This window comes from Dasypus novemcinctus, chromosome 17 (assembly GCF_030445035.2).
Source record: "Dasypus novemcinctus isolate mDasNov1 chromosome 17, mDasNov1.1.hap2, whole genome shotgun sequence".
NCBI lineage: Eukaryota > Metazoa > Chordata > Mammalia > Cingulata > Dasypodidae > Dasypus > Dasypus novemcinctus.
The window spans coordinates 13,466,580-13,538,668 of record NC_080689.1 but is presented as its reverse complement, the minus strand read 5'-3'; the positions used below and the strand labels follow the sequence as shown (position 1 = coordinate 13,538,668).

The 72,089-nt window shown below is 36.2% G+C and overlaps 1 protein-coding gene and 1 pseudogene across 1 annotated transcript; both read right to left on the bottom strand.

Annotated features, from left to right (window-relative positions):
* Positions 1-665: 665 nt before the first annotated feature.
* LOC101431823 (ribosomal L1 domain-containing protein 1 pseudogene) lies at positions 666-2,422 on the bottom strand (annotated as a pseudogene).
* Positions 2,423-17,850: 15,428 nt separating this feature from the next.
* Positions 17,851-46,121, bottom strand: SLC5A7 (solute carrier family 5 member 7). The gene is made up of 9 exons (XM_058278294.2): positions 45,825-46,121; positions 44,335-44,563; positions 39,916-40,029; positions 38,990-39,145; positions 33,715-33,863; positions 32,226-32,369; positions 28,911-29,064; positions 26,642-26,859; positions 17,851-21,619 (listed from the first exon to the last, which is right to left on the bottom strand). The coding sequence occupies exons 2-9, from the start codon at positions 44,510-44,512 to the stop codon at positions 20,990-20,992; spliced, it is 1,743 nt and encodes a 580-aa protein (XP_058134277.1). The 5' UTR covers positions 44,513-44,563; positions 45,825-46,121; the 3' UTR covers positions 17,851-20,989.
* Positions 46,122-72,089: the final 25,968 nt, after the last annotated feature.

Here is a 72,089-nt window from a genome sequence, read left to right as displayed (position 1 = left end):
GACTTACCCAGGTCAGCTAACAAGGAGGTGAAGATGGAACACCACACCAGGGAATAAAGAGTATCAACAACTGCAAGCAGAGGAATTGCATCCATCATCCATGTGGAATCTAAGCCCCCTCTCAATATAGAGGTGGAGTGGGCATCACCATCCCAGGGTCCACAGAATGGAGGAATAAAATATGGATTAGAGGGGACTTACTGATATTCTACTATAAAACTATTATGACGAGTAACAGAAAAAAATTTAGCATTAAGGTGGAGAAAGTGACAACATTAGTTGCTGAGGGCAGGGATAGGGAAGAAGAGATTTTCATGTGGGGCGGCATTTTTGGGACTTTGAGTTGTCCTAAATGATATTTCAGGGTCATATGCTGGACTTTATATACCCTGCCATAATGCACTGAATGTACTGGGAGAGAGTGTGAACTACAGGGTAAACTATTATCTATGTGGTGCAGCAATGCTCCAAATGTGTTCACTGATTGTGATGAGTATGCCACAATGATGGAGGAGGTTGTTTGTGTGGGAGGAGTGGGGTGGAGGGGTGGGGGGTATCCGGGAACCTCTTATATTTTTTTTTTTTTTTTTTTTTTTTTTTTTTTTTTTTTTTTGCCAATGTTACACTTTAATAATAACAGTAATAATAAAACAACAACACAGAAAGGCAGTGCAGTTTCCCATTATATTAGCAGACACACAGAAGAGCAATTAAAAAATAGATTTTACACCAAACCACAGGCCCCTAGATTTAGGAACTTACATCAGAATTACCTGGGGAATTTAGGAACATTTTAAGCCCAGGCCTTTCCACTGGAGGCAGATGCAACAGGGGCCAAGACTGGGTGTTTTTAAAAAGCTCTTCAGGCAGCCCTGATGTTTCCCACTGGGCAAGTTGCTGATTTCAGGCTTTCTGGGACTTGTGCTTGGGAGTCTGGGGAGCTTTTCTGGCAGGTTTTCTTGGAGTGGCAAAGAACTTGGCCTCTGGCTTTTTTGGAGTCTGTCTAAGGCCTTTTTTCCCAAGTGAGGAGTTGATTTCTTCCTCTGTCTCTTCTTTGATTCTTGGCTTCTTTCCTGGGATTTTACCTGGAGTCTCCACCTCTGCAGCTCCAGGGGTCTTTGAAGCTGAAGGGGCCTTTCTCTTCTTCCCCATTTGTGTGTTGGGACCAAGGCTCTTTCTGGAAGATTTCTTTACTTTGGCACGTTTTTGCATCGTTTCTTTAGCAGGTGTTTTGTCCATTGGTACCAGTAGTGGAATCTCATCCTCAGATCCGTCTTCCACTTTAAATGGGGCTTTCACTTTGCCTGGCTCCTGCTTCTCAGACCCTGTGGTGTCCTCTGCTGGGAGGCCACAGCCTTTCACTGGAGCGCCACTGGCTTCAGCAGGGACCTGATCTTTAGAAAGGGCTTGGCTTTTTCTTTTCCTAGCATCTCGTATTTCTCTTTTTCTTCTCTTCTTCTCTTTTAATTTGAGCTTTTTTGTTTCTTTTTTTTTTAATTTTTCTTTTTTCTTTGCCTCTTTTTTCTTCTGACCAGGAAGGCTTATTCCTTTAGCATCATCCCAACTGCTCTTAAATGAAGAAAAGATTGGAAGGGCAACCGATTTCTCAGTTTTCAGGTATAAGAGTTTCACACTCTCCCATTTCTCTGGCAATTTTTCTGAAAGCCCTTCTGCAACAGCAATGACATTCTGAAGGATCTGCTGCAACTTCATTCCAGTGTGACCAACACGTATAGTACTGCAGGAACCACTTTTAGAGATGTTTAAAACAGTTCCACCTATAGATTCATTGATCTTGCTTGACAAATCCTTGGCCAGAAGGTTTACAGATACTGGAACTTTCTTTCTGAGATAGAAATGTTTCCCTATGATAGACGGTAAAAGCCGTCTAATTCTTGCATCTGCAAGGAAGAAATCAAAACTACCCAAGAGGCGGAGCTTGGCTTCATAGGGTTTATATTCCTTTTTTAAAGTTCGGAGGGGAATAATCTGAGAAATGTTCTTAATATTATGTTTGTTCAAAAGACTCCTATAGAAATGTTCTGTCTTTTCAGGAGTTAAATTGGGTTCATCCTTGGTAAATAAACAGACTTCTGCTAAATCTGACCGAATACCAAAAGGCAAAGACAATCTGACCCTCAGTTCTTTACTTGGAATTTTCCACAATACCACCATTAAAAAGAAATTTTCTTTCTCATTCAAAAGCAAATCATTAGCGTTTTTCCTGGACTTGGAATTTTCAAACAAAGCTTTCAAGGCCTTTCTAATCTGCGCCTTGTCCAGCAGTGACCGCCGCTTGGGCGCGGTAGAGGTTTCTGGAGTCGAAGTTGGGGCCAAGGTCGAATCCGAATCCTCCATTGCGCTGCAGCCTCGTGCAAACGTGCGGAGGAACTTACTGAGCTGCTGCTCGTGCACATGCGCTAGCCCAGGCCCCTAGCCGGAAGTCTATATTTTTTAATGTAACTTTTTTTGTGTGTGTATATATCTTCAAAAAATACAATTTACAAAAATGATGGGGTTGGGGCTAGGGAGTGGGGTGTATGGAAACCTCTTATGTTTTTTAATGTTGTAATATTCTTTGTGATCAATTAACTTTAATTTAAAAAGTGTAAAAATTAAAAAAACAAGTAATATCGTAGAAACAAAAAAAAAACAAATTATTACTATCATATCTACAAAATGGCTAATTGGACAAAAATAATTTAAAATATATTTATGATATTTTTCTGCTAATAAAACCTCTATCTCATTATAAAAATGTGGAAATACAAAAAAAGCACAACAACTAAAGGAGAAAAACACCATAATCTTGTTTTTGAGGAAAATGTTTTTTAAAAGAATAAATTTTGTGACTATCAAAATGTATATATATATACATATATATATGAGAGGTTCCCTTATACCCCATACCCCCCACACCCCACTCCTCTCACATCAACAACCTCTTTCATCATTGAGGCACATTCATTGCATTTGATGAATACATTTTGGATCAGTGCTGCAACACATGGGTAATACTTTACATTGTAGTTTACACTCTCCCCCAGTACATTCAGTGGGTTATGACAGGATATATAATGTCCAGCATTTGTCCCTGCAATATCATTTAGGACAACTCAAAGTCCTGAAAACGCCCCCACATCACATCTCTTCTTCCCTCTCCCTATTCTTAGCAACTCTTGGCCACTTTCTCCACATCAGTGCTATAGTTTCTTCCATTACTAGTCACAATAGTTTTATAGTAGAATACCGGTGAGTCTACTCTAATCCATATTTTATTCCTCCATCCTGTGGACCCTGGGATGATGATGTCCACTCCACCTCTTTATCGAGAGGGGGCTTAGATCCTACATGGATGATGGATGCAATTCTTCTGCTTGCAGTTGTAGGCACTCTTGGTTCCCTGGTGTGGTGGTTGACCATCTTCACTTCCCTGTTAGCTGACCTGGGTAAGTCCAACGAACCAGAGAGTAAGAGTTGCAACTCTGCTGAGACTCAGGGTCCAAATGGCACATCTTATGGCCCCTTGACAGACTAGACAGAGGCCAGGTACCATTCTCCTAGTCAAGACTAGCTTCAAAGGCATTTGACCTGTGGAGTTGCACAAGTTCCTACACACTCAGAAGGATGACACAATTCCTTTCATGTTCTGCTGTCACCATCTTGAAATTCTTGATAATTTTTTCTTGGAACTTAAGATATATAAGTGAAATCTAGTGGAACAATGGAGCATGAGCAGAGGAGATAGGTGTAATATGGCTGTCCACAGCAGCTCCTTCCTGCCACATTTGTATATACCATTAACAAAGCCCTATGGGGCCAGAAAACCCATAATGCATGGGAGTTAGCAAAACCCAGTGAGTACAAAGTAATCATGTACCTTGCTATCTGGAAGGCAGATAATCCAAAAGGCCATGCTTTCCTTTTGTACCAGAACTTGATTCTCATGCAGAAAGAAGGCAATCATGTTCTTAGAAACACAAACAACCAAGAAACCTTATTATTTCCTATTTAACTAGTGCTAATTCTCTGTACTAGTCAAAAATGATGGCAAAGAAGGAAAGCAAAGATATGGCAACCTATGATTCCCTTTCATTTCATTCCTTTCTTACTCATTAGCCAAGAGTAAGAATAATACTAGAATGTACCTATCAACAAATGAAATAGCAATAGTTGAACAATTTTCATGCAGAATTACACTGTCTGGTAAGAAAGAACAACATCAACATCTGCATCACTGTAATTTCAGTGATTCTGCATACAAGCTAAATTCTCTTATATTTGCATGTAAAACTGCATTGCACAAGATAAAGATGAGTAGTAAAGCACTATATTTCACATACAGTCTATGTTTTAAAACAAACCATTATTTCACATGGGTTAGCAGACAGGCTAAACATTTGTAAGAATACCTATAGAAGTTTAAAAATCATTGGAATTATTTAGCAAGGCAACTAATTAAAAAATGGTAACTTTAAGTTCACTGAGTAGCAGATTAACAAAGCAAAATTTTTCAAGAAAGGACATTTATAAATCTTCCAACTCTATCTCATTAATGGCATCACACATTAAATTTATAAATACATTAGTTTTTTATAATCCTAGTACTTAGCAATAGGTTGAGAACTGTAACATTTACTGTTATTATGATCCAAGTCACATTAATTTTCAACAGCTTTCAGCTTTCTAATGCATCACCAAAGTATTTAAAGGAAAAGAAGCAAAATATCGGTCTTATTTATAACAATATTTCAATAAAAACTAAATTTTTGTTCTTAATTAATTAGTCTTTCTTTTCACAATACCACTAATTTTTTGGTGAAAATTGTAGCTGTCATTGTCTCTGATTATTTAATAATATATAAGTAAAAATAAGATATATGTGAAAAATCTCCTAGACTGTCATTAATTTGGATATTTTATAATATGATTTATTAAATGAAACCAGAACGTCTTTCCCAAAAATATAAACCCTCTGCTTCACAATAAATACAGATAGAATCCAACTTTTGCTTGATCTTTAACCCAGTTTACCATTACCCAATACAATTATTGCCCAGTCTAGTAAAATTGAATGAACTATTCTCTTCCAACTCCAGAACCCCTTAGTCTCAAGAGCTTTTCCTTGGTTAACCAAGCACTGCGTGTGCTTTCTTGTAACAACTTAACTATGGTTCCTACCTGTGCACTTATTATTATTTTCTAATTGAGGAAAAATATCTGAGGGTCAAGATTCTCTGTGCATTTAAAAGTTTTTTATGAATTGATTGACATGGATAAAATAATGTTTTTAGGTATATGAGTTGTCTTCTGTATACATCTGTGTCCCAGATTTTCCTAATGGTCAAGAACCAGAATGAAAGAATTCTGGTTTTTTTCCTTCTGTACCTTTAATTACTTGAAATATCTCTAGTAAAACAACTACAAAAGGCAAATGAAAGAACCCTAAGCTTTGCATCTATCTCTCTATTCATTTCCATTTTTAAAAAACATTTTATTTTGAAAATCTTTCAAATATATGGGACAGTTATAAATACAATACAAAACCCACAGAGTTCTACCACAAACCCTCCACCTGGATACCCAGATCCACCAACTCTACCATTTAGCCATATTTATGTTATCTCCATCCACCCAACCATCCATCCAACCATTCCTCTGTCCATCTGTCTGTCTGTGTCTCTATTTTCTAATCACTGAGTAAGCTATATATATTATGTTCCTTGTACACTTTATACTTCCATGTACATTCCTAAGAGCAAGGATATTCATTTATATAACTACCTTAAGTATAGTTATCAAGTTCAAGAAATTTAACATTGATATGAAGTTTATATACTATATTTTTATCTTTTCATATGTCCCAACAATAGCTTTTAGGCATTTCCTCTTCCATTATTAAATTCAGGTCAGGATCATGTACTGTATTTAATTGTTATTGTCCCTTTAGTCTCTCTCTCTTTTTAAAAAATTATGTATACAAATATACAAAATAAACTTTCCCATCTCAATAACTCCCAAGCATACAATTCAGTGGAATTAATCCTGTTTACTCGCATGACCATCCATTGCCAGAACTTTCCCATCACTCCAAACAGGCACCATGTACCCATTATGCATTAGCTTCCTATTTCATCTCCCCTCAGCTCCTGATAACCTGTACTCTACTTTCAGTCTCTATGAATTTGCATATACTAGCTATTTCATATAAGTGGAATCATATATTATTTATCCTTCTGTTTCTGGCTTACTTCATTTAGTATAATGTTTTCAAAAGTCATCACGGAGTAGAATGTATCAGAACTTTATTCCTTTTTAAGGCTAAATAATATTCCATTGCAGTATATATCATATTTTATCTATTCATTTCCTAACGGACATTAGGGCTGCTTCCATCTTTTGGAAATTGTGAATAATGTATACAAATATGTGTCTATCTCCCTACTTTCAATTCTTCATGGTTTATACTTATGCCAGCTAATATGGTACTTTTATGTTTAACTTTTTAAGGAACTGCCAAACGTTTTCCACAGTGGCTGCCCGTTTTATATTTTCATAAACAATTTTCCAAGGTTCCTATTTCTCCACATCTTGCCAGCACTTCATATTTTTGTTTTTTCACAGTAACCATCCTAGGGGGTGTGAGATGGTAGCTCATTGTGATTTTGATTTGCTGTTCTCTAATGACTATGATGTTGAGTATCTTTTCTTATGCTTATTGGCTATTTGTTTGTCTTCTAGCTCAGTTATTCTTAACCCTGGCTACATATTAGAATAATCTGAAGACCTTTTTTTTAAAACACCAGTGACAGGCCCTTCTTCCAGAATTTGTGATTCAATTGGTCTAGAGTGTGGTCCAATCATTTTCAAAAGCCTTAGTCATATAATTACCGTAAAATTGTCAGAAAGTGACCTAAGAAATGATAGGAAATTGTAAGCAGATTTCACACGATTGTAGTTTGGATACTCAATACAATTTATTTACTTTTTTAATCACAAGCTGGAACCTTTAATAAGAGGTCCCAGAAGTGGGTCTGATGTGGTATCAGTGGGGGATCTGAAGCTGTCAGCAGGAGGGCTGGGATGGTGCAGTGGCGAGGCCTGCAGCAAGCCTCAGAGCACAGCAGAGTGTTGGAGGTGGGAGTCAGAGTGACTGGGTGTCATGTGTGTCAACCTGATGCTTATCGCAGTGGCATCTGCACTAGGTTTTTATCCCTGAAATCTGGTCACTGATGTCCTTATCTAGAGTGTCCCTCCAGCGGGTACCCAGCCAGTCCACATTGTATCCTCATATGAATATCTGGTTCTCATTTGTTACAAAAACATATTCTTCTCAATTTGTTTATGTTCTATTTGTGGTCAACATGTTTACAAAATTTTTTGGATTCAAGATCATTAATAGCATTTTAGTAAACAACAGCATCTCAGTTGCATCTAATGTACAGTCAGGATTGGAAATCAATGTTCTAGACTGAATACATTCCTGAATGATTCAATCTAGAACTGCTTCCAGTAGTTGAACAACATTTTCTTATGTGTGCTAAACATTAACAGCTAAGCACTGTATAAAGAGCTCAAACTGAGTACATAGAAAAAGCAAATTATTCAATTTCACTCCAAAACCACCTCTTCCTGTCTTTCTCAAGCTTGTTTATGAGCTTATCCCATGTCTTAATTGGCCACAGGCCTGCCGATGCAAAGTACTGGAAATGGATTGGCTTTTTTAATGGGAATTTTATTTAGGATAAAAGCTTACAGTTTCAAGGCTGTGAAATGTCCAAATCAAGGCATCAACAGAGATGCTTTCTCACCAAAGTCAGCTACTGGTGGTCCTGGGATCCTGCCACGTGGTGAAGCATGACAGCCACTGATCTCCGTCGAGATTTCTGCCTTCTGCACCCCAGAATCTATCATCTCCCAGACTCAGCTGTGAGTAACCAGGCATTGGGTTTGTCTCTTCAGCCTTGAGCTGCTCCATGGACATGGCCTCTTCGGGGCTTCATGCTTAAACTGGCTGCTAGTGATCCTCGAGTCCTCTCTCACATGGTAGAAAAAAATTGGGGGCTTGCTTTCTTCCTGTCTCTCTCTTTGTGTTTCTGCTTATAGAGAGCTCCAGTAAGAGGGTGGAGATCCAACCTGAGTCACGCCTCACCAAAATAATCTAATCAAAATGGTCCCACACTTATAGGAATGGATTAGTTCAAGAACATAATCTTATTTGGGATTAATCATATTCAAACTGTCACACCCTGTAAAAAATCTGGGCAAAACCAATGATAAGGCAGAAGTGGGTGCCTGGGCAGTGGTTGGGAGTGATATTGGTGCAGTGATGTGATTGGGGTTGACAGTGCTGGACTGTGAAAAGGAGTGGGGTAGGGGGGTTGAGTTGGACTACCCATGAAATTGGGGGTAGGGCTGGAGGAAGGAACAGGTGAACTCTGGGGTTTTGTGTGTCTGTAGTTAAATCTATAATGGTGGGAATGTTCTTTTGACAGTTATGGCAGGGGAGGGTTACTGGTGCAGGGCATTGTGGGTGGGGGGATATGCAGAATAGGGCACACATGAGGCATGCTGTAGAATATGCAAGTGCTCATCTTGTCATAGTGTGTTATCTCAGTAGGGGGAGACCCACATAATGAAAAAGAAAATATTAAATTCTGATCCTATAGAATCCTATGTTCTCAATTAGAGGGGAAAAAATATCCTAAGAACATAGACAGTACCTAATAAAAGAAAATAAGCCAATATGTCAAGCCCTCAATATTATTGTATGTAAGTATGAACCTTATTCTTCAAAAACTGAAATTTAATGGTTACCATTAAGGGGAAGGGAAGGGAAGAATAGAATAGATGGAGCATTAGGACATTTTTAGGCATTGAAATTGTTCTGCATGATATTGCAATGATGGATACAGCCCATTGTACATTTTGCTAAAAACCTATAAAAATGTACAGTGCAAAATGTAAACCATAATGTAAAACATGGGCCATGATCAGGAGCAATGCTTCAACATTTGTATATTAGTTGTAACAAATGTGCCATATTCATAGATGATTTTGTTAATAAGGGAGAGTGAGAGATGGGAAGGGGGCGGGGAATATGGGAATCCCTTACATTTTCTATGTAGGTTTTTTGTAACCTAAAGCTTCTTTGAAAATAAAGTGAAAATATAAGACACTGGGGGAACATTTGGAAGAAATTGTCACTATATATAAAAGATAACAGATCTTATGGTGATGAAAGACATAATGAAAAAAATTATTTTTAATTTTTGTATTTTGTTTTATTATTATTATTTTATTATTTTTATCTGTTGATTTTTTTGGCAGTTTCTTGTGGATTTACAATTTTTTAAATTTAATTGTCTTTTTTTTAAAAAGATACATAAATCACAAAAAATATTACATTAAAAAAATACAAGGTTCCCATATACCCCACACCCACCCCACTCCTCTCATATCAACAACCTCTTTCATCATTGTGGCACATTCATTGCATTTGGTGAATACATTTTGGAGCACTGCTGTACCACAAGGATTATAGTTTACATTGTAGTTTACATTCTCCCCTAGTACATTCAGTGGGTTATGACAGGAGCATCTGTCCCTGCAATATCATTTAGGACAACTCCAAGTCCCCAAAATGCCCCCACATCACATCTCTTCTTCCCTCTCCCTGCCCTCAGCAACTACCATGGCCACTGTCTCCCCATCAATGATACCGTTTCTTCAATTGCTAGAGTCACAATAATTTTATAGTAGAATACCAGTAAGTCAGCTCTAATCCATATTTTATTCCTCCATCCTGTGGAAACTGGGATTTTTGGGGAGTTTGTTTTTGGGGTGCTTTCAGATTGCAGAAAGGTCACAGCTGTAGCAGGGGAGGATCACTGGTGTGGGGTGTCAGTGATGGGGGGATGTGTGAGGTGGAGTGCACCTGGGGCATGCCTCTATGGCATATGAATATGTTCAAGTAGTCATGGGGCTTTGTTTTGATGGGTGGAGACCCACACAATAACCACAAGAATATTGTATTCCTATCCTGGGAAGTCCTCCCACATCCTTTAATAGAACAGCAAGAATCCCCTAAGTTCATGGGCAATACTTAGTGAGAGAACAGACCAATATGCCAGGACCTTGATATTGATGGCTGTAAGTATAAACCTTGTTCTTGTGAAATTGAAACTTAGCTTAGTATTATATATTGCCTGAGAGTTACCTCCTGAAAGACTCCTGGTTGTTCATATGGGACTCTCTCAGCCAAATTCAGCATATAAATGCGCTCCCTTTCCTCAGGTGTGGGACATGACTCCTGGAGATGAGCCTCCCTGGCACCAAGGGAATATTACCAAGCACCACCTAGTGATGCATTTGGAAAAAGACCAAAAGAGGGAAAATTTATGGCTAAAAGATTTCAAAATGAGGTGGAAGGTCATTCCAGAGTTTATGCTTAAGCATGTCTCAGCAGGATCTCATTGACTGCCACAGTAAACAATGCCTCAAATGGTGGGGCTCCTGAGAAGTATAGAGAAATCCAGACATTATAAGTAGAGCAGACAATCTCAGGAATTTGGCACCATGTCAGTGGGTCTTACTTTGAGATATATGCTCTGCAATGTAACATAGTTAGACTCATTTATAATTTCCCTACACATGGCTCTTCTGCCCCTTTTATTTGAAGCTATATTTAGCACTATACTCATTAAATATACATCCTAGAGACTTAAATCTTCAGTCTGTTCATATGCTGGTTGAGCCCTGAATCTCAGCAGGGTTGCAACACCTACTCTCTAGTTCACTGGACTCACTCAGGACAGCTAACAAAAGGATGATGATGGACAATGCCCATCCCAAAAAACAGAGTATCTACAAGAGCAAGCAAGATAGTTCCATCCATCTTCCCCATGGGATCTAAGCCCCCTCTCAATCAAAAACAGAGTGGGCATCACCATCCCCAAATCCTCAAGACTGAGGAATAAACAAACAAAAGGGGGAAAGCAACTATGGACTAAAATAGATTTATTATTATTCTAGCAATCGAAGAATGTATAACATTGGTATAAAGGCAGTGGCCATGAGAGGTTCTGAGCGAAATGAGAGGGAAGAATAGATGTAACATAGGGCAATTTGAGGACATTGGAATTGTTCTGCATGACATAGCAATGATGGATACAGGCCATTATACATTTTGTCAAAATTGTGCAGTGCAAAATGTAAGCTATAATGTAAATATAGACCATGTTTAGTAACAATGCTTCAATATGTGTTATCCATTGTAACAAATGTACCACATCAATGAAAGATGTTATTAATAGGGAAATGGGAGGGTGTGGGATATATAGGAATCCTCCTATGTTTTTGGTGTAACATTTATGTAATCTAAAGCTTCATTTAAAATAAAGTCTTTGTATCTGTCTCCTGAATCTACTGGGGAACATACTTCTGAATCTCTCTCAAAACTATTCTGTCCTTTACATGCCCATTGTCACTGCTCTAGTTCAGCACTTGTTCATCTCCTTGTCCATTTTACATTGCTTTCCAACCAGTATGCTACTGTCATTTTTTCCTCCCTTTATTCATTCCTATGGTTTCATGGTACATTTTTCTCAAATTTCTCCACCTTGCATTCAAAGTGATTTTGAGTAAGACCATGTTATGACTGAAGAAAGGAGAAGAAAACGGGAAACTGGAGATATTGCTAAGTTGATCACCATCAGAGGTTCGATTCAACAATACTGAGAAAAGATATGGTGACTCAAACTATTTTAAGAAAGCTTGCCAAAAGATTCATGTGCTCAGAACCCAGAGGTAACTGACTAAAGTAGCTGTAACTGGTTGAAAAGATAATACTTTTCAAATGGATAGCCATTTCCTCTGTCTGAAGTGGTAATGCCCTGCCCCCTCATTTCCACACCCCATATTATCCTTTTATTATACATGGCTGTCTCTGTTGTGCTATTCAAGATTCATTTCAAACTAAATTCTTCCTACAGACCTTCCATGTCCTCCCAATATACAGTGAGTTTTTACTCCACTCCTACAGCCATATCACCCCATTAATTTTTTATAGTCATAATTATTACTGTCTGTAATTAACTTTACATTGTCTCTTCTACCCTAGACCTAATTCCTGCTTCTAACTATAATGTAAATGCCATGAGAACAGGGACCTTGGCTTATTTATATATGTATCTTCAATTCCTAGAACAGGACATGGCAGGTGTTCAATAGATTTTGTTGAATAATGAATAAACAAATGGATGAAATACAGAGAAAATAAACCAATTTTTCAGTTGTCTATGGGAGTTAGCTCACCTTAGGGCAGGAGGTGGGTATCATAGAGACTACTAGAATAGGTCAGTGATTCCAAGGGGGCTTCTTTAGAGTGATTTAGAGTTGTTAAATGCCTTAGGTTTTTGCCAACTAATTGGAGAAAGTGAGGGGTACAATTATAGCTAGACTTAATTGTATGTTGTCATCATTGCAAGATAGGCTGAGCACATGAATAGATTTTGAATGTGTGATACTACTGTGGAAATAGGGAGAAAAGTCATCACTGGTAAGAAAAAAGTGGAATATGGTGAGTGGGTAGGTATTATATTCTTTGCAAAAGAAGTATCTCCTAGGAGGAGAAAATGGAAAATTTCCTGAAGAAAGTGGTATGAGTAATCATCTGTGAATTGTAATGAAGATGAGGGTGGGAGTGCTTCATTTCATAGTAAGCTCTAAATTTAGGATCTGGGACTATTATGAATGGTTCCGTAGTGATTAATGAAGTATGTCTGTATTGAGATGATATGTGGAGAAAGTAATGACCAATGCTAACACCTGTCATTTCGAAGTATCTTTTACAGAAAATGATGTGATACCCCTAGATATCCATAAACGTCATCCAAGATGAAATTGTTAGTTAAGAGCAAAAACAGAACTGAAGGCAAAATCTCCTATCCCCTAGGTTCAGGAGGTTTTGAAGGTCGGAAAGTAGAATATTCCAATGGTCATCAACATGAATATTGGATACTTGCTTTTACATCAGACTTCATTGTTGTAAAAGTCTCTAAAATTTTTCTTAGATTAGAAGGTAGACTGCACAAATTAATCTCATGTTTTTAAAGCTATATTTCTAAATAAGAGAGAGAGATCTCAGAAGTGTTTTGTAGATAGGTATAAAAGGAGTAGGAAACTGAATCAAGCATATACAACATGTTAAGGCCTTAGTTAAGTGTTTATACTTTGTATTATGTTTTAAAATCTCTAATATGAACTCGTGTTTTGGAACTTTGTAGATCTCTGTGAAAAATGAAATCTGGAAAATATTTACTCAATATTATTTTATTGGGTAGAAATTTTAGTATGGAAAATAAAATAAAATAAAAAGAAGTTGTTATAAGCAATTCTTAATGGAACCCTATGTGGGTTAGATTTTTTCTGAAGGCTAAATTTTTACTTAATGTCGATTAACAGAAAATAAATCTTCTGGCATCTTTTGTATATATTCAAGATCTGTGAACACAGACAAATGTCTTTGGTGCCGCAATTGTTTTGCATGGGTTCAAACCAGATTGTTTCCTGCACTTAAGTTACAGTTTATATTTTATGCCTATGGTCGTCTATGCTTGGCGATACTTTAGCCTATATAAAGTAATATGGTTTCCAATACTTTCTTGGCCTTGGTGTTTTAAAACTTGGTGTTAATTTTTATTGATATCCATCAGCACTTGTTTTCTACCTCCACTCCCACCATATACATTGATTAGCTTTGAAGTCCACATTAGAATGGCATTCAAATAAGCTTACTTTTCAATCTCCTATAATTTTCGTTAACTTTTTAAAAATAATTTGAATCATGATACTTTTTAGTGGAATTCTCAGTAATACACATGGCAAACAAAGATGTTTTCATTGACTTTCCCAAATCTGCGACCTCTCATAGACTTTCCTCTTTCTATTTCTTATTCTTATTAAGCACAATGTACTCTGGCAGGTGTTATTGTCTGAAAATTCCAATATGAACAATGAGATCAAATTTACCATAGACTAAGCCATGCCTAGTTAATCCTGTGGTCATACATAAACTGCCATGTGTGTGAAGAACAGCATTAATTTTTTTAAACTAGGTCCTTGAAAAATCAAATAAAGCAAATATGAATTATAGCTCAATATATTTTAAAATACGGTTCTTCTTCATTCCTAATTCAGAATCCATGTCAATATCTGGTTGAATACATGATAGATTGCAACACCAAAATGACTTCCCTAATAGCTAGATATGTTTTCTTCCAAGCATCCCAGTTGGAGAAGCTATATGCATGTTTTATATTATTACTCTTTTTAACTTTGTTCTCCCATGTAATCTTTTATACATCATATAATTTAAGCCTGACAACTGGTAATTATTATCATTTGGGAAACTGAGGCCCACAGAGGTTAGACACTTGATAATATCATATGATTATTAAAGTCCTCAATCTGAGGTAGAGTTGCTATTAAAAGTCACATGTTTTACTCTAAAGCCCCAACTTTTACTATCTTCTGAATTATGCTACTATTCCCTAAATAACTTACCGAATAAGGTTTTAATAAAAATTAGATACAATGTAAACACAAATGTTACCTTGTTTGAAAGTTATTGTCTCAATCTGTACATCAGTTTCAGTAAATATGATATGAATAAGTTAAAAGATTATCGCTGTGGAAGGGAAAAGGTTTTATATTGGATATGTGGGAGTACTGTATATTGTATATATGAATTACTGTGATCTATGGCTCTTGTGAAGAGAAGCTCAATAATTAGGAAAAAAGAAAAGAAAAAGATAGGATATAGAATTATTCCAAATCAATATGTATTCTATATCTAACCTTTAAACTCATCTCTATATTCCATTTTACTATTAAGGGAACCTGGCATTATATTGGGCATCACTTTTCAGGAAGTTTTGGATCACAGAGTGGTTCAGCAATGGCAGCGGAGGAATACTAGTATGGGATGTTATTCACAGGGGACATATGGTTGACAGGGTGCATGGAAATGTTTGGATATACTCATAGTGGAAACAATTAAAAACAATAGCTGGGGGGTACTGGGTCCCTGGCCGGGGAGGGGGGCTCTGTTGTGGTCCCTAGGGAAGCAGCGGCAGTCCCCCGGGTGCAACGGCAAGGACCAGGAAGGAATGAGGGTCCAACAGTGAGCCCCTGATACTAATGACCATGCTTGTGAGCCTATACACCTGAAATAAGAACAAGGCTTAGAGCAGCACTGTGCCTAAGAGTTCCCTCCTGACAGCCTCCATGTTACTCAAATGTGGCCAGTCTCAAAGCCAAACTCAGCATGTAAATGCAATGCCTTCCCCCCAGCGTGGGACATGACACCTGGGAATGAGCCTCCCTGGCACCGAGGGATCATTACCAAGTACCAGCTGATGACGTAACTAGAAAATGACCTTGAATTAAAGGTTCAATGCGGACCAGCAGAATATCCCTGTCTACATATAATAACAGGAGTTAAAAATGCTGTTTGACCTAAAGTAAGGGGGAAATGGAAAGGACAAATGAGTTTATATGGTTATGAGTCTCTAAAAAAGAGTCTGGAGGTTGTCAGAAGGATTGGCCTTATGCACACCTGAGCAGAGTCTCAGAGACAGATAAAGTAGATACAACCCCAGGTATTGGTTCTTTTGAGGGCTAAAGAGACCCACAGGTTTTATGGTCATGGCAGATGGAGTTCAGTGCCATGTCAGTTGGCCCTTCTTTGGAGTTGGTGTTTCTGCGTGATGGAGCTGGACTCAGATGGGATCTCTTTTCACAAGCCTTTCATGCTACTTTGCTGGAATTGTAGTTGGTGCTGGGGTTTAAGATATATCTAGGCGATCTGAATCTCTGGACTGACAATATGATAGCCAGGCCCTGAGCCTCAACAGACTTCAGCTCCTACACTCTGATTTATTGGACTTACCCCACTCAGCTAACATGGAGTTGAAGAATGTCAACCACCACACCATGGAGCCTAGACTGCCTACAACTGAAAGCAGGAGGATTGCATCCAGTATCCATGTGGAATCTAAGCCCCCTCTTGACATAGATGTGGAATGGACACAACCAAGCCAAGGTCCACAGGAAGGAGGAATACAGTAAAGATTAGAGTGGACTTAATGATATTCTATTCATGAACTACTGTGGTTAATAATCGAGAAAATGTGGCATTGGTGTGGAAAAAGTGGCCATGATGGCTGATGGGTGTGGGAAATGGGAGGAGGAGATGAGATGTGGAGGCATTTTCGGGACTTGGAGTTGTCCTGGGTGGTGCTGCAGGGACAATTACTGGACATTGTATGTCCTCCCATGGCCCACTGGATGGAACGTGGGAGAGTGTGGGCTATGGTGTGGACGATTGGCCATGGGGTGCAGCGATGCCCAGAGATGTACTCACCAAATGCAATGGATACGTCATGATGATGGGGGAGAGTGTTACTGTGGGGGTGTGCTGGGGTGGGGGAGGTGGGGGTGAATGGGGACCTCATATTTTTTGAATGTAATATTTTTTTAAAAATGAATAAAAAAAAAATTAGATATGAGACCTTAAAGATGATCTAAATCAGCAGCTCTACACAGATAAGATTCAGGGAATTTAATTCTCCAACACAGGCCAGCAAGTCAGATTCCCAGGCCCATACCCTTATACTGTGTCTCACTTTTACCTGTATTTTCCAGCAATACGAGAGGTACTGTTTTCAGTTATTCCTTTTGATAATACTCACTATTCTTATTTTTTGTCATTAGATCTTTAGTCCTCTCTGGTTTATCTTTTTAACTGCTTCTGGATGGCACATTGATAAAGCTTAATGTTTTGACACCAAAATACATAACACAGTATTTCTTTTAATAAGTAACTATAATTTTTCAACTAAAAATAAAAGCAAAATTACCATATACTCTTTGGTTTTAGAGAGTTTATATATAAAATGGCTAAGTTACTCTTTTGGAGCTATTCCTTATGAGATTCCATAAGAAATGTAGAGATGCTTATCATTGTTCCCTAGTTCCCTGGATCTCTCTCAGAGTATCAGTCTTTGGAGAACACTAATGATAAAAGTCAACTTCTCTAAACACAGTAGTTGAAATGAAGATAATACATATAGAATAAAATAGCATACTCTAGTACATGCCCATTTCTAACTCCTAATAATTCCCCCTAAAGGATATATTGAGGATAAAGCAAAAGTACATGTTATCCAGAAGTGTGTCCATAATGGAAGAGAAATTGATGTAATATTTCCCTGCTGTAACTACTTATTCTTTCTTTCATTCATCCTTAAGTTCAATTGAGGCCCTTATTTTTCTTATCTGTCCAAAGGCACTAGTCTTATGGTTAAGACATAAGAGGTCAAAGTTCTTCTGAGAGTATATGTAATTACACTTTTCAAAAATCTTGAGAGAAGTAGGTAATAGATATGAATACATACTTAAAGCATAATGGAAACCAGTTCATTATTTTAGTACCTGGCTGCATATCTTAAATCAACAATTATCAGAGAGCTATTTGGCTTTGCAGATGCAGATGTTCTTGATTTTAATGAAATGGATTTATGTCTTTTGATTTTTCCATTTCAAAGAAAGGCCTGTGTACAGTGGTGAGACTTTTGTTTAAGAAGAAAAATTTCCACTCTGTTTACTTTTGAGGATATGAAATAATATATTTCCCCCTGATAGGTGATGTGCAGGATTCCCACTTGGCATTTGCATATGCCCTGGTAATAAGATGGTTTATTTCAATTCCATTGCATGATTGTCTTGAAGCACCACTTATATTTGTTTCAAGAATGAATCCCAAAAAGCTAAACCTAGACAATAAAATCCTGAATTTCACCAGCACAATTTAATACAATACATTTAAAACATATACATATATAGCTGCAAATCTACTTATTGAAGCATAATTTATATATTATTTGACAGACAAAAATATATATTTTAGTATCATCATATGTATCCATCTGTTTAGTAACAAACAAATTTGCAATCAATTATACATTATACCAGAGTAATGTTTAAAATAAAATGCTAATTCATTTTGAAATGGAAAAAAGCCAATAGCTATTATATTAGATTCACTGATTTCCAGTCTCCATTAATTTGATATTCACATAAAATTCATTACTTATAAGTGTACCAGTGCAGTGCATTTGGACACTGAATGTTTAAAAGCTTATTGTTGACACTTCAGTCCAGCTACAAAATTGAGGTTTCAAATAATATGTGGGGGAAAACATCAAAATCACTCAAGGAACATAATCATTATAGCATAATGAAAATAAAATGTACATTATATTCCAACCCTTTATCCACAGGTATTATTCCTTCCTTGAAATCTGGAAGAAAATGTGTGCATGAATGTGCATAAAAAGTAAACAAAGGACCTTGTGATCATTGTTTCATTCCCTTTGATCTTCAACGTTTTGTACTTTAAAAAAATCATCTTGCTAATATTTAATACCTTTTTAGTGAATTTGTACTAAAATAGTTTTTAAAAACTATATCTAGTTTGAGAGTGGGTGGGAAATAATGAACTAAATAAAAAGAGAGCATTATTCATAAGTTGAAAGTATTTAAGTTATCCAGTTTTCAATATTTCAATAGGGTAAAATTTTTGTTTCTATTATACAAAATGAGTTGAATGGAAGATTTTCACTATTAAGCTTTATTCTTTCCCACTTGATTTATGTATGGTTATTTCTTTGGACAATTGTTGCCCAATATAATTATAAAATACAATGTTTTTAATGAGAGAATATAGCTTCTCATTAGTATATGAGTGATGTTTTTCCATGTGCCTCAATAGTTTGAAAAACAAACTTATAGTAAGAGAGGGGAAAAAATAATTATTTAGGTAGTGTGCAAGAAAGCATGGCATATCTGAAATATTGTTATTGTGGCATATCTGAAATAGTGTCATTGCCAGGAACTATAGATCCTGTCAATCTTTTACATATTAAATGTTTTCATCTCTGTAGTTTTATCTTCAATGTTTTTTGCCCCTTGCTCTTCTGGAAATCCACATCAGAGAATCTTGGGACTCCTACATTTATTTGTTCCAGAAGTATGCTCCTTCCAAGTACTCCATGGGGTACTGGGCATAGAGAGAGTCTGAGCAAATAGATGAATAAAAGGAAATATTTTTTCCCTCAGTATGTATGATGTTCAGTAAAGATTTCAAATGCAACATTGTGTTCATCATTAAGTTTTGATGAAACATTGAAAATTTGGGACACTACAACATAAAATTATTCAATTTCAAATTTTAAACATTATCCTGAAAATTTAATTCATGCTTATTTAGAAAGGGAATATATTACTTGACAGTTTTGACAATTAAAATTAAAATTTAAACTTTAAATTTCAGCTTCAAGAGCACAACTTTTTATAATTAACGATGAACACTGAGGTAAAGACTTTGAACTGCCAAAAAATTTTTTTAAAAGTGTTTTTGGAAAAATGTGATTTAGCTTGAATATTGTAGCCAAGTTTTCTTTTATTGGATCAAATTCCCATAAGCTTTTTTAGCTCATCAGTTCACACTGTTCTTGTGGATGCACCTACTTATGATTGGTGGGAAAGCATTTAAAATTCTAAAATGGATACAAACCATTACATCTATCTGTTTATCTATATATATATACATAATATTATGTACGTATACTTTTTAAACTCCAGAAAAGGAGCAAAATAATACTTAATGACCAACCTCATGAAAGTTATGTAGATGCCAAATATTAAAATTGATGGCTGCTTCCTTTGAGGATTTATTTTTACTTTCTGCCTTCTTCTGAATTTTAAGATTCACTATATTTTTTCATAGCGGTGATTTGTCCAGTCCCTAAGATTAGCTTATGCAAAAGAGTGCCATAGAGTAAATGCCACAAAGTAGATCCCTTAATGCTAAATCATCCCCTTTAACAAATATCCAAAAATGAATGGGTTTTGCTTTTTCAGTTTTACTATTAACAGAAGTGCTGTGGGAACTGATGGTAGTAAATATTCAATGAAATACCTGTTACTTTAGCAGTTTGTCTCTCATTAACCTTAAGTGGTGTTATACAGCTGCCTCTTCTTATATAGGGTTCAATTTTACTCTCAATTCTGATTTAAATAGTAAACCAAGACATTATTTCTTGTGTCATGATCCAAAATATTTTATACTTCAGAAGACAGAAACCACTATTCTACTATTCAATGGCTTTCTGCTTAACATCTACCTTAATTTATTGCTTTAAGGTTACTCTCATACTCCCTTCTATACTCCAGTACTCTTTTTTATGCATATAGTAGTTACAGTCATACTCAAAGGAGTCCAGTATTCTACTTTCTTATAGTCTTGCACAGAAAGAAATGACACTATACAACACGTTTTTACTTTTCAGTTTGCTTTGCTCAGAATAATACATATCGCTTCTAAAACAATAAATTGCATATTTAACAAAAGCTATTATTCAGTGTATGAAAGAAGGGGTAAATCATCACATCACAAAAAATAAGCTGGCTAGTTCATTGCACCATTCCTAATAGGGACAATTCTCATAGTCTCAGTGCAGTAATTAAACTAGACTTAGCAGTACATTGCCAGACAAGGTTTGATCGAAACTATCCAATTTCCTTTTTCTTATGGTCTTTCACATCTACTTCTCTTTTCCATAATAAATATAAAAATTCTGGCTAACCTTCTGTTCTTTGAGTAGGAGCTTTATTCATTCTTCAATACTTACAAAACTATCTAGCATCAAAATCAAAATTACTAGGATGAGAAAGAAAGCTGTTGCTCTCATAGGTGCTTCCTTCTAGCTTGGCTTGTAATTGTGCAATTGCACTGTATGCAAATTATTGTTCTTCTGATCATTGTTTATAGTTTTAATTTATTTTTCATATCAACGAACCATCTTTCCAGGACTACCCTTTTATAATGCTCTGTGTGAGAAAGCAGTATTTTATTTAGATGGGGTCACTGTAAATTATCTTCAGTCCCAGACCCTTCAGGACTGGAATCAATGTCAAGCAAGGCCTCTTTATTGGTGAAAGTGGAGCTGAGAGTTATGCTCTGCCGAGGTTTCACAGGTGCGAGTTCATCTAGTTTGATATTTTCATTTTTGACCAGTATTGTCTTATCCATGTTTTCTTCACTGTGCCTTGCAACAACAGCGTCAAATAAATCTAATTTTGGTGGCAAGGTTCCACTTTCAAATAGATATTTGGCTACAGCAGAGACACAAATGTTAGCTAAAAATGAGGCAACCATTGCAAGTGTTTTAAATGGGAATCTCTGGTTATATATACCATTCTTATCAGAGTAATAACCAGGGTAAAAGATCAAGGGCTGCAGGTAGAGATATGGCTCTCCTCCAGTTATTCTCAGGAAGAGGCCAGAAACATAACCTGCTACGGCCCCATATGTGTTGGTTCCCTTGACAAAAAGCACACAAAGCAGTTGCGGGAAGATGATTATATAAACGAGGTCTGAGCTGAGGTACCAGAGACCATACACAGTCTTTGTTAGCAGGGCCATGGCTGTTGCAGATGCTCCAAACACAAGCACAGTGATTCTCATGACCCAAACAATTTCCTTGTCTGATGCCTGTAAGAAATATCAAAGTGTCAGTTTTTCACACAATGTGTTGGCTCATTTAGACAAAGATGGAAATACATTTAAAACTGGCCTGTGAGAATAATGAGTGCTTATAGCTAGATTACAGGATTTAAGTTTAATATATAAAAGTCAATTGCTTTCTTATATGCGAGCAGTGAGCAATTTGTAATTAAAAACACAATGCTATTCACATTAGCACCAAAAAATTTAAATATTCAGGAATTTAAATCTATATGAGAAAAGCTGCAAAACCCTCATGAAAGAAACCATTGCAGATTTAAACAAATGGAGAGATGCCTCATGTTCATGGATAGGAAAACTCAACATTGTTAAGATGTTATTCCCAAACTGGTCTACAGATAAAACAAAATCACAATTTTTTAAAAATCCCAGCAAGTTATTTTGTGGATATTAACAAGCTGATTCTAAAGTTTAATAGAAAGGCAAATGGACCAGAATATCTAACATAATACTGAAAAACATATTTCGAGTTTGATACTATACAACCTCAAGACTCACCATAAAGCTGTATTGATCAGCACAGCCAGGTGTTGGTAAAAAATCAAAACAAAAACAAATAGATCAATGGACAAAAATAGAGAGTCAGACATAGTCCTCCACAAATATAATCAACTGATATTTGAAGAAGGAGTAGAGGCAATTCAATGGAGAAAGGATCATGTTTTCAACAATGATATTGGAGCAACTGGGCATTCACATGAAAAAAAAATTCCAGCACTGATTTCATCCCTTGTGCAAAAATAACTCAAAATGGATCATAGACCTAGACATAAAACACAAAACTGTAAAATTTCTAGAAGATAATAGGAGACAATCTAGGAGATTTGGGTTTGACAATGAGCTTTTAGATACAACACAAAAAACATGATCCTTGAATAAAAGAGTGATACATTGGACTTCATTAAAATTAAATTTTTCTGCTCTGTGAAGGGCACTTTTAAGAGAATGAAAAGACAAATCACAGACTGGGAGAAAATATTTGCAAAACACATATCTAAAAAAAGAACTTCTATTCAAAATATACAAAGAGCACTTAAAAACAATAAGAAAACAAACAACCTAATTAAAAATGGGCAAACGATCTGAACAGGCATGCCACCAAAGAATATATTCAGGGGGCAAATAAGCATATGAAAAGATGTATCTTATGTCATTAGAGAATTGGAAATTAAAACAACAAGGACATGCCACTATTCAACTATTGAAATGGTTAAAATTCAAAATACTGACAACACCAAAAGCTGGTAAGGATGTAGAAAAACAAGAATTCTCATTCATAGCTGGTGGGAAAATGATATAGTCACTTTGGAAGCTAGTTTGGCAGTTTCTTACAAAACTAAACACGATCTTATCAAACAATACAGAAATCATATTCCTAGGTATTTTCCCAAATGACCTAAAAACTTATGTCCACATAAAAGTCTGCATGCAAATATTTTACAGCAGCTTTCTTCATAATAACTGATGGCCTTTAAACATTAGTGGATTAATGAACTGTGGTATATACATACAACGGGTTATACTTGGTGTTAAAAGAAATGAGCTATCAGGCTACAAAAAGAAGTGGAGAAATCTTAAATGCATATTGAAGGCTAAACACAGTATGATACCAACCATTAAGACATTACTATAGAGATAGTAAAAAGATCAGTGTTTGCCTGGAGTTCAGCAGGTAGGACATTTTTAGGGCAGGAAACCATTCTGTATGATATGGTAATGGTGGATATATAACGTCATGCATTTGCCAAAACCCAAAGAACTACATAAAGGGTGAAACCTAATGTAAAATAAACTTTAGTTAATAATAATGTAGGGAAAACTGAGTGGGGAATGAAGAAGTACAAGGAAACTCTTTGTACTTACTGCATATTTTTTCTGAAAACTTAAAACTTCTCTAAAAATTAAGTATATTAATTTTTTAAAAATTAAAAAAGAAAGGAAAACTTAAAAAATTCCCCTTGTTTAAATGGCTCTATCTATGGACAAAACCAACCTAAACTACAGCGAAAAAATCAAGCAATCTTGATCACTTTTCAGATGGGCCTTTGTTCAAAAAGTTTGTAAGTACCATATGGATGAAATATAGACCATGTTGAACCTTTTCTTGAATGCTCAAGTGGGGATAAGAGATGAACTAACATGGTGTCATGGAGGAATAAAAAGCAAGGGAACCATATCCCATGCTGGGGGGAAGGTAATGCATTTACATGCTGAGTGGCTTAGAGAGTGGCCACATTAGAGCAACTTGGAGGTTTTCAGGAGGTAACTCTTAGGTACCCTGCAGCTCTAGGGCTAGTTCAAATTTCAGGCACACAGGCTCATACGCATAGTCATCAGTATCAAGGGCTCATTATTGGACCATCTTTCTTCACTAGTCTTTGTCCTTGCACTTGGGGGATTGTTGCTTTTCCATTGGGGAATGTGACAGAGCTCGCCAGGGTAGAAACTAAGCACTTCCTCAGTCATTTGTAACTGTAACTACTGTGAAAATACCCAACACATATCTCAACATTTTTATGTACCCTATATACTTGCCCTAGAGAACTCCCTCCCAAACATGTGTACCTTATCAATAACATCCCACACCAGTGTTCCTCCCCTGCCATAGTTGAACCCCTCTGTGGTCCAAAACTTCTTCAAAAATGAAGCCTAATATATTGCCAAATTCAATTAATAGGAAAATGAAATAGTAGTGGTACATTTAAAGATTAGAAATAGAATACATATTAATTTAGGAAAACTAAAATAAAGTAAAAATAAATTGGGGTATTAAAAATGAAAAAAATCATAAAACTTTGTTTTTGATGTTTTGCCTTTCATCACTGTAATAGGTATTGCCCTGTGTGTATAATGGCAAGGCAATTTCTTTCATTTATTCCTCATTGTCTATATCCTTTCTCTTTTTTTTCCTTCTAATTTTTTATTTTGTCTTCAAAGAAGTTTTAGATCACAGTAAAGTCACATATACAATATAGGGGACTCCCATATATCCAACATCTAACCATTTTCCCCCTTCCCCAGCAATGATCTTTTTACATGTTCATGTTATATTTGCTGAAGCTGATATACTGATATTGAAACATAGCTATCAAATATGATTCTTGGGGATGAGCCTCCCTGGCACCAAGGGATTACTACCAATCACTAACTGGTGATGCAATTAGAAAAAGACCTTGAATAAAAGGGGGAAATGGTAAATACACATGAGTATATATGGCTAAGAGTCTTCAAAAAAGAGTCAGGTGGTCATCAAAGGGGTTGCGCTTATGCGCACCTCAGCAGGATCCCAGAGACAGCCAAAGTAGATACAATCCCAGGTACTGGTGCTCCTGAGGGTTACGGAGACACACAATTTCTACGATCATGGCAGTTGGCTCTCGAGTACAGTGCCTTGTCAGTGGGCCCTACTTTGGAATTTGTGTTCCTGAGTGTGATGAAGTTTGACTCAGATGTGAACTTTCTACACATCTCTTCTGTCACTTTTACTGACCTGTGGTTGGTGCTGGGGTTGGTGGATACCCGGGAGACTTCAATCTCTGGACTGACCATGTGCCAGCTGGGCCCTGAGCCTCAGCAGAGTTGCAGCTCTTGGACTTGCACAGGTTGACTAACAGGGAGGTGAAGATGGTCAACCACCACACCTGGGAAGAGTGCCTACAGCTCCAATCAGGAGAATCGTATCCATCATCCATGTGGGATCTAAATTCCCTCTCGATATAGAGGTGGAGTGGACATCACCAACTCAGGGTCCACAGGATGGAGGAATAAAATATGGATTAGAGTGAACTTATTGGTATTCTACTATAGAACTATTGTGACTAATAATGGAAGAAACTATAGCATTGATCTGGAGAAAGTAGCCACAGTAGTTGCTTAGGGCAAGGAGAGGGAAGAAGAGATGAGATGTGGGGGCCTTTTCAGGACTTGAAGTCATCCTTAATGATATTGCAGGGACAGATGCTGGACATTATATATCCTGCCATAACCCACTGAATGTACTGGAGGAGAGTGTAAACTACAATGTAAACTATAATCCATGCAGTGCAGCATGCTCCAAAATGTTTTCACCAAATGTAATGAATGTGCCACAATGATGAAAGAAGTTGTTGATGTGGGAGGAGTGGGGTGTGGGGTGTGGGGTATGTGGGAACCTCTTATATTTTTTAATGTAACATTTTTGTGATCTGTGTACTTTATAAAAAGACAATTTAATTTAAAAAATCTTTAAAAGCAAGGGAAGATTTCTCTTACTTCATGTATTAAGAAATAGTTCTTATATGACAGTGAGAAAACATTTCCATTCTTGCTTCCTATCTCTGTGAAAGCCTACAATTTTTAAGGCTAACCACATTATGGTGACCTTGCAAAGACCTTGTCTAAGGAATTCCCTTTGTGTGAAACAGCTGGGACCATTTTGCTAACCATGACCTAAAAAACCTGAGGAGGAACAAAGTTTTAGTCAAAAGAAGGTAGAAAGGGTCTAGAGGATGGTATGCTGTCTTGCATCCACTCAATGCAATAAAGATGATAATACTGACAGAATATTTTCTGACAAATGTGAACTTGAAAATTCAAGTGAAGAGCAGGACAAGTGTTACACAAATACCCACTGAAATAACTTTCCTACCAGGTCCTGCTTCCATCAGTGTTCTCAAGTTTTCTATTGCATTTAATTGAACTAAAAAGTTTCCTAAGATTTTTCAGTTGTCATCAGACTTTCCTCAGAATAAGAAGTTTAAATTATAGCAATTTCATTGTACTTCTTGGGAAATAGTAATATTGATTTGTTTCCTTCAGTATTAACCTGAATATTAACACACAATAATCACATTCATGCATAGGATCTTAAATTACTTATTTAACCTTGTATGCTTATTAAAAGTAGGATCATATTTCACATGTAATATTAATAAAAATATAACAGTATATACACAATAACATGATAATAATAATAATAATAATTGAAAATTACCAAAAAACTCTTCTTACATTTTGTCTGAATGAAAGCTGGTAGATGTTCCGAGCAAACATTGAACTTGCTGACAATATGGAAGAATCTGCTGATGACATAACAGCAGCAGAAACTGCACCAAGACCAAAGAAAGAAACGTACACAGGGCAGAGATACTGTAGAACAATTGGTAAAATCATGTCTGCTTCTTGCTTAGTCTTGGGATCTAGAGGCCCATACAAGGTCTGGTTCCAGTCTATTGAACAGAAACAACAAAAACAAACACCGAAGAGCTATATGTTCTTTATTCATCTAGGGGTCATCCTAGTTACTGTGTAGTTTCTGAAATAAATTCCGAATCACATATGTTATTCTAATTAAGTGGAAAATACGTATGCTCATCAAATGGAATTGTTTTTGGTATGTCCTGGCTTCCATTGGGCATTGGTAAGTGTCTCTATTCATAGCACCTACCCAGAATATTGTGATGAGTATATATTCCTTTTTTGCCATGGTGGCATTAAATAGTATAGAATCACAGAAAACAAATGCTGTTAAACTGAATCATAGAGTGTTTTCCTTCAACCATTTGGAAATGTAAAAGGACACTCACTTTTTCATTCCTCAGAGGTCAGTTAATCATGTGCAAACTAAGAAGGACGTTAGTGTCATCTTCTTCCTGTATATAAACCTGGATTTGGAGCTGCCTCGGCATTATACCTCCCTCTCCCATCTAAAGATTCCTTACATAGAATTCCACTTGATGGAATTAAATGCTAGTTTAATGGCAGTACCTTTTATGGAATAAAAAGTGCAGGAATGAAGCTAACATTTCCATTTTGAACTTCTGGTGTGGTAAAAGGACATGAAACAAAATTTATCTTTGAATATATTGCTTATTTACTGTTATACTGGGAACTAAAGAATACAATGGAATCTCTGAAATTATGTTACTATAGTTTCTTTTTATTTTCTGGACATTTTAATATCATAATCATAGGAACATGTAAGAAGGATTACCCATCTTACATTACAATTTTTCAAAGCCACACTTAGATGACTCTGATTTCACAGCATTAACTGAAATGTTATGATATCAGAAACGACAACCAAGATTGTATTTCTAATCCCCCACCACCAAAAGGTTTCATGCTGTTCTGGGGAATCTTTTATCCTACAAAAATAAACAAAAAATTGGAGAAACCACACATACAAACAAACACACTCACACATGATAAAATAATGACCAATCTGTTTTCTGTCTGTGATGTAAATGATATCTTATTTCTAGGCAAGCATTACATACCACTTGTGTCAACCATCTTTTTAAAGTGTTATTTGTGTTTGGATGAGCAACTGGAATGGGAAGTGTACACTATGCACCTTAAAAAATTTAAAAAAAACACACACACAATAAATAGCTTGACTAACTGAAAGTCAAATTATCTATGTGAGCATTATCCAGGATCATCTTTACAAAATGCAAAAGGATGACAGGTGAACTTTCTCTAATCTGTTTTCATTACCACTACTTCAGGTATGCCTTTGAATTCAGGTTAATGCAATGCATTTTCAGTAAATGCTCATGCAGCATGGGGAATATAAGGTTCAGGAGTAATGAATAAATCCAATCTAATTAAGGCTGAAATTTTAAAAACCTTCTATATAGATGCTAGTCGTGAGATAAGCATATCATAGTGTTCTTTTTACCAACTAAGTAACTTACTTTATCTTTTTCTTACACACTTATTGACTGATTTCTCCAAGAAAGGAAACTGTTTATTAACAAAGTATAGAAAATGCCAAGCACGAATCTCAAGATCAAAGTGGTCCTTCAAGGATCATGATGATGACAGCTGATTTCTTCTAAGTCAATGGTTCTCAGTCCTGCCTGCACTTTGAATTACCAAGGGAGTTTTTTTTTTAAAAACACTGATGTCTGGCTCTATCTCAGGCCAGAAATAGGTATTTTCTTAAGAGATGGTTTTAATGCACAACGAGGGTTAAGAACCAGTGTTGACAGGACCACATATGAACAAATGATAAGTAAATACGCCTACATTGGAGGTATGTGCTCACAAATTTTGGATGGGTAGAGTGAATAATTAAAGAAAATTTGGAGACCATTGAACTATAATCCAATTTGTTGAGTGTCACAGCAAAGTAAAGATGGGAACATAAATAAGAAACAATTACATGTTGGAGAGAGGGGAAATGGAGGAGGGAGGGCAGCTGGGTGGTAGGTATAAACTAGTTGGCAACTAATTAGCCTAAATAGGTTAATTAGTGAAGCTGCAAGAGATTTACCTGTTGATGCTCCAATGGCCCCAATAAGTATAGGTGGTAGAGCCATCACCAGGCACCCAAAAGCTGCCAGGAAAGACAACACTTGAGCATAAGTGGCTGAGGATGAAGATAGGACCCTTTGGAAGTAGGCTTGCCACGGGATTCCACCCAGCATCTGCATGGAAACCACATGGACTCACTCTGAATCTCAGACAAACAGCATTTATTATAAATATATATATATGGGTTTTTCCAATCACATTTAGAATAGCCATAAATATGGCTCTTAAGTAGAAAACACGGTTCTATGTGCATACATCTTTATTGGTATCATTAAGTTATTGTCATAAGTACACTTTCAATTATGCAATTATGCAGGATGCCCTCAAGTTCTTTTCATTCGTAATTACATAGGATAATTATTTATTTTCCTTAATTTATCTACTTGAAGGCTGTGTTAGAAGTATCCTGAAGGCTTCGATTTGTTCTCTTCTGGAGGTTTTAGCCATCATAAAATATTCTTCTAAAATAATTAGGATTCTGAAAGTCTGAAGTTTAATTTGAATCAAATCAAAACAACTCAATAAATATTTATGGATTTCAATCATGTGCCAGATAATATAATGACTTTAAGGGCACCAAGGTGAATAAGGCATGGCTTCCATGGAGTTCACTGCCCAGTGGTAGGGTCAATGCATTACAAAGTTCTCCAGACTGGAATGTGCAAAGTACGCCTGACAATACAGTGGGGCATCAAAAGAAAATATTAGAACTTCTATTTATACTCATTTTTAGTTCATCCTTAAATGTTATATAGTTGTTTTTATTAAATATTTCCTATAACATTATTACAGTACATATAGGCAATTGATAAATCCATATATCTACATTTGGGGTGTGCTTACAACTTTGATTGGTGGAATGTACAATGAAAAAGTTTGGAGACATTGAACTATAATGTAACTTATTGAGTGCTATGCAAAGGTATGTAAGGGAACAAAAGTGAGAATGAGAGAGGGAGGGAGGAAAAGTGGGAGGACAGATATTTACAGAGTAACCAAAAAACCCTAGAGAAAGGACATTTGAGTCAGACCTTAGGTAGATGGAGAGAGAAGATATTACCTGGAAGAGAAACTATTATGAAAAAAGAAAAATCTAGGCAGCCGTGAGGCCACTGTGTATTTGGTATGATTAGAAGTTAGGGTATGTGGCAATAGCTAGAGAGGAGCTAGAAAAAGATTTTCTCCTGGATTACTGCCACAGTCCTCTAGTATAAAATTGGTGTTCAATAAATATTTATTATATGAATGAACGCCACATATTACAAAGTTTTTGGTTAATTGCTTGTCTCTCCTAGTAGGCTCTAAGCTCTGTGATGTTGTATCATTGTACACTTGTGCCAAGCAAAATGCCAGTCACATACTGATTTCAAAACAATTTCCTTTTTATAAAGGCCATACATACTCAAAAGCAAAAAAAAAAACAAACCCAGAAAACAAAAGAAGGACTTTTAAAATATTTAATCCTATTCCTTAAGCCTATAATTCTTCCAAAACTTTTTCTTTGTATTTCAACTGGTAAACCAAAATATAATTCATGTCTTCTATGTCACTGAATATTCATCAATAGATAAATTTAATAACTATATGAATTGATCTATCATAATTTACATGTCAATCACCTTGGACGTTTAAGCCATTAGAAGTTTTTAGAGTAAGGTAAGATCTGACTTACATTTACGAAGGGAAGCTCTGATGGCAACATGGAAAATGGGATTCAGGAATAAGAGGTGGATAGGCTGCCTGAAGAGACACCAGTGAAGGGCTACTGCTATAAGGCCAGTGAGGAATGATGACATGGGCTTAATATGGTGTTAATATAGGAACCATGGGTAGGTACAGAAAGGGACTGGGAGATATTTTGAAGGTATCGTTAGAAGGACTTGATAAATTATTGCATATAGGGAATGTATGAGAGACAAAAGATTATGAGAGACAAAAGATCAAAACCATTGGTAAAACATTTCCAAGTTTACAATTTATTTATTCACTAGTTCATTCAACATCTATTATTTCAACTCAGTTTTTATTACAATTTGAATAATGAACATGATTCAGTCATATAATTTTTAAAACTAGAAAGAACTTTAACAGTCACTGGATATAATGCCTATTTTAAAGGTGAGGAATCTGAGAATTAATGTGTGTGGTGTAGGGGAAAGAACTTTGAGGGTGATGATTCCCTATTTCAAGCCTTAAATCAGAAAAAGATGTGATTATCAACACACTGCTTACTTTTCTGAATCTCATCATTTCCTCCATATATTGATACTCCTTGCAGGTTTAATTATATACACATGCTATTTAATCCCTTTCTCCATTCAATTCTTAATTGTAAACCATTCCAGAAAAGGGAGAGCCAATACATTTCTTAACAAAGTCCTCCAATTCATCACTAGAAATACATTTGTTTTCATCTTTTCCCATTTCCTTACCAGAATATTTTTTACTGTTCAGACACACTGAGTTTGAGTGTCTTAAATCACAAAATGTGAAATCCTAAAATATTGTGAATTCTCTAAAGAGGAAACCAAAATTTTTCTTTAAAATTTGATATAAAAGTAGCCTATTTCTTACTTTGCTCAAAGAGTGTGTTCTTTTAATGCATTATCCATCTTATTAGCAAAATTTGGAAATCTGGCAAGTTCATGTGGTTTTCCCTTCCTCCCTCAATCTGTGACATGCCCTTTTTTCATCTATACCCATCCCCTCTCTTTCAGTGCCTTTGACAGCAAGGTTCCGCATGTTTTTAAGCCTCTGGCCTCCCAGGGCTTCTCTCTTGGCACCTTGTGGGAGTGACAACTCTCTCCCCAAATTAAAGTAATTTAGTGCATACACTTAGGGCCTTATGGCATCACTAATTTGCTTATTCTGTTATCAAGACTAAATGATTTATTTATTTCAGAAGAAGGTGACTTTTAACACCTTCATCAAAAGACTCATTACAGGCATTTAGGTTACTTGGATGTCAGATTGGGGGCAGTAATTGGGGGCTAGTTTATGAGTGCCTTTCCTTAACTTAATTTACAACTGGAAGGGCTTATGCACATACATAACAGCATGGGTGCCACTCTTTTAAGACTTATTTGCTCTCCAACTTTGCCATTAATCAACTATCACAGTCAGTAAGTGGCTCCTCCCTTCCAAAAGAGAGTAGTCCTTTCAGAAGTGGCCATGATGCAGTAGGTAAATTTTACCTGTAAAAAGGAAATATGTAAAAATGCTTTTGATTTTAGGAATGATTAGACTCAAGTCCTCAGGGAAGAGCATGACTTACCAACAATAGAAAACTATCAAGCCAAGTGTAGACTTCAAATGACTCGATGGTTCCCAGCCAGGGCGCCTGGTATTTGGTATGCACAGCAGTGAACCCTATGTCAGTAACTGCGGGATGTGACAGTGCAAAAGGTACACAGATCCACTGTAACCAAAGAGTGACATTAGAGCGTAAGGCTATGGTTTACTTTTTTAAATTAGAGCAGTTGTATTTCACAGATGAACCTGCAGAAAGTGCCCATATATAGTGCCCTCACACCAATATTAATATTTTGCATTAGTGTGGTAACTTTGTTACAACTGGCAAACCAATACTATTATAATTATTTTATTAACTATACCCCATGGTTTACATAAGAGTCAATCTTTGCGTTGGATAGTTCTATTTTTGTTTAAAATCACTCTTTTGACATACATACAATCTAAAATTTCCCATTGCAAGCACTTTCAAATAGTAAGTCTTGTATATGACTGGTTTATGCACCTATTTCATAGGAAAAGGAGCCATGAATCTTTAGTCCTAGCTTGCTCAGTCACAGGGCCTTCACACAAAGGCGTTGTCCCTGCAAGATGCACAATGAGATGATATATGAAAGAACCCATATAGTCCTGAAACAGAGTGGACACTCCATAAATAAGTTTTCTTTATCCTTTCTTTGACGTTTTAAATGTTGGGATTTTATATATATATTTACAGTCTTCATGTTTTAACTGTGAGTTTGCAAAGAATCAACCATGACTAAAATATATTCATGACATACGAAGGTGCTTTTAATCTAATAAAAATACTTTTTTTGCCTCATAGCTATACAGTACCATTTGCTTAATAAAACACATATGTATTTATATTTTCTAATTTCATCTATGACTTATAAGCAATATATAATAAATCTTTCTGGTGTCTTAAATAATTAAGTATTTTTTTTTTCTTTTTAGATCCCAAATAGTAATGATTAATATTTGAAATCTACAGTTTTTCCAACAGGATAATTTTTGTTTTGTGCGCTATCCTATAACTTAACCAAAACTATTAAAAGGGGAGATTGAGAGAACTGTACAGGTTAACAGTAAAATTTAAACTGTTTAACTCTAAGAGTATGTTTCCTTCAAAACTCAAAGATCTCACACACATTTCCATCAAATCTAGGCATGAGGGAAAAGAAGACCTAGATCTTTCTAAGAATTGAACTGAGTAAATCTTTTCCTGTCAAAATCTAACAAAATGACCAAGGTTTTTCATATAATCAGTTCAGAGAAAATTTAAAATTTTAAATGATTCTGTGACTTACTTATTATGAAAAATAAAATTTCTCCTAATTTTTTGTTGTTAGTATAAAATAGCATATTATATTTACAGAAAGAGAGAAAGAAAAGAGAGAAAGAAAGAAAGAGAAAGAGAAAGAAAAAAGAAAGAAAGAAAGAAAAAAGAAAGGAAAGAAAGAAAGAGAAAAAGAAAGAAAGAAAGAAAATCTGTGGATGATCTCACTTACCAGTCCTATGAAAATGCAAAAGAGCTGAACAACATCTGTGTAGGCCACAGAGTAGAGACCCCCCACTAGGGTGTACAGAGTGGCGATGAGGGCAGACACAATAACAGAAGCATGCACGTCGACGTTGATGATCACGCTGATAGTGGCCCCTGAGAAAATCAAAACGCAACAAAACACTGTGGCCAGGGTATTCAAATGGATTCTGCTTCTTCTTCAAGGTTATATTAAAAGTTCAGTGACTGCAGGATATTTTTCCCTGTGTCATATGAATGTATTAGATGGATGATAGCTAAAATGAATTTTCATATTGAAATTTTAACATGTTTCTATCTCAGTAAATTGAATATGCAGATATATGTGTGTGTGTTATATATTTAAATACTCTTGTCTGAAATTAGTGCTTTGATCACTATTTTTGTGATGGACACCTGGAATTAATTAGATGATCACATATTACCATGGAATACTGGATAAAGTTAATTGCACTATAAGACCTTGGAATAATTTCACCAACTTATCTGAGACTCTGACTTAAATATATGCAATATATTTACTGACATCCAGGAGAACAGCAGCCATTTATAATCAGCATGACTATCCATTTCCACATTTTAAAATTGCTATTCAATTGCTATTTTACATTTACTCTGCTCCCTGCTAACCTTTGACAGGTGACAAATTGTAGAAGATACCAAGGTTTGAGACCTTGGAAATAAGAGATTGGTAAATTCTACCAATCAAACTTTTCTCTCTCGAATTTGTGAAAGATCACTCTTATTTTATTTAATTGGTGGAATATATCAGCACTGCTCATAGGACACCAGTATACTGAAGAGCCCTAAGTTTTAATATGACATATTTAACTAATTATTATCATCAAAATTTTAAACTTGTTTTAGAAATCAAATTTATATTTCTTTTACTTTATAACTTCGCTTACTATGTTTATTGGTGCCTATATTTCCAATGAGAATATTATGTTATAGGCAGTTTAATTCTGGGTCTGACACTTCAGATATCAGTTGTTGCTTCTATATACTCTTGCTTCATCATTCTTGTAAGGTATATAGTTTTATTTCACATTATTAAACTCAGCAATGATGGAAATGCTAACATATGTGCAAGAAATCTGTGGGTTTTGCGTCATCAATTGCAGCCTCCTATCCTACACTCCACTACCAATCCTCAGTTGGTATGCTAATAACGTACACAACCCACAAGAGATGAAAATTCTTTATCTCAGACAGAAACATAAGATACTTTGACCTAAGAGAGCAATATGAAATTTTTTCAAGCAACATTTTCTTAGTGCTTTTACTGTGGTATTTAATTTGTTGTGTAAAAATCAATTAAAAGAAAAACTTGGTAAGAAGTTGGAGAATGAGGGCAAGGGAAAGAAGTCAATTATTTATAAGTGAGATTGGGTAATTGCCTATATTGGTGTTTTATAGGTACTTAACAAATAAATTTTTTACTGAGGTTATTTACTTCATGTTGAAACTTCTGTTGCAACTCTGCCATTCTTCTCTCAGTGTAATGCTCCCATTTAATTACAGCAATTCCAAGTCATAGCCCATTAATTATGGAAAGTTCAATTATTGCCATACCCCAATTGAATGCTATTTTATCTTCCACACATTATTTTAAAAACCATTAATCCTGGGCCTTCAAAGAGTAGGAAGGTTGTATGATATAGAAGAAAGATAACTGGACTAAGACTCTAAATATTAGGTCCTGAAACTCTGCCATTTGGTGGTAACAGTGATTTTAGAGAGGTCTCCCTTCTATTTTTCTTCTTTCATAAGTATATTGTGAAAATCTAATGAGATAATAGGAAACTCTAAAAACTCATGTTAGGATAAATGTAAGATACTAATATCATTTTTAAGATTGGGATGGATTTTTCTCTATTTTGTGTATAATTTGATTAAATGCAGTGAGTAAAATCAAAGTTATATATCCAGATCTGGTATGAAATATTAGTTTACTTATCCAGCTTAAAAAGAAATATATTGTAAATAAAGTGAAAAGGTATAAAAAGTTCACTGAATTGGAAATGTCAGAGTAGTAAATCAACATTTCTTTTAAGATTTAATGTTTATTTATGTTAAGAAGATAATGTAAGACTGTCCTATGATTTAGTGGTGAGCCTTGCACAAATACAGTAAAGTAGTAATGAATCTTATACTTTTCCATTCCTAACTGTTCCAACTTATTTTTAATAAATGATAACTTTTAATCATGTTGAACTAACACTTTTGAATATAGATGTTAATTTCAAAATACACAAACACACACACACTCTTCTCACCAGAACATATATTTTGAGCAATAGTAGTGGTATTTTCATACATGTTGCTTGATATATGTGAGTATGTATGCGTGTAGAGAGAAATTAACATGTTTTCCAGGTATATGTTGAAATACACAGACATAGGCACATATATATAAAATGACTAATTGTAACAGAGTTCAGAGTTTAGTTATTATGTTTTATATTTCCAAGATACTTTAGGGGCATTAGCTTATTAATTCTATTTCCCCTTCAGGGTTCTGTTATATAAATTGACCTCTATTCATTGAGAGTGAACATTTTGTATTTTCTGTTAGTCAACCTACTCCTTCCTTGATACCTCTGCAGGTAGTTTGTTCTTAAAACCAACATTTTCTTGTGTTGAATCCAGTGGCAAATAAACTCCCACTGATTCTTAGGTAATGAGAGCAAGGTGGGAGGTGTATTTTCACACATAATTTCATTAGGATATAAGAGCAGTGGTAGTTGCTGAGTATTATTAGATAGCCCCAGGAAGGTGCAGCATTTTCCAATGAGTTATTATGGTTTTTATAACTATTAAATTCTCTTCTTTCTCACACCCAAGTCACTCCCTCAATTCACAGTTTGAGACCAAGAAAATAATACATGATTATTTGGAGGACTGGTGGGATGGGAGGGGAGCATTGAGAGGAAAGCAAGGTAGCATAAAATAATATCTGACATAACAGAGGCCAGCTCTGACAATAATGTTGAAGTCAGAAGATGAATGTGTAATCCAGAATATATAACACAGAAGGACATTCATCTATCTTACTTTTGCTCTGACCACTTAGGGTCTGGACATAGACTTAAGACCTTCATTTCCATTTGTAAAAAAAGATGGGGAATGAGATTTACATGAATGCCTGGGTACCAAAACATTGACTTAGCCAGCTCTCTGAAAAAGGTTGTGGAGCTTTCAACTCTGGCAATCTTCCAGAAGGAACTCAAACTCAGTAGGATGGTTCACATTTCCCTTGATCAAAAGGTAGGGTATTGAGCCCAAAGATCTCTCATGATTCTACCAAGATCTCTTTTTTTTCCCTAAATCTTACAAGTGGGCTGAGACTCTAAGGGCCAAGGACCAGTTTTCTCATAGCTTTGTTATCTTTACAGCAAGTTAAAAGAGTCTAAGCTCATTTCCAAATCCCTAAGCATGTCTAGAACCCAATAATTTTCAATGTAGTGGGATTACAGCGAGGAGAAAGGAAGTGGTTTTCTCCTTTTTTGAAGATAGTATAGCTATAGACAACTCAGTCATTCATTGTTCATTCATTCATTTAGGATAGGGTTAAACTGTTAACAATATATAAATTTTTCCTTCAAAAATTCTATAATCCATTTTGTAGAGTTGGAAATTGGGCATAAAATAGATAAATAGGCAAATAACCATACAAAGTGATAAGCCCCATGAAAAGAAAATACGAGATGCCTAAGGAGGCCCATCATAAAAGCACTCAGAAACTTCAGAGATGACTGCTCTGAGAAAGGGAAGTCTGTGAGACAATCTGAAGGACCCTTGGTGGCTAGCCAGACAGATGGTGAGATAGGAAAAGAGGGAGCATGAGCACAAAGCAAGGGCACCCGGGCTTGCAGTGTCAGAGGAAGAGAGGAGAACTACAGTTCTGGAAGATGGAGTGGGTCAGGAGGGGAGGGGAGGATGAGGGGAAGAGATAATCAGGGCCTACATCCTAAAGGGTCTCGTAAGCCCTGGTGAAAAGCTTGGTTTTAAGCAGGAGAGGGACATAATCAGGTTTGCATTGTAGAAAGATGAGCCCTGGCTGTCAGGCAGAAAGGCTGGGAGGAAGGGAGAACTTCAAACAGGGAGATTGTTGCACTAGTCAGGTGAGGAGGCTGGCAGTGACCTGGCCTGTAGCAGGGCAGCAGAAGGCAGAGGCAGAGGCAGTGGTGGGGATGGACCAGGGAGACGTGACAGAGCAGCCTGACGGGAGCAAGAGCGCACAAGGGTGGAGCCAGAGCTCAGCTGAGTAACCTGCAGGACATGGGTGGATTAGCGCAAGGTGAGGCAGTGCACAGCTGCACAGCGGTGAGCCTCAAGAGCCTCAGTCTGCTCAGATGTCCTCAACTGGCCACAAACTGTGTATCTCTAAATTTGCACCTTTAATATTAGATTGGAGGCAATGAGAAATACAGGGATGGGGGAAAGTCTTGAAATCCTTTTTTTACCATATTTAATTTTCCCAGTTATAAACCATAGCATTTTGGCTAAAATATAATATAAATTTCTTGAAATATTTATATTTGGTTCGAAGTTTTGCCCTGTGGCTTATGGTGTTTACCTATTCTGTTGGCAGAGGATTGTTGATATCTTGTTCTGAGGAATGTTATTAACTATTGTGATTGACGCTGGGTTTTATATTTGTTTTTAAGAATGCATACAATACCTTTCTTTGAGGAGTTCAGATCAGTTTACATGTTTTTATAGTAATTAACTTGTAGCTATTAGTAGGAAAAGCAGTGGGACATAAAAAGTTCTTGGTTCACAAAAAAAGGAGACTTATTATTGGGAGAAAGTTAAGATATAAATCTTTGATTTACAATTTATTTGGCACCAAGAATAGGCAATTACCATCTCTCCTGGACCCTTGTTCTGAAAAAATTCTTTTAAATAAACTGCACTGCTTTTATGCTTAATTAATTAATGCTTTGTTCAAAATCATACATGACTTTCAAAAGCAACTTTTGATCATTATACAATAACCATGGTTATCATCTTAATGGCACAATTCAAACCATAAACAGATATAGTTGATATCGTATTTAATCTCTATGGCCATAACAATGTAGAATTTCGGGAAAGCCTTTATGAGTATAAAGAGCTTCCATATAGGTTATAATTTTTAAAAATTCTAAGACGCTAAAGCTGAAGAAAAATAAAATCGTGCATCTGCTATTCAGTCAACCAGAGAGGCACAGCTAGAAAATTGGGTTGGCCCTTACCTAAGGCGGAGAAAATTGCTGCAGCCCAGAACATTTCCCCCATTAGGGCAGGGATAAACAGAAGCCCACCCATGCGTTTTCCGTAGATCTGCTGAAATGGGTCCAACATTGTCACATATCCCTTGGAACGCATAGGTTTTGCAAAGAACAGACCACCTAAAAGAAATTTATGAAACCATTTTAAAGCCATAGTAAAATTGGTTTTTGTTAGCTTTCTTAAAATTTCTCAAGGGAAATGATTTTTAGAACACCTATAGATGTTGGGGAACCAATATGAAATATTCTGTGAGTACAATACCAGTAAATATTTAGCAACAAGAATAAATGTCTTCATGCAGTTAAATGTGTTTGCATCCAAAGGACAATTAGATGGCATAGCTGAGGTGTGTGGATTGAAAACCTGGACCAGGCATAGTGCTCACTGCAATGTCTTGATGTATTTGTATTATCTAGCATAGTACTTAAACATTTTGAATGAGTACAGAATCCACTGAAAGTGTTTTGAGTGCAAAAAAAAAAAAAAAGGAGGAATTCTATATCTGTTATATAATATCCTGGACCCTTTATTAGATTGCTTTAGAAAAAGGAAATTCAGGTTCAATTCAAGTTGATTCACTTTTAATGACATATCCACACTGTTTTTGAAAGGAGTAAAATATCATTATGTTAAGAAATTCAGTGTTTTAATAGCCATGTCACCAAGGGATTTTTTTTTTTTCGTGTTCCACAATCAAAAGATCATATAAACCAAACATTAGTGTTCTGCTACTTAGCAATTACTGGTAATAGCTACTTCGAGATTCCTGATAACAATTTTTTCCACAATAGTTATTCACATTGCTTGACTTGTTTTTTTCACTTTTTATTTATAATCTCATTCTTTATGGTTTACTGAATGAGTCACTGAGACTTAAACCTCTACTTACCTAAAATCAGGCTAAGAGAATATCCAATTGGTGCCTGAGCCCAAGCTAGACCATAATCTGGTACGTACACTGCTTCAGCTGTCCCGTTGATATAACCTCCTCCAACCCAGGTGGCTGAAATAGAGTGAAGAGTGAAGGAACGACATCATCTTACCTATTCTATCCTAGAATACTGCCGTAGCCACTAGCCTTATGTTCCTGTTGAATACTTGACAAGTTGAGAAGTTCCAAAAATGTGATAGACTGAATTTTAAAGACTTAATATGGAAAAAGAGAATGCAAAATGTCTTAATAAGTTTTGTATTGATTACATTTTGAAATGGAAATGTTTTAACATATTGAGTTAAATTTATTAACATTAATTCACCAATTTTTATTTTTTAAAGTGTCTTGTAGAAAATCCGACATTACATTTATGATTCACATTATATTTCCTTGGGAGATTGCTGCCCTAGATGTTTTCAAAATGCAATAATCGACACTTTTTAATGAAATTACTGTTTATCATGGAGCCTGAGATTGAGATCATATACACTATATCATGACTCATTTCGTTCTTAATTATTCCAAAATCCCCATAACAGTCAATATCTTTATTTCAAGTCCCTTCCGTTTTAACTGTATTGATCTCTTTACATTGATAATGACTATTTTCCTCATGGAGTGTTGTGTATGTGCGTGCGTTCGTGTATGTGTGTGTATATGTGCATTTGCTTTTAATCAATGCAGTCTTTTCTTCAGCACTCTAGGGCATGTGATTCTGGCAGATATGATCTGCATCACAACTAAGTTGTACTTAGTATCTTAAATTCTTGAGAGAGTCAAGGAAGGAAATACATGACAATTCTAATTCAAAATGTCCTAAAGTCATTTTAAATTCGCTTTCTTTCTCTCTTCCCAACTACCTAACAGAATATAGGACCTTGACTAGCGCTCAGAATAATTTAATATATTGACTGTATTTTCAATTCTTTATTCTAATGTGGGTTTTTGGTAAAATATGTGACAGTTCACAGGAAATAAGAAATATGTCTTCTTCAGATATTATTAATTAAAATTTTTGTAGCAAAATAGCATGATGGAGGAGTGAGGTCAAGAACAAAGGAACCAAAAAAAGAAAAGAAAAAAGAAAAAACAAACAAATAAACCAAACCAAAACAAAAGTAAACTGAAAAAGAAAAAAACACATTTTGGTTAAACAAGATTGGGCCAAGAATAATCTACAAATGCTACCATTTTCTCTAAGAAGACAGTAGTTGATCCTTGCTAAAATATTAAGGTCAACTCTAACTTAAATCTTTGCAATGTATATACTTTTAAGACTATAGTAAAAATATTTAAAAAGACCCCTGTGTAGAATTTTTATATATTATGAGGGACATAGACCCGTAAGAACCTTGATTATCAGATATGATACTGAAGCTAGAGTATATCATCCCATTGTGAATAAAATTTGGCTTTTTAGAGATGAAGTCTCTAAAATCTCAAAGTCAGATTGTAAATTAGTGAAAAAAATAATACATATATAAAAGTATCTTAAGCATTTCTTTCAACAAAAAGCTCAGTAGAGATAGAATGTCTATGGATTAGCATTGTTTTTTAAAAGGTTAACATGAAAATATCTTGCTGCAAAGGAATTTTAAGTACATTTAAATGGAAAGTTTTATGTACCAAATCCTGAAGTGGACACATTTGTATTTAGCGTATGTCACTCCCATTTTCACAGTATCTTTTACGTAGATTGTTAACAGATATCAAATGCTGTTATTTGTTTTCTCATTGTAAGTCCTGCTGAAATTCCAATTACATGCCTAGATTTAAAAAGGCTTATGGATTTCCTTCTTTAAAAAAGGAGTTTTGACTGGCTGTAAAACTAGGATCTGAAGAAATAAATTCTTGTAGGCACAGAGCCTGAGGCTATTTTCCTGGCCAAGCAACTGAAACTGCTAACACACCAGCAACATTTCATTGCATAAAGTAAATGGTCTGATGCTTGTACAAGCGCAAAGCTTATTCATGATCATTTTTCATTGTGTAGGTCTCCTGTCCCTTGTCCAAAAAGAAAATTGATGCCAGAGCAATTGCAACTATTATAATATAGAAGTAGAGATTTAGTCACTTATTTTGATTAGACAAAGTCTCTCAATTTATTAATTCAGACCTTTCCATGCCACAATTTGCTCTGTGTTTGCATAATTTGTGTCAGATATACGTGTGGGAACAAGAACTCTTTAAACTATATGCATTTTTAAAGAATCAACATTTTCCGTCTTTGTTATTTATCAAATATATACATGTTAATGAATTCGACAAAGTTTAGAAAGTCTGATTTCAAATTTAAATGAATTAAGACATTAACCAAGGTTTTTAGTGTGTGATCTAAAAAAGGAGAAACTTTAAAACCTGAGATAGACCATATACTTTAAAATAAACAATATCATAATTAAAATATTTTCTAAAAACTTTTTAATCAGTCTAAATGCTGAAAGCTCGAAGTATGAAATAATATTCTTATGGACTATTAACTTTAATATCAAACTAGTGTAACAAGGCATTACAATGAACAAAATGCTTTCCTATGCAGCAACTCATTTCTTTCTTTCACCAGGTTTTTAAGTTAAATCAAAATCTGTTTTATTTTGATTTTCTTCTCATTTTCTTTGTAATAGGACAAACTCTGATGGGAATATAATCAAAGTGATTTAATTTCACTTTAGATACCTATGTAGCATCTGGATCTTTAAGGATAAAAGGAAATGTTTGTGCTGTAATGAAAAAAATGAGAAATGCTGATACAAAGCTGTGCATTCTGCTGTCAGCAAGTGGAAAATAAAAGGCATAAGAACTGTATCAACATTTCAGTTCATTTATCTGCAGGTGGTAGGTTCATGGATGATTCTGACTTGATTCTTCAAACTTTTCTATCTTCCTAATTTTCTATATTATGTGTCTAATGTCTATCATTAGTAAACGAAAAATGTCAGGAAATCACTTGCACAATGCAATTTGTCTTATATTTGTGTGTATATAGAAAAAATGTGAAACAGAGCATAGAGGAAAGACCTCTTCTTTACCAACTCTGCACTTTTATAAGGGGAGACAGTGAGCTGGCGGGTTCACGTGGTCCACTGCGACAGAGCCCTGGGCTTGGCTGCAGGAAGCTCTGGGTTTGGTTCTGCCTCTGATCTTTGTTCATAATGTAAACCTGGGCTCTTCGCTTAGCCCCAAGGCCTTTCACAGTGGTATAATAAAGATAAAATGAAACCATGTGTAATTGGGGAAGAGTTAAACAAGGATAAAACATGGATATCTGAAATGTAAAATATATTATCAATAAATTATCCCAAAATATAGTAGTTTTCAGATGGTCCAAGTGAAGGCATTCAAAACATGGATTTAGTTCTCATAGGTCTGTTTGGTAAAATATTTTTATGCAAAGTGAATCATTTTTAAATAGCACTTCAGGACTGCAATTAGGTGTCATTTGGTAATCACCTCCAATGGGCTATATTTCCATGGGCATTCAGAGTTCCTGTTGGTATGGCTTATGTTGCTGTTTAAAAACATTGTCTATGAAAGACAATATGTGTCATTAGTGAATGTGTATCAAATAATATTAAATATGCAATTTTAAATTGTCGTTTCTCTGAATTAATTTCAATGACCAAGAACACAGAAGGGAAACACTGCACCACTGATACAGAGCCATCTCCAGGGCAAAAGAGGAAAGAATATCTGCAGCCCCTAGAACAAAGAAGGCCTGGATGGGAAAAAGGCCTCCAATAGTGGCTGGGGATTTGCGCTGGGACACACCCCAGCTCTTTTCCTTTTATATCAGAGTTCCTGGAAATGAATTTTTCAGGGCTGCACATTCATAAAATGTGAGGGAATTAGTTTATTAATGGAAGAATTAGGTTTTAAAACAGAACATCTATCCATTTGTGCCTGAATTGGATTGTTCAGGTTAAAACCCGTCACTATTTAGCATTCTTTACCATTTACCATTTAGGACAACTAAAAGTCAGAACTTCATGCATGCATTAATAAACACAATGAAACACTGACTTCATCATATTAAAAGGATATGTAACTTGTAAGGCTGGGGCACTTTTTTCACTTGCATTCACCTTTTTGTTTTTCAATCTGTTTTGACCCACTGAACAGTGCAGAAACCCCAGATTAGTTTCACTGCTATTCCATTCAGTGATTTATTGTAAAATCATTTTGTTCAAGTACTTCGACTTGAAATCAGTTTTTTTAAGTTTTAAATAGATGAAAATTATTTTTAAAATATCTAATTAGTGAACCAAAAGAACAAACAAAGGACAAAGAGCAACATTGCTTTGTCACTCTGAAGTCACATGCTTTAGACTCAGAGAAGCCAAGGAAGGGGCAGGCAGTGTAGGCACCTTAACATACCTGTCATAGTAAATCCGCCCACCAGCAAACCAATATCTCTGCCACCAACTATTATGGCTTCGCTGCGTCCTTCTGTACTGCCACTGTTTTTGGTTCTCCAGGCAGCCCATATTCCAACCAGCAATATTAAAAGGTAGAACACAATGATAGCTATCAATCCTTCCACATGGAATGCCATCTTTATCTCGCCGTCCAGGTTCTTCTGCAGCTGGCTACTTCATTAAGACTTCTGAAGAAAATAGATTATTCCAGATCAGCCAGGATTCAAGCATACACAAGCAACCAGGCATAAACTAGGTGCTCCTGAGAGATCCTGTGCCACTTACAGAGGAGTATGTTGAAGTCACATGCCATGTCACAAGTGTTAACTATATTATTCTAAATTTGGTTCATAATTTAACATCGCTTTGAGTTTTCAAGAAATAGAAATATTTTTGAAATACCGTTCAACAATCTTAATCATGTTCTGTTTAATAAATTCTTTCAATTTAAAATCAACCTCGTCCTAACTCTTACAAGAAGTCACAAAGGGTATGGCTGTATTTGCTAACAGGAGCTAAGTTACTGTTTGTTAAAGGAATTATTGGGCAATGTCTTAAGTGTTTCATAAAGGACTATTCTGAGAAATATAACATTCATTCATTAATTCATCCATCCTTACAAACAATTTCCCTGGAATGGTTCCAAAAGTAATCTGATAAGCAAACATCTGAAGAAAAAAACTTTAGGAAATTCCATTTTAAAGATGCCTCAGTTGGACATTTTCAACAAGTTACTGTAGCAACTAAAGGCCTTTTTCGTTGTTGTTTAAAGGCTCCAATCCTTTGATGGAGTCTTCTCCATCCTCCTTCATTCCTTTCATCCACCCCCCCCCCCCAACAGTAATCCATTAACCATATGCAAGTATACAGCACTTGTATACAATAAAATTATTTTAAAATACAGAATTGCCTAATAGAAAGTCAAGGGCATTAAAAATACGACTCTTGGAAGACAGATGTCGATTTCTAACGCCTTCCTCTTCTGGAATTTCTGTTCTCTTTTGTTTATTTATTTTCCCTCCTGACCGCGTCTATTTCCTGCACCCCACTTCACTCAAACAAGTTTTAGGGGCAAACTCAGATATGTGTGCGCGCAGGCGGGTAGCGAGACCTCGGGCGGAACCACTAGCTTCCCTCGTAGCAAGTGAAGCAAGTGAAGCAAACGAAGCGCTCGCGGGGTTGGGTGATTCCCCTCTCCGCGAGGAACCCGCCGGGAAGTTCTTTCCTCCAGGCGCTGTCGGGGATCGCCCGCGGCCCTTTGCTCTCCCTCCTTGCGGCGCTTTCTTCCCTTGCTGGTCAGCACACCCGGAGAGCCTCGAGCGCTGGGCAGTAGACCCGCCAGCGCTTCCCCGCCGCCTCGCTCCGCTCCTAAAACGCCTGGCTGGGTCCCCCACAGCGTGCCCAAGACCGCGGGTCCCCCAGTGCTCGGGATGCGGGCTCCGCTCCTACCTGCCGTGGTCCTGGCGCGCGCGGTGCCGCTTTTCCGTGGGGCGGTTGAGTCCCGGAGAATTGCTGGGGGGGCGGGGGGGGGGGTCTATGCAGGGGTGCGGGGCGGCGAGGTCAGGGTGCAATGGGGTGCAGGGCCAGGGTCAGGCGGCCCGGGTCGGGGTCCAGGAGGAGGCGGCGCCCGCCGGCTGCCGACAGATCCTCGCCGCCGCCGCCCAGGGTTTCGGAGCGCGGCAGAGTTGAGCGTGGGGTGTGGGCGGGCGTGGCGCGACGGGGAGGGCGCGTGGCGCGGCGCGAGGTGGCGATCGGAGTATTAGGAAGGTCCCTTTATAAGGGCAGCAGGCGGGGGGAGATCGTCAGAGCCCGGGAGCGGACGTCAGAGAAGAGTGGTGCGGGAGCTGGCGATGGGGACGGCCGAGGAGGGTGTGGTGCGCGTGACTGGGGAGCGGGTGCGAAGGGAACCGCGACCCGCACCGGCGCGGCAGAGGGTTAGAGGAGTGGGCGAGGAGGGAAGGGGCCGGCGAGGAGCCTGGGTGCTCAGAACTGCGCGGCCACGAGATCCCCTGGGGAGGCCGAGCCAGTAGCTTCCGCGCCCACTTTCCTCCAACAGAAGAGGAGGGCGTGGCTCCCTGGGGTCGTTTGGAATTCTAACTTCTCAGTCCTCGGGCTGGAGGCAGGAAATGGGAAGACCGGGCGTGAGGGGTCTCAGAGAAATAGATTTGCAAGTGAAGCAGGTAGAAGTCCAGTATAAAAGGAGGGATGTAGGGGTATTATCTCCCCAGTACCGTTTCTCGAGGGGTCTCTCTCCCTGAAAGCAGAGACGTCCTCTCCCACCGCCTTCCGTGGGTCTCGGATTGGAGGCTGATTCCGGCTCCACCTGCGGATGGTTTTCAGGGAGGTTTGGGGACTCATTTTAAAATGTATACTCCTTCCTCTTAGAAATGGGGTTTGAGTGAAAGACTGGAGTAGTTGTCCAAAACAGCAATGATGTCATCACATAAGCCAAACAATAGCGGACTAGGTTCCTTGCCCTCCAAAATATCCTCTTCCAGGGGTGATATACGAAGTTGTTGTATTTGTTTTAACTATATCATCTGTCTCTATCTCTGTGTCTCTATATCTATGTACCTATATTTATGTCCATATTTATCTATCCTTCTAAATATCTACCCGTATGCCTGTATATACATAGCTATCCACCTAGACCTCTACACCTATACCTATATACATCTATACACTTAGATCTCTGGATCTCTAGCCATAGAGCCATGAGCCTTCTGGGCATCTCCTTTCTTCCACCATTTCCATATAGCACCTTGCCAGGCTGTAAAACCATGAAATATGAGTATATAATAACTAATAGAATAAGTAAACTTTACTTCTTAACTACTGTCCACCTGTCTCTAGGCACAGTTAGAGAACAGCTCCCTTTTACTTACACTGCCTTTGGAAACAAACTTTAAAATTTATATCACTACTCCTTTGCTTTGTTCTCTGTAAAACAATGAAAACAGGAATTAAGATGGACCCAAAGGCCTGCCTCCAGAGTTATAATGTCTGATTTATGTGATTAGATCACTGCTTTTCTGGACAACTCTTAGATAGCTTTTCAAGATCACCATGATTTTAAGTGAAGGGTTAATTTAAGGAATTCTAAGGAATTGACAGAGGGAAAATGGAGAGGGAATTTCATTGAATCACTCAAGTATTTTTAAGCAGACTCATTCATTCATTCAATGCTTTTGTTTTTGACATCTTTAACTCAATTTCTGATTCTGGACTTTGGCCACAGGTTAATTTGAATCTTCTCTGTTAGAATATACTTCAGGCAATGATAACAAAAAGCCGACAGCAGTAGCAGGACAAGCATGGGCACCGGCCATGTACGAAACAGTGCATGGGGTTAAATTCAGGAAGCTTGACTAGAATCCAGAGAGGGGCTACAGAGGTAGATGTTCTCAGAGAAGCATTGCCAAGGCTTTTAAATAAAATATTGGGAGTACAGCCAGGGCAGGCAGCTCTCTGTGGGGTTCACCTAATCCACTATGAGAAGCCCGGCTTGCCGGACTCTAGATTTAGGGCCAGATCTTGGTAGGGACAATGCCCTTGATACGTTCAGGCTTGACAGAACAACTGTCCTCATGATAAAAAGCACCAGTTGAAGATGACAACGGCTGATGTATTGAGTCTACTTCTGGGGAGACATTTCCTCATTTACTTAGTCCTTTGAGCTCTTGTGTCTGATCCAGAAATGACGTATATGTGTGAGTTTCTCTTCTAAGATATACATTCCCAGGCACGCATTTCTCTTTTGTCTTTAGTACACATTTCTTCCTCTACTCTCCTGAGGATATGGATCATGCTCGAAATGTGAGAAATTGGCTTACATTTTAGTAGGTGATCAATTCCAGCTTTGGGGGGTAGAACAGGGAAGCAGGTTTTTGTATTTCCAATTCCTTCATTTATTTAACACACATTTTCCAAATGTCTTTTATGGACCAACGATTGTCCTCTGTACTTATAACATACATGGAAAATAATATAGTCCTTGCCTTCAAACAATTTATTATCAGTAAAAGGAGGGAAGGAGCAGATTAGCATAGTCCCTACTTCAGTACTCTCTTAAAAATGCTGGGAAAGAACTATCATATCTATATAACACAGATTTTAGGGAAAACATACAAAAAAAGGCCTTCATCAGCCTGGAGCAGTCTTCCTAGGAGACAGTGAGATTTCTTTATTCAACTAACACATGGCAAGTACCTACTGTGTGCCAGAAGTTTCAAGATGCTGGGTATATATTCAAGTAAATGAGACGAGAATCCAGTCCTCAATGAGCTAGGACCGCAAAGTCTGGGAACTTGCTAGTATAGTTCATGGGGCAGCAGCCTCACCTGGAAGTTTGTTAGAAATGCAGAATTTTGAGTCCAGCACAGACCCGCTAAATCAGAGTCTGACAAGATCCTCAGGTGACGATATGCATGCTAGAGTTTGAGAAATACTGCTCTAGGGATGTAAAACTTAGTTGGAACGAAGTGTGGAAGTTCACTGAAGGATAAAAGAGGTTAGGACAGCATGAACAGAAACAAACCATGGTCAGGCATACGGGTTTGAAACTTGTGGCGGATTTATGAAATTGTAAATGCAATTGCCAAGAGTCAATATTTTTACTCACTGGGATATCCAGAGTCTGTTGATAAGGAGAATCATTTTGATAAGTGATCAAAAAACCAGATATGTGTTTTTTTATTGAATTTTGTCATTCATACATGAACATCCATGAACAATAAATGTATAGTATAAGTTGCGAACTTACAAAGCAGATGCATGTATCATCATACAGGGCTCCTGTACATTACTCCACCACCTACACCTTGCATTGCCTGGGACTGAATAACACAATGAATCTTGTGGTGGAAGATGGGCTGTGGTTAACAGAACAAATATGAGAGCATTCTCTCATGAACTGTAACAAGTATATAATGCTAATACGTGGGACATTTAACCAGGTGGTCTGGGAGAAAAATACAACAAATGTCAGATACTGGCAATAGTTAATAGTACTGTTTTTACAATGCTCTTTCAAATTTTGTAACAACTGCTTTTTACAACAAAGCCCGGGGACTTTTAAAAATAACTTTGTAATTAGAGAGGGTCATTGCTTGGTGTATATGTATTGAACATGACTCAGATATGGATCAAAATACATACTGAGATTTCATTTGGGCCTATTTTCTTAAGTCAGTAACCTTTCATAATATCCCAGTTTCCTGATAAAATTGTAACTTACACATTTAATGTATTTTAGTTAATTATATTCAGCTTCCATTGCAATTTGACTACTGATAACTGGCTCCCAAATCAGGGTGATCATCCAAATCATAGAAAGCTTTAAAAATTGCAGATCCTGGGAACTCACAAGCCAGATTCTGATCTAGTAAATACAGGGAAAGGGTTGGAAATATGCTTTTATTATATCTTTTTTGTTGATCTTGGTGTTCAGTCTGGTTTGGGAGCCACTGCTCTGGAGTAGAGAGAGCCTGAGCTTGGAAGTCAAAAAGGACAATTGTGGCTCATATTTACTAGTTATGACATCTTCATCAAATTATTTTATTTCCTTTGAGTTTTAATTTTATCTGTGAGATGGGAATAATATATATATGAAGTTGGTGTTATCTCAGGAGTTTGAGAATTAACTGAGATGGTGTATTTTAAAATACTTTGTACAATGTTTGATTTCCCATCTGTGCTCAATATATTGCCACCAAATGCTGCTGTAGTGGCTTCTGCTTTTGTTGCTTTGTTTTGCTGTTGAAGTCTGCTGAGGTCTGGTCTCTGGTGGCAGTTTACTACACAAATGGTGTGATGGATAAACATCCCCACTCTACTGTGATTCATCTATATGTACTAGATAGGTAAGGATATGTTTTACCAATAATCTCTGAAGTACACCAGGAGTTCATACTTTATGAAGCACATCGCAGGCTAAGGTCTAGATTCTACTTCTTGATAAATTTGTAACTAAATTCAGTTTATGCCTTTGTTGGTAGACTAAAAGCAGCTGCAAAAATTCCCTCCCATAGAGATATTTCTGGGAGGGAGAATAGAGGCATCCAGGTTCCTCTTCCTCAGTCTCTTCTCCTGCCTCTGCCTGGCACTCAGTCCTTACCAACAGTTCCTAGTTCATTTGAGAGACATGCTTTCCACCTTGGCTTCCCTGCCAGAGGCTAATAACACCTTTTCATCCTTTAAGAATCAGCTCAGACATTGTCCTGGAGATGCTCTGTCTAGTCCAAGATGAGGTTATAGCTCCTTCTTTGGGGCTGCTCTCCCATGGCACTTATTACTACTTAACAGTTTTCTTCTAGGCTGTGAACTCTTTGAAGAAGGATCACATTTCATTCATCTTCATATACTCAGCCTTTAGACTGTGCCTGGAGTACTAGCAGTCAAAAATGTATCATTTTACAGAAGAGAAACTGAGACTCAAAACTGTAGAGACCTCAAAAATGATTTAAAAAAATATCAAAGTAGATGCTACTAGAAGACAGGTTGACCAAAACAGTGGTGTAAGATGCTCCAGGGTACCATTCTTCCACAGAAACTTTAAAACACTAACAAAAATTGGCAGAGCCATCTTCCACAGAACTCTGTAAAATATTAAAGAGTTGTGATAACTGGAAGAGTGCCAAATCAAGAAAACACAATTTTAAAAACTGTAGGAGAAGATCGTGGTGCCCTTGCAGACCCCTCTTAACAACTTTCCTGGTACACTGAGGAGCTAACCTATGCTCCCCTTGTGGGTCTGTGGTCTGGTCCCAGAGGGAGCAGACTTACCCCTGTGCTCATAATGGGGTGTCTTTAAGTCGGTGCCAATCTGTCAGGTAGTAGCTTGAGGACTGAACCAAGAAACTCCCCCCTGGCTTACCTTACCAGAACTTGCCCCACAGGCAGCTAAAATAGTGTAAGAAACAATTATGTCCAAGTGGCCTGGTTCAAATGATTACTGCTTTAAGACAAATAATATAGCATCTGGGGATGGGAGAATGTCTCTTTTATAGGAAGAAGAGGGGACATTGGATTTCTGTGAACAAGGAAATTACTAAGGCCTCTATTGAGCACAAACCCAAGAAAAGACAGGCTCAGAAAAGGTGGAGAGGCCCCTGTACTTCAGTTTTACCCTGGGCTGATCTTCTTTATAGGATGACTAAACTCTGAAAAAGAATACCAATCCAATGCAGAAGCCAGTTTGCAAAGACTGAAAGGTGTTTTTATATTGGTTTGCTTTTTGTTAGCTCTTGGCCCTCAAGGAAATCTTTTTCATATCATTAGCTGGATACAAATTTAACAGACACCATAGAGAGTAAATCCCAAAATTACCAATAAAAGTATTGAATTTACAGAATGAAACAAAATATTTCAAGGAAAACAAAGAAAAAGAAAATGATGCCCATCCAAAGGCACAAGATAAAAATTCAGAAACCATCAATGAATAATAAAATACTTTGGATATACTAAACAAAGTATTATAGATGATCATCAGTATGCTCAAGGAGATAAAGGAAAATAAAGAAAACTAAATGATATCAGGAAAATAAAGAATGAACAATATGAGAATCTCAAAAGAGATAGAAATTTTAGAAAGGAAACAAACAGAAGAAGTACAGGGGGTGAAGACCACAATAACTGAAATGGAAAAGTTAAACAACAGGAGGATTAAATAGCAGATTGGGGAAATGGACTTGGCCCAATGGTTAGGGCGTCTGTCTACCACATGGGAGGTCTGCGGTTCAAACCCCGGGCCTCCTTGACCCGTGTGGAGCTGGCCCATGTGCAGTGCTGATGCGTGCAAGGAGTCCCTGCCATGCAGGGGTGTCCCCCGTGTAAGGAGAGCTGCCCAGGACAAAAGGAAGTGCAGCCTGCCTAAGAATGGTGCCACCCACATGGAGAGCTGACACAACAAGATAATGCAACAAAAAGAGACACAGATTCCTGTGCCACTGACAACAACAGAAGCGGACAAAGAAACAAGACTCAGCAAATAGACACAGAGAACAGACAAGGGGGAGAGGGGGTTGGAGGGGAGAGAAATAAATAACTAAGTAAGTCTTTAAAAATAAATAAATAAATAAATAAATAAATAAATAGCAGATTGGACCCGGCAGAAGAAAGAAGCAGTGACCATGAAGACAAGATAATTCAAATGATTCAGGCTGAGATATAGAGAGAAAAAAGAATGAATAAAAGTGAACAGAACCCAAAAGGCCTATGCGACATCACCAAGTGTGCCAATATATGTGTGATGGGACTCCCAGAAGGAGAAGAAAGAGGGAAAGGGGCAGAAGGAATATTTATTTATTTATTTATTTATTTATTTATTTTTATTGACTTTGTAATAATATTACATTAAAAAATATATATATATATATGAGGTCCCATTCAACCCCACCACCCCCACCCCACCTTTCCCCCCCCCCCCCCCCAGCAACACTCATTCCCATCATAATGACACATCCATTGCATTTGGTAAGTACATCTTTGGGCACCTCTGCACCTCATGGTCAATGGTCCACATCATGGCCCATACTCTCTCCCATTCCATCCAGTGGGCCCTGTGAGGATTTACAGTGTCCGGTGATTGCCCCTGAAGCACCATCCAGGGCAGCTCCATGTCCCAAAGACGCCTCCACCTCTCATCTCTTCCTGCCTTTCCCCATACCCATCAGCCACCATGTCCACTTTTCCCAATCCAATGCCACCTTTTCTATGTGGACATTAGATTGGTTGTGTAAAAAATAGCAAAAAACTTCAAATTTAATGAAAGATCTGAATAATACACATGCAAGAATCCCAAAGAACCCCCAAAAGGATAAACTTACAAAGAACTATGCCAAGACACATAGTGGTCAAACTGTTGAGTGCCAAAGACAAGTAAAGGGGCCTGAAAACTGCCAAAGAAAAGCAAGGTGTTATCTACAAGGGATCCCCAATAAAATTAAGTTCCAATTTGTCATCAGAAACCATGGAGGCAAGAAGGCAGTAGAATGAAATATTTAAAGTGTTGAAATAAAATAACTGCCAGTCAGAACTTTATAAACAATGAGACAGTCTTTCATTGCAATGACAGATACAGGGCATTATACATTTTGTCAAAACATATAAAATTGTATGGGGCAAAGTGTAAATTATAATGTAAACTATAGTCCATGGTTAGTAGCAATGCTTCAATTGTAACAAATGTACCACACTAATGAAAGCCATTGTTAACGGGGAAAGTGTGAGAGGAGGAAGGGGTGGAGTTCATGGGAATCCCCTATATTTTTTTATGTAACATTTATGTAATCTAAAGCTTCTTTAAAATTTAAAAAAAATTAAATTTAAAAATTGAGGGAGAGATTAAGGCATTCTTAGATTTAAAAAGAAAAAAAAATGAGGGAGTTCATCACTCAAGACCTGCCATAAAAGGAATGCTAAAGGAAGTTCTTCACACTGCAAGGAAAGGACAATAGATTGAAGTGGCATAGAGAAATAAAGTCTTCTGGTAAAGAGTTCTTCATATATTATGGATTTTATACCCTTAATGGATATGTGGATTCCAAATATTTTTCCCTTTCTGTAGGTGGTTTTTACTTTATGATGAAGTCCTTTAATTTACAAAAGTTTTTAATTTTGACAACGTCCAATTTATTTTTTCTTTTGTTGTTTGTGCTTTTAGTGTAAAGTAGCAACTGCCTAACGTAAGGTACTGAAAATGCACCCTTGTTTTCTTCTGAGAATTTTATGGTTTTAGCTCTTACATCTAGGACATTTATCCATTTGAAGTTAATCTTGTATATGATGTGAAGTAGGGATCCACCTTCATTCTTTTACATATGGATATCCAGTTTTTCCAGCATCATTTGTTCAAGAAACTTATTTTTTCCTCATTGAGTGGAAATGAATCCCTTGTTAAAAATTAATTAGCCATAGATCTGACAGTTTATTTCTGAACTCTGAAATGTATTCCATTGGTCTATGTCTGTTGTTATGACAGTACCATAACAGTATTTTGAATACTGTAGCTTTGTTATAATATTTTAAATTGGGAATTGTGAGTCTTCCAAATTTGTTCTTCTTTTTCAAGATGGTTTTGGTTAAGTGAGACCCCTAAACTTTCAATATAAATTTGAAGATTGACTTTTCCATTACTTTCAATATAAATTTGAAGATTGAATTTTCCATTTCTGTAAAGAAGGCTATTGAAATTTTGATTGTGGTTGTGGTAATATGGGAATATCTTATTTTCTGCATGATTTTTATGTAAACCTAAAACTTTTTTAATCAAAAAAAAAGTGGACAACTGAGTTTGGGAAGAGGAAAGAGTGACCTGTACAAAGTCACACAACTAATTCATGGCAAGTATGAGTTCTCTTGCCTCCCAAATGAATTATTTTTTAACTTGTGTACAACCACTGCTTCTGCACTCACTTTGTTATTTCTCCATCCTAAAATTGTACATAGTTTTCCTTTATTATCTTCATATTCTACACTTTCAAAATAATGGTAGTCAAAATTGAAAAAAGTCAAATGAAGTTATACATGGAAGGGAAAGAGGGCAAGCAAAGTGGAGAAGAAATGGCAGGGGGAAATCTGGAGTTTTTCATAAAGACTTTATTACACCGGTTTGAGCATATTTGAATGTTAATTTTTATGTCTTCCTTAGGGAGTGCTGCTGAAATTTTTTCCCATTTCTTGTTCTGTGGTTTCTTGTTTTCTTGTTATTGAGTTATAGGCATTCTCTATATATCCTGATGCCAGTTTTAACCAAGTATGTGTTTTGCAAGTATTTTTCCCTAGTCTGTGTCTGGCCTAGATATTTCTTATGATGATCAAAAAGAAACCTTTGCTTAATTCACAATTCATCAAGTCACAACATTATTCACTGAAGTTGTCTTTTAAAACTTCATGTTTAAGTCTATGACCTATATAACATTTTTATGTATGGTATGAGGAAACCGTCCCACACTTCTACTTATTTTTTAAATCTTTTTTCTTTCTGTTTTTCATGTTGGGTGATTTCTACTGCTATACAATTTGTTGTTTTTTTTTTTTCTTTTTCTTTTCTAATGATAAATCTTTAAGTTTGCTATTTTCTGATATCTCCATTCTGTTGCTAATATACCCCATGCTTTTTATGCTACATATACTGTATTTTGTAGTTTCTAAATTTCCACTGCTCCATTTGAGTTTATTCTCTGTTGAGTTTCCTAACCTTTCATTCAATGCAAACATATTTTCCTTATGTCCTCAATCATAGTTATAATTGCTTTGATATTCTTGTCTGCTACTTCCAACATCAGGATATTGAGGGTTTGTTCTCTGCTGATAATCTTTTCTCTTGGGATTGAGTTACATTTTTGTGTTATAATTTGTTTCGTATATTGGACAATGTAAATAATAGACTTTGCATCCAAATGTATACTTTAATGTATACCAGACTTTTTAAATATATATTTTTTGTTGCAGAAGTTGTGAGCTTATAAAACAGTCATGCATAATGTGCAGAATTACCATACATCACCCCTCCACCAACACCTTACATTGCTGAGGAACATTTGTTACAGACCATCAGAATATTACCATAGAATATTACCCAAGCATACAATTGGCATATTTTTTTCCATACACCCCTGTTAGTCAGCCAAAGGAGTGCTGATGCAAAATACCTGAAATTGGTTGGTGTTTATAAAGGATATTTATTTGGGGAAGGAGCTTACTGATACCAGGCCATAAAGCATAAGTTACTTCCCTCAACAAAGTCTATTTGAAGCAAGATGGCTGCCGATGTCTGCCAGGGTTCAGCCTTCCTGGGTTCCTATGTTCCTGGAGCTTATTTCTCTCTAGATTCAAGTTTCCTTTCTTCCTGGGACTGGCTTCTCCTTCCTTTGTGTGCTGACTTCCCAGGGCTCCAGCTTAAGTCTTCAGCATCAAACTCCAACATCAAAATTCCAACATCAGAAACCTTCAACTCTGTTCTTTGCCATTCTTTTATCTGTGAGTCCCTACCCACCAAGGGGTGGGGACTCAATGCCCTAACCATAACTCAATCATGCCCAGGTACAGATCAAATTACAAACATAATCCAATATTTCTTTTTGGAATTCATCAATAATATCAAACTGCTACAATCCCCTATCATTAACACTGTGTATTAATATTGCACATTTGTGATAGTTCATGAGAGAACACTTTCATATTTGAACTGTTAACCACAGTCCATCTTCTACCACATGCTTCACTGTGCTATACAATCCCTGCATAGTACAGTCTATCCAAAGTGTACTTGCATTGGCTCTCACTTTCATCACAGAGTTGTACAGTCATTGCCTCAGTAAATTTCTGAATGCTTTCCTTAGTTCAAAAGAAAAAAAAAAAAACCTTAGTATTGACATCTTTGACATTGATGCAAGACTATTACAATATGGCTGCTAACTATACTCCATAAGTTATCTTAATTATATTTTTCTCATGCATCATCATATTCTTTCCTCCTTATAATAGTGATGTACATTTGTTCTATTTCATCAAAGAATATTCTTATGTTTGTATTGTTAATCACAATCCTCATCCACCTCTGGGTTCACTATCTCATTCAGTCCCTAGATTATTCTCTAGCTTTTTTCAACTGACATTTACATCCCTAGACTACCCTTTTAAGTCATAATCTCATTTATAAACTGTGTTAGTTATACACACTATAATGTTTTGCCATCTACTCTATCAATTTCCACAACTCTACAGTCAAACTAATTAAAAATTAAAATCACCAGCATTTTGGTTTACCTGTGAATATATTTTGTGGAGTCCTGAGCAGGAGAAATCCTTACCATATTTCCCATACATCATTCAACTCCATAGGCTTTAATCATTACCAAGAAATCATGGTGTCTTTTGAATTGTCTGGGCTGAAACCATGTTTGGGTTATCTTAACCTGGAGGCACCAGGGGAGAAATTAGCCAGTGATGAGTATCTGGACAAACATTTTATGAATTCAAGTGTTGAAAGTCCAAAGAGTAGAACACAAAAAGAAAGTAGAACCCTTATGTTAGGAACAAGGTAAGAAGATTCTAATGGATTTTGATCAGATTAGAAATAACTCAGGGCATACTCTGGTGGCTAAAAAGGGTCCTATAGCATCCAAGAGTGCTAGATCACTCAGCCTGGTTTAAAGATGTAGGCACTCTCTTATATGTTCCGTCTCAAAGTCTTAGAAATTTATCCATAATTTTGGTTAAAAAAGATGAGCTATTAGACATGAGCAACTTGATCCCAAAAAGAAACATATATGCTTAATAGATAAATAGAAATAAGCTAAAACACATATTGCTTCTACCTTTGCTCCATTATTCAACATCATTTCGACACACTAAGGTACTCTGTTATAGAAAGGAAATGCTAATGAACTGTAACCAAAAAGAAAGAAGAAATTTGTCACATAGTGTTGTACATTATAGAAGTCTTTTGTTTTCAAATTGTTATAACAATGATATTTAAGATTTAATCTGAGCAATGAAAGGGCTGTTATATGAGAATTTTGTTGTGGTGTATTGCATTTCTAACAGTTTCCTTTTAGACTTTTATGTGGGCAAGGAACTATTCTGTGATTTTATTTCAAGGAACAACTTAAAATTTATAACCATGTCTGCATTTTATTTTCTCTTTGGAAATACTGTTAACAGTATTTCCAAAGAGAAAACCGACAAATGAATGTGTATACAAGAGAGAGGGTTGTTAATGTAACTGGAAGCTCAAGTTATTTATAAATCCCAGAAATCAGTGTTTCCAATCTTTTCTGTCTCTTTGTGTTTGGTCACTACTCATTGATCTTCCTATTTTCCTATTGGAATAATGTTGAAAAAGATTTTTAAAGTTTTTGTGATCTTTTCTACTATTTTAGCCATGAAAACCAGACTGAATGCATATTTTTTATTTTCTAATCAGTAAATGTCCTAGGAAATCATGACTTTTTTGCTATACATTTTCACATTGGATGAACATGATATGTGTGTGTGTGTGTGTATCTTAGTCAATAAAAATCCAAGAGGAATTGAACTGTCACATATGCAACCCATGTTAGCACAAGGAAATTTGTTTCTTGTATTTGCATATTATTTAGAGTATCACTCATCTGGAAGTATCGCTGTGCAGAATGCCTCCAATGGGCCTCATAAAGTTCCCAACAGAAACTGTGGGCACTGTATAATCTATGTTAAGGGAGTTTAGCAATCTCAGACAATTTATTATAAACTAAAGATTGCCAAGAATCTCATTAATCTAAGATCATTAGAGGCATATTTTCCATAGGGTATCCCACAGAGCACTCATTCTAAGTAATGTTAAAAACATTTGTCACAATACTTTGGGAAACACTGAAGGAAACTTAATGTCTTTTGGTTTTGTTTTGATATAGGGAGATTCTAAGATCATTTCAAAAGCTGATATACATCATCAAGAAGAGAATATATATTGTTCTCTAATAATTAAGGTAGAATATCTTGTGAAATACAATATTGTTATGTTCTTGTAATTTTAGTAATAATATATATTTTTAATGAATGCTGTGGAAGATGATGCCAGAAACATGCACATATTTTCATACACAAACTGTTCCTACCTTTTTTCTGTGTGACGGTTAAGTTCATGTGTCAACTTGGTTAAGTTATGGTATCCCACTATTTGATCAAGCAATCCCTGGACTGATTGTTACCGTGAGGATGTTTAGTGGATTAAGTCATTGGTTGGTTGATTACATCTATGCCTGATTACATCAGCAATAAGAGAATTCTCATCTAATCATTTGAAGGCCTTCAAGGGAGAATTGATGAATTTCTATCTCTACTTTAGCCAGCCAGCTTCTCTTGTGGAATTCATTGAAAACTTCATTAGAGTTCTCAATCTGCAGCCTCTTTTGTAGAATTCGGATTTGCCAATTCCCACAGTTGTTTAAGCCAATTCCTATAAAAAATTGCATAATATTTACATTTATGTACATATATAAATGCACTCTTGGGTCATTGACTCTGAATCTATCAATGATAGCTATAATCTATCATAGTATAGTATAGTCTTCTACACTATAACATGCTAATCCAAAACTCTCTAGAAATTATGTAGCATAGGGCAATCACTTTTGAAGTTACAATACTTAAAATGTTAGGTAAACAGTGATGTATGATTTTTAGCTTCTTACATGTTTGTCAAAGTAAAATACATGTGAAAAAACAATTGTTGCTTTTGAAGGACATAATTGAAGCAACAAATATTAGTAAATTGGGTAAACTAATTACAAATATTAGCAGACATTAATTTTCCATTCTTTACATTTAGGAAGTATTAAAATCAATTAAACTATTCACATCATATAAGCCAGGGCAAATAATATACAGTTGACTTTGGCTTATCCTTAAAGATTGTTTATGAAAAAATGGAAGAAAAAAAACTGCTATGGGCTGGAGAAATCAATTGACATTCTTCTTATTACTCTTGGCTGCTGACCCAATCACATGAATTACCTGTGAAGTCAAGGAAATTTGCCCTTTATACAAAGCATTATTCTGTTACCTTGATTTGATTTAAAATCAGAGACCTTTCTTAAAAGCAACATTTAGAAAGCCAATCTTAAAAATAAGATTAATTTTTACACATGGAGCTGAGACATATGACAAACAGTGTGGAGAAACAGCTTCCACATACTTAGTCCAGCTAATTCATTATACAAACAAACGAAAACAGTTATGGGATCAAATCTTCTGGAAACTATTAAAATTAAGTTAGTAGGGAGCAGATATATTTCAGTGGTTATATACCTGCCTCCTACATATGAGGTCCCAGGTTCAATCCCCAGGACCTCCTTAAAAAAATTAAATTATTGTTAATCCAAATTATATTGTTATAAATTAAGATGTTAGTTGTAATCCCTAGAGCAATACTAAGAAAATGATCCTCCCAAAAGTAAAATAAATGACAAGGTAATTAAAATAGTGCACTAAAAAATATTTCCTTGCCACAAAAGGAGGCAATAATAGAGGAATAGATGAACAAAAATGACATGACATATAAGTTACAAATAGCAAATTGACAGATGTAAATCTTACCTTGTCAGTAATTACTTGGAATATTAATAGATTAAATATTCTGATCAAAGGCAGAGATTGGCAGAATTTATTATAACATGTGATTAAACTATATGCTATCTATAAGAGATAACGTTTTAGAGTCAAAGACACAAATAGGTTGAAAGTAAGAGGGTGGAAAAAGATATACCATGCAAAATCTAACCAAAAGAGATCTGGGATGGCTGATAGCAATACTAGACAAAATAAATTTTAAGACAAAAATTGTTACTAGATGCAAAAGACATTTTATAATGCTAAAAAGGTCAGTCCCTAAAGAAGATATAACAAGCATATATCTTTATATGTGCAGCAAGCAATAGAGCTCCAAACACATGAAGCAAAACTGATGAACTTGAAGAGAGAAAGAAACTTAAACAATAATATTTGGCAGCTTCAGTACCCCACTTTTCATAGTGTATAGAACAACCAGGCAGGTTATTAAAAACAAGGGAATAGTGTTACCATAAGTATGGCATATTTCCAATAGAAGGGCCTGCCTGATCCCAAAACACAAAGGAGAAACATGTCTCTCAGTGAGAAGATGATTTATTGTGAGTGCACAAGCAATGAACTGGGGAAATCTTCCCCAAATTAGTTCAAGGTGAGAATGGTATCTAGGGTTTTTACAGGCAATGGAATAGGGTAAGGGGAGAAGAAAAATAAGTGAAAAAACAAACAAACCAACAAACACATGATGACGTATCTTCCAGGGTTCTTTCAGGAGGGTACGTGCAATTTGTCAGTCCCGAATTGTCTCAAGTGCAGTAAAATTGTCCTTGATTTCAGTGGGTAATGGACCACAGTTTAGATCTTGTTGTGCAGGTACAAGGTTTTCATGGTTCCTTTCTCAGCCTACTCAAGAATATCAAGCTTTTTGTCTCTGAGAAAAGTTACAGATTTACTGAGTCAAAAGTTGTACCTGACACCATTCTGTCTGGTTTGGCTTTGAGATGTTATCTTATTCCTGTAAGCAAAAGTGATAAGATCTGGCTAATATCCTTCAGGGAACGAAGTGCAAAGAGTAAAGTTCCAAAATTAGATTAAGAGAAAATCAGCTTAATTATTGTATTAGAATTTTCAGAGCTGCTTAAGTGAAGAAATTTTTAGTAAAGCACATTTTCCAGCTCTCAGTAGAAGACTAGAAAAACACCACAAATCAACAAGGTATCTTTAGAAAAGTCCACCCAGTAACAGCAGGATACACACTCTTCTCTAGTGTGCATAGAATAGTCTCTGGGATAGATCATATACTATGTCACAAAGCAAGTCTTAACATTTTTTAAAGAGTTGAAATCATACAAAGTGGGTCTGTGACTTAGCAGATGAATTTAGATGTTAATAGCAAAAGGAAATTTAGAAATTCACATATATGTGGAAATTAAACAACATGCTTTGATAAAACCAATAAGTCAAAGAAGAAACAAAATTAGAAAATTTTGTGAGATAAACAAAAACACAACATACAAAATTTAATGGAATGCAACTTATGTAGTACTCAGAGGAGATTTATTTTGGTAAATGCCTGTTTTGTTTTTATTTTTAAGAAATATCCACAAATCTATAGTTAAATTTCCAAGTTAGGAAACTAGAAAAAGAAAAGCAAACTAAATCTCAAGTAAGGTCAAGAAAGGGAAAAATCATTCTTAGAAATAAAATGAATTAAATAGATGAGAGAAAAACAATTTTAAAAATTGACCTTGAAAGATAGTTCTCTGAAAAAGTTCACAAAATCAGCAAACCTTTAGCTAGACTGAACAAGAACAAAGAGAGAAAACTCAAATTACTAAAATCAGAAATGAAAGAGGGTATATTACTATTCACTTTAAAGGAATACCAAAGGACTAGGAAATATTACTATGATCGTTTTGTATAACAATGGATTAGATAACCTAGAAGAAATGAACACATTCCTAGAAGGTATCAAACTATCAAAACTGACTCATAAAGAAACATAAAATTTGAATAGAACTATAAAAAATAAAGAGATGATATTATAATAGTTATCAAAAATACCTCAGGGAGGAAACCCAGTCCATTTAGTGAATTCTACCAAAGAACTATTAACACAAATCCTTCACAAAGTCTTCCAAATATAGAAGAGGGACACTTTGCAACTCATTGTATGAGGCCAGTGTCCCCCAGATACAAAAACCAGATAAATGCATTAAAAGAAAAGAAAAATTACAGACCAATATTTCTTTGAATATAGATGCTAAAACCATCAACAAAATACTACATACTGAATCCAGCAACATGTAAAAGGATTATTCTCCATGGCCAAGTTGTATTAATCTAAGGAATACAAAGTAGGCTTCACATGGAAAAATACATTAATGTAATACACATTAATAGGAGAAAGGACAAAAATATGTGGTCATCTTATTAGATAGAGAAATAGCATATGGCAAAACCCGACCCTCATTACATGATAAAATATTTTAAAACTTAGGGATAGAAGGAAACTTCCTCAACTTGCTAAAAGATCTCTGAAAAATCCTTAGCTAACGTCATAAATATTGATAAAAACCAAAGCTTTCTTCCTAAGATCAGGAACAGATGAAGATATCTGCTCCTGCCACTTCTACTCAATATTGTTCTGAAGGTTCTAGCCAGAGAAAGTAGGCAGGTAAAGAAATAAAAGGCACCCAGATTGGAAAGGAAGGAGTAAATTTATCTCTCTTTACAAGTGACATGATTTTTAATACAGAAAATCCTAAGTACTCTGCAAAATATCTATTAGAGCTAGTAAGTACAAACTGCATTTACAATAGTATATTTAAAAAACTGGGAATAAATTTAACATAAGAAGAGCAAGACATGTACAATGAAAACTATAATACATTGTTGAAAGAAATTAAAGAAAACCAACATAAATGGATAGATAATTTATATTAATAGATTGGAAGACTCAGTATTGAGATGGAAGTTCTTCCCTAAATGATCTACAGATTCAACAAATACTTATCAATATTGCAGTAGCCATTTTTTAAAACAAATTGACAAACTGATCTTAAAATTCATATGGAAATATAAGCAAACCCGAATAGCCAAAACCACCTGGAAGAAAAGCACATAGAACTCACTCTTCCCAATTTCAAAACTTACTACAAAGCTACAGTATTCAAAATATTGTGATCTTGGCATAAATTTAGACATATAGTTTGCTTGCCAGGATGCTATGGCAAATACTACCTGATGGGTTGTCTTAAACAACAAGCACATATTAACTCATGGTTCTGAGGCTAGAAGTCCAAAATCAAGGTATTGGCAAGGCTGCTTTCTCTCCAGAAGCTGTGAATTTGGATAGGAAATGATTTCTTAGATAAGCCACCAAAAATACAAACAACAAAAGTGAAGATTAATAAATTGTACTTCATCAAAATTTTTTTAAAAAGACTTTTTTTTAACTTCAAAGCATACCATCAAAATGTGTAAAGACAACCCACAGAAGAGGAGAAAATATTTGTAAATTATATATCTGATAAAAGCCTTGTATCCAGAATATAAAAAGAATCCTTACAACTCAACAAGAAAAGTACAAATAATCCAATTAAAAATGGGCTAAAGGTCTTAATATACATTTCTCCAAAGAAATGGCCAATATGTACATGAAAAGATACTCATAATCAATTATGAGGGAAATGCAAATCAAACCCACAATGAGATCCCATTTCAGACCCACTAGGATGTTTACAATCAGAAGCATAGATAGTAAGGATTGTTGCCAAGAATGTTGAGAATTTCGATCTCTCATTTGTTGCTGGTGAGAATGTAAAATATGCAGACACTTTGGTAAACATTCCAGCAGTTATTCAGTAGTTAAACATACATGTCATATTACCCAGCAATTCTACCCCAAAGTATATACCCATACTAACTGAAAACATGACTATACAAAACTTGTACATGAATGCTTACAGAAATATTATATATAATTTTCAAAAGTGGCAATAAACCCCAAATCGATCAACTGATGAAAGGATAATATGAAATATGAAAGAGCTATACAATGGAATATATATTCAGTCACATTGAGGTATGATATAATATTGATGGACTTTGAAAACATATACTAAGTTAAATAACCAGATGCAAAGGGCACCTTTGGTATTCCATTTTTATGAAATTTACAGAATAGGCAATTCTATAGAAAGAGAATGTAGACTAGTAGTTGCCAGTGGCTGGAGGGAGCAGGTATGGGAAAGGGCTGCTGAAGTGTATGGAGCTTCTTTTCTGTTGATGAAAATGTTGTAGAATTAGATAGTGGTATTGGTTGCACAACTTTATAGGTATACTAAAAACCACTGAAATGTACCCCCAAAAATCAACTAAGGATTTAAAATAGTACATTAGATATCTTACTCAAGATAAAAGATAATAAATGAAGAATATAGAAGGGAAAAAAAGACGTACAATATATAGAAAACAAATAGCAAAATTGCTGTCATATAGTAAAGCAAGAATGACTTTAAATGTGAATGGATCAAACATTTAAAAGATATAAATATGTTGAAAGTAAAATAGCAGGAAATGATTTATCATACAACCAATACACACAAGGAACTGGAGTAACTATATTAATATTAGACAAAATGCATTTTAAGACAGAATTGGTACCAGAGACAAAAATAGTTTAATGATAAAAGGAACAATTCATAAAAAAAACCATAAAAGTATATACCTCTGCAAGTGGAGCCCCAAATACATGAAGCACAAACTGACAGAACTGTTGGGAGAAATAGAAAATTCACCAATAATTATTGGAGACAATACTGGATATAATAACCAGACTAAAATTCTGACAGTATAAAGAAGATGTAAACAACAGTATCAACCAACTTAGTGAACTTACATCTATAGAACACTCCCTCAACAGAAGCATAATGAACATTCTTTTCAAGAACACATTGACTATATTCTCCACAATAGACCCTAGACTAAACATAAATCAACTTTCAATAACTTCAAAACAATTGAAATCATATAAAGCGTGTGCTGTCTACAATGGAAGTAAATGAAAAATCATTAACAGGAATTAATGTGAGGAAATAAATATTTGAATATTAAGGCCAAATCTGCAAAAATCTCATGAGTCCAAGAAGAAATTAAAAGAGAAAGTGGAAAATATTTGAACGGAATGAAAATGGAAAGAGAAGTTACAAAAATTTATGATGTGCAATTAAAGGAGTGCTTAGAAGGAAATGTATAGCATTAAACATGTGATCACAAAAAAAGAAACACCATGAATGGATTTATAATATTGTTTGAGAGAGAAAGGAAAAATATAAATATATCTATAACAATTTCAGGCAAGTTTTATCATCACTAACTTCCAACAGTTTCCTTATACACACTGGGGATTCACAAAATAACGGATTTTTATTTCTTAATCCATTCGCCTGAAAGAGACCACAGGAGAGAAGTCAATTCATAAGTCACAATGACTGTGGCTTTAGCTGATACTCTCACAATTTAAAGCTATAAGTGATTGCTCTGTTGAGAGCTTGATAATCCTTGAGGTGAATCTGGATTGGTTGATGAACTATTAAAGATGAGAAAAGAGACTTTTCACTATGAAGAAACAAAGTGGTACTAAACAAAAATCTCTGGCTTAATTTGGAGACTAGTTGCTAGGTAACAACAATAGATGTGGATTAAAGAAATTCTTAGGAAAGCTAGCAGAAATTTGCCTTTTCTGCAAAATAACTGTATTCTCATCTTTCCTCCTTTCTCTTAAAAAATTATTCCTGCTCAAAAATTATTAAAGCAAAACAATTGTCATAATTTAGGATCATATGTGAAAAGCAAACATTTAATTTGAAGTCCTGTTTTGCCTCTGGAAGGATATGAGTCCTGTAATTTGATTGTTTTTTGTTGAGGATGGTCTTTTTCTCTTTAGAGCTCAGATCATGTTAGTAATTTTTAAAATGATATGTCAAATATAATCTCTTATGTCTGCAGTTGGCGAATATGAAAAAGCTGGTAAAGGTTTCATAATTTATTGTTTAAAACCTTTTCCCCAAACTGCATCTAACCACACTGGGAAGTGGTTTCGTTGCATGTAATTTTGCTTTATACTCACAATTATATATAAATCATTTTCATTTAATAATAATTAAGCTATTAATAGATTACTTGGTAATGTGCTAAAAGAACCACCTGAATAAAATATTATATTAAAGACTGAGTGATTAACTGCTACTCAGAGATAATTGCTTTGAAATAATCCTTACAGAATTGGAAAAGAAACTATTGAGATTATTTTGCCACGTGTCATTGAATTTTGACCAGGAGCCTTGTAAGTTTTCTAGAGATTTAAAGGGATGTTTACTAACATTAAACTTTGGAATATGAGAATATTAAATTGGGATTTGACATAGAGAATAAAACATAGGTCATTTATTATCTTTATTCTGTTATTCTCTATATTTTCAGAGCTGGCCATTAGAAATATTTTGATTGACTAGAAAACTGCTTTCCAAAAATCACATTGCTGGATTTCTTGGTCAGCTATTTGTGACTTCTTTCTAACTAGACTTCCTTCTCCATATCCTTCTGCTTGCATATAGTAAATTGGTTATTTGAATAAGATATATTTTGGGGTTCAGGATTACTTCTGAACACTGGGATCTTGCTTTATTCAATGACTTTTGAGGATGTAGCTAAGACTAATTTCACATGATTATTATGAACTAGCATTATGTGGTCATGATATCACAATATGTATCATATAATGCTTTCTTATGTCTTCAAAGAAGACAGATTAATTAGATTAAACTTATTTGACCTTTCTGTATGGGACTGACAGTTTTTTCTACAATATCAGAAATTTGACAGACGTTATAGCTACCTAAAAGTCCTGTGGCTGTTTGTGATCCCCTCTCTTCAGTTTATACTGGTTCAAAGTTTTGGCTCTCATATCAAGACTCATATGATCTTCTAGATTCCCAAGCTGTACTTCCTGGACTCTTTAATATATTTATTATTTCTTCCCTGAGTAATACTATAAAGCCCCTTTAAGAGTCAACACCTTGAGTATCCTTGTATTCCATTCTATAACCATCGTTACTGGATTGATTGATGGCCTATCAGCCCAAATGATAGGAAATAGCACATAGACTTTACTATGTATCAGTTGCTTTATCTTCATTCATTTTTTTAAAATTAAGCAACATTATGCCTTTTATTATTCCCATTCTTCGGATGAGGCAACAAAGGACCTTTGAGATCAAATAACTTGCCTGAACTCACACAGTTAGTAAGTGAGTGATGGAACCATAATTGGAATGCAATTTCTATGGTCCCAAAGTCAACACTCACTCTGTATCCTTATGAATACACAGGATGAATTGTTTCCCCTTCTTTGAATCATATTTGATTCCTTATAACTATCCTCTTATCAACCTCACTAATGAAAACAGGCTCTAAGACTCATGACCTGCCAGTGCCTACACTCTAGCTATGTGATCACCATATGGACATAATATTCATGCCTTTACTCATGCCATAGTGATAGAAACTTCTGGACAGTCTTACAGGGAATCACCATATACTAGTTCACCTAGGATGAGCATCATGTACAATATAATTATATTGAGGTTTCTAAGAAAGCAATATTTGATGATAATAAATTTAAGAACAATAAAAAGAGATCATGACAGAGTTTAATACATATCATTGTTAAACCTTAAAGATAAGGAAAAAAGGTAAAGATTTATGCCATTTTTCCTCCAAATTGATATGTATTTTAAGAAATAAAAGAAAAAGTCCTGTGATCATGTATGTTTGGAGCATGCTGGCCCAAAGAAATCTGAATAGGTTTTTTTAAAGGAAGGACTTAACATATGTGACCATATAACCTTGTATTTTAGTTTTTTCTTGAGAACATTTTCAGTAACTGGTGATCCCACTCACTCTTCAGGAAACATTGGCTATGCTAGTAAAAAAGAGAAATCACAAACTCCTGTCCATCCTTTCCTTTGATATACCATAATGTAGTCACAATCTCACCCTACTATCTCTCATTTGATTCCTTTCTACCTTATAATTCTGTTTTGAAACTTTTCACCACTAGCTCACTTCTTAGAAGAAAGGCCTGGTGGCCTCAATTCAAATCATCTTTAGTGAATTGCCTTTTGACTAGCAGATGTCTTTGTTCTATTGGAGAGGGCCTCAATAGAGGCAATAAAGTTGCTGCCCTTTAGACAAACTGAAGGTTGTCATCCTCCCTCTAATGACAGCTCTGCTGTTGTTGTGTGAAAATTAGCTATGGTCCAGATTTATGTGACTAGTGATAAAATGCTGTCACTTTTTGAGTAAGCCACTTGTTGGTGCAATGAGGATATTGAAATTAAGTCACCAAGGAAGCTGGAAAGCCTTCTCAGTATTATTTCAGTATCTTCCCAACAGACCTCTGTGACAGTGGATGAAGAATTTTCTACCTAAGAGAACAGAGTTCTGAATAAGAAACTTGCTGAATGTTAGGGCCTGTTAAGGACAGACTCTAATGCAAACTCGTAATCACTACATTTTACCCAAACGCATTTACTAGATTGCAGGAGTTAGCATGTTTTAAGATACCGGAAATTGTTTAGAAGAAAAATTCTATTTGTTTCTGTGAATAAAAAAGTGCTGTATGATTAATTGTGTTATTACTTTTGTTGCAGCAAAGCCAGGAATTCTGAGTGGCAGAAAAACCCAAACAGCACTCGGAGAGGAGGAGGAACAGATTTATTATGTGCATGCCCAGAGGAGAGTCAATCTTCAAATTCTGAGTCCTGTTTCTCAGTTTTCATAGGTTTATATAGGATTTTATGTAGGACTGACATGGCTCTTGCTCATTGGTTAACATGTTACTAGGGCCAAGTGACATGGCACTGAACTCCATCTGCTATGACCATGAAACCTGTGGGTCTCTGTAGCCCTCAGAAGAACCAATACCTGGGGTTGTATCTACTTTATCTGTCTCTGGGACTCTGTGCAGGTGTGCATAAGGGCAACCCCTCTGATAACCTCCCAGCTCTTTTTTAGAGACTCATAGCCATATAAACTAATTTGTCCTTTCCATTTCCCCCTTGATTCAGGTCAAAAAGCATTTTTAACTCCTGTTACTATATGTAGACAGAGATATTCTGCTGGTCCGAGTTGACCCTTTTATTCAAGGTCATTTTCTAGTTACATCATCATCAGCTGGTACTTGGTAGTAATCCCTTGACACTAGGGAGGCTCATCCCTGGGAGTCATGTCCCAAGCTGGGAGGAAGGCAACGAATTTACATGCTGAGTTTGGCTTTGAGACTGGCCACATTTGAGCAACACAGAGGCTCTCAGGAGGTAATTCTTAGGCACACTGCTGCTCTAGGCCTTGTTCTTATCTCAAGTGCACAGGCTCACAAACATAGTCATTAGTACCAGGGTCTCATTGTTGGACCTTCATTCTTTTTTGGTCTTTGCCATTACACTTGGGGGATTGTTGCTGTTCCTTTAGGGACTGTGATAGAGCTCCCCTGGCTAGGAACTCAGTACTCCCTTAGCTGTGGTTTTTAATTGTTTCCACTATGAAAATATCCAAACATTTTTATGTACCCTGGGTACATGCCCTGTAGAACTCCCTGCCAACCATGTGTCCCCTGTTAATAACATCCCACATCAGTATTCCTCCGCTGCCATTGTTGAACCTCTCTGTGATCCAAAACTGCCTGAAAAGTGAAGCCCAATATATTGCCATGTTCCCTTAATAGTAAAATGGAATATAGCGATGAGTTTAAAGGTTAGATATAGAATACATATTAATTTGGAAAAATTCTACATCCTATCATTTTCTTTTCTTTTTTTCTAATTATTAAGCTCATCTTCACAGGAGTTTTAGATCACAGTAATTCATATATACAATATACAGTGCTCCCACATATCCAACATAAAACCTTTTCCCTTCCACAGCAATAATCTTTTAACATATTCATACCATATTTACTGGAACTGACGTACAAATATTGAGACAATAGCTTTCAAACAAGGTAACATTTGTGTTTACATTGTGATTTATATTTTAGACTATACGATTTTCTAAATTTTTAGTTATCTTATGTTTTACATTATGATTTACATTTTAGCCTATCAGCCCCTATATATTTTTGATGTAATTTTACATGTCTTATATCCATCCTTGCATACTCTTGTGAAACATTTCTATTGCCCGCACAATTACATTGGTTCCATCTATTCAATACTTATTTCCCCCTTCCTTAGGGCCCACAGTGACAGTCGATCTTCATTTCTTGAAGAGCCATGTTCAAAGATACTTGCAACAGTGTTGAGGGCTTGACATGCTCGACTGCCCTAATGTCCTGGGAGCCACTATTTCTCTTGTCAGATACGGTTCCCTCAACTTGATGGTATCAGTCCTCCCCAGGATGTGGGTATACCTTCACTCTCATTATATGGGTCTTTACCCAATGGCCCTTCTTTGGAGTTGGTGTTTCTGTGTGATGGAGCTGGACTCAGATGTGATCTCTTTTCACAAGCCTTTCCTGTTACTTTACCAGAATTGTAGTTGGTGCTGGGGTTTAAGATATACCCAGGGGATCTGAATCTCTGGACTGACCATATTATAGCCAGACCCTGAGCCTAAACAGATTTCAACTCCTACACTCTGGTTTATTGTACTTACCCCACTCAGTTAACATGAAGTTGAAGAAGGTCAACCACCACACCATGGAGCCAAGAGTACCTACAACTGAAAGCAGGAGGATTGCATCCAGCATCCATGTGGAATCTAAGTCCCCTCTTGACATAGATGTGGAGTGGACACAACCAATTCAAGGTCCACAGGATGGAGGAATAGAATATGGATTAGAGTGGACTTACTGATATTCTATTCATGAACTACTGTGATAAGTAATTGAAGAAAATGTGGCATTGGTATGGAGAAAGTGGCCATGGTGGCTTCTGGGTGTGGGGAATGGGAGGAAGAGATGAGATGTGGAGGCATTTTTGGGACTTGGAGTTGTCCTGAGTGGTGCTGCAGGGACAATTACCAGACATTGTAGGTCCTCCCATGGCCCACTTGATGGAACATGGGCTATGATGTGGACCATTGACCATGAGGTGCAGTGATGTTCAGAGATGTATTCAGCAAATGCAATGAATGTCTCATGATGATGGAGGAGAATGTTGCTATGGGGGGAGTAGTGGGGTGAGGGGGGTGGGGGGTATATGGGGACCACATATTATTTGAATGTAATATTAAAAAATGAATAAAGACAAAATAAAAAATACATTACTACTTAAAAAAAAACATGTTACTAGGCAAAATTTTGCAAGTGGGATTACAGAAGCAGAAGACAGGTGCAAGGTCATGCTCTCACAGGCTGATTACAGATGTGGGGGACAGGAGTGGCTTGTTAGATAGTTTCCTGCAAGGCCATGCTCTCATTGGCTGATTGAAAAAAGTGGGGGGCAGGGGTGGCTCATGAAATAGTTTTCTGCAAGGTTATGATTTTATACCTCAACACCCCCCCCCCCCCTTTGAGGCCTTTATAATTTTTATAGGGCACCATGCATCTTAAGAGGGAAAAACAACTTAACGTAGCAAAGTATTTTAGAAGACACAAGT

Coding starts and splice junctions, on each gene's coding strand:
- SLC5A7 (XM_058278294.2), bottom strand. CDS start 44,512: ATGGCATTCCATGTGGAAGGATTGATAGCTATCATTGTGTTCTACCTT. Junction 40,030..44,334: donor GGGCGGATTTACTATGACAG/GTATGTTAAGGT, acceptor ACTCTATTTCAG/CCACCTGGGTTGGAGGAGGT. Junction 33,864..38,989: donor AGCAATTTTCTCCGCCTTAG/GTAAGGGCCAAC, acceptor TGATTTTCTCAG/GGGCCACTATCAGCGTGATC.